We start from the raw sequence: 72089 nt of genomic DNA on the forward strand, positions 1-72089 counted from the left end.
TTTGTATTCCTCCTGATAAATAAATTAATTTTTTTTAATACCCCAAAGTACAAATCAGCCTATACTAATCCATACTGCGTATGTACTGTTGTGGTTTGGCTAGTATTCTAAACCTTCTAGAAAGATCAGTAGATTCCTGAGTTGTATGTATTACCAACTTGCAAAAACCCAGCCCAGGCTTTTCCTTCCTCTTGAACAGTTCTGTTTTTTCCTCTTTTATTAAAACAATTGATACTTTGTTTTCCTTCTCTTTCAGCATTTGTAAACACATTTTTCCATTATTCTACCATCAGATTTCCCAGTAAAAATGATAGTACAGCTGGAAAAGAATTCTTTGTTTTGAAGCTTTTTTCTAGGTTGCAGCTGTAGAGAGCTTAACAAAGCAGCTCTTCCATCGGACCATTTCCTTGGTCTGTGCAAGTGAAATTTTCAGGATTTTATGACCTGAAAATTCCCCTGGAAATTATTGCAAGCTCTCTTTGTATTTGATGGGTTGTGGGTTTTTGTTTTTTGGGGTTTTTTTTGTTTGGTTGGTTTTTTTTGGGTTTGGTTTTTTTTTTTTTTTTTGAAACAACACTGTTGCTAAAATTTCTGTTGTTGCATCCAAAGTCTTTCAGGAGATGTTAGAGGTTATTCCACCTTAGATATCCAGTATTAGACTATGCCTACCTTTGGATAATAGAGTTAGGATGATTAGGCAAATTATTGATGAGATTTGGACATTAGAATAAATTTACTGATAAGATCAGAAAGCAGCCTGGCTTTTATCTGTGTTACCTCACTGAGTTAAACAGTTTAATGCTGATATTATTGACTGCAGAAATTAGCAGGAAACTTTGGAAGTGAGGACAGGTGCTTTCTTCTCTTAATTTATTCCTCTAATCTTGTATTATGGGGCAGCTGAAGCAGAAAGAGAGTTTCAAAACATCAAGAATCAGGTTTTGGGAAGCTATCATACTTCAGCTAAAAACACATAACAGCTTTCAACTTTCTGGTCTTCAAAGTACTTTCATGGCCTTCAGATATTTTTGCACCAACCATGCAGAGGAATGTTTTAGAACTTCAAATACCATTCTCCACTAATGGTAAGGAAACCTTTGAGGAAAAGAACTGTTTTGTTTAATTGTAGTAATGATTTACAAAGCAAGAATACCCAAAGAACAATGACCAATAGCATTAGTTTCATGCTTGCTTAACTGAGAAGAAACTGTATTCCTGCAGAACATATTTTTAGCATTTTAAAACCTGTTATGTTCAACTGTGCTGTGAAGTGCTGTGGTTATTTAAATGACTGTGTGTTTATAAGCATCCATGAAAATATTAATATTGAAACTATTTTCCTGAATTCCAGGGAATATGGATTAGGGCAGCTAATCCAAATATTGTCTTTCGTTGTTTATTTGTAAGATCTTAGATACCAAATTTTTGACATCAGTAATGTCCTCAGATAATGGATGTAGAAATGCTGGCAACTATTTGCATATTTACAGACATGTTTTAAACTTGACAACTTGTTTAGCAGCTCATTTACTCATAGTAAATGGCTAGTGATGAAATTATGTCACGTGAAATGGGAGAACAAGCTATATATTGTCTCCTGAGCTTTAATTCTTTCTTCCTGACATTTTTCATGCTACACAAATTTAATATTTCTTTTTTTTTTGCTACAAAATGTGTCAGATGTGTCTTAAATGACGTATAAATCATGAAATTATGTAATTTCTGAGTTTGGTTTTGAGCAGTAAGAGGTAGGACAGAGATTATAACCAGGACTTTTAAAGTAATTTTCATATTTAACAAGAATTAACTTACCAAATAAGTACCTGGGGACAAATGTAGTTCTTGGGTCTTCATTTCCCTTGACTGTTTGTTTTTGTTTTTTGTTTTTTTTTTTAAGATGTGATTTTCACAAGTAATCCACAAAGCTAATCTGCCTTTGGAGACTTCTCCCTCTTTTCTTTCATCTTCTTGAATTTGAAATAAGAAGAGAGGACATACCTTTGTTGTCTGTTTAATGAGTAGATAAAAATGATAGCTGTTAGATGAGAATGTATTGAAAAGCTAATTTAAAGAAACAGACTATCCGTTGGCAAAGAGAGTGGATAAAAGTTGGGTATGATCACTTTTCTGTGATGGTAGAAAGTGGCCTAGATGGCCCTTAAAGGTGTTTTCTTTCTCTACAACTCAAATATGCTATACTCAGTATAGTTGTTTCAGACAACTCTGCTGTCCGTTCTGGGTTAAAGCAAGCAAACAGAGGGGAGGAAGTTCAGCATACTCCTTCTATACTTGCCTCATGACATCAAGTAGAACGTTTCAACTCAGTGTCGTCATCTGTAGTAGCTTGATAGGTTTTTTTATGTTTCTTCTAATTGCATGAAAAGAAGGAAGAAGTTAGCACACAATCTGCTCTTCACAGTTTGGAAAGTGCCAGGAGCCTCTTCACTGTTATAACTGCTATGACTGGGAAAGCAATAAAACAACCAGAAGACAACTGCAGCTGTGTAAGCCACGTTATGACCAATAGAACTGTTTTGAACAGTACAATGTTAAATCCTTTGCAAAAGAAGAAAATTAAAGAAAAAACCCTTCACATCTACAGTTTGATCAAATCAAGTTTGATCAAAAATGAAAACAAGTTTATAAGGCAATGGCAAGGTTGATACATCTAAAAATCCATACATGTTGAAATCTGAGCCTATTGCTCAGTTGTAAGCCCTAAAATGTCTTTAGGCCATTATCTTTAAAATTGATGTCTGCCTCACAGATCTCTCATGGTTACTGAAAAGTTTAGTGTTCTACTTCTGTAAATGGAGGACATATGTCATTAACTGCCCGAAAGCAAATAGTATGTTAACGAGACTAGGGGAAGCCTTTTGATCCATAAACCCTCTGGCATTTCCTTGCAAAATTATCAAGAATATCATTAAATCTCTCTCAGCCTCTACATTGTTATTTAAGAAGACCATGTCTTTTGAGGTCAGAATAGAATATTTTGTAAAGCCTCCTACTTGCCCCTGAGAACTTTCTACTTGATGGGGTAGTCATTCACTCACTTTTAGCTTCACTTCAGGGTTTTGGTGTTTCTACATTTCTAAAACCCTTTTAATCATAGAAGTTTAAAAAAAAAAAAAGGCAAACAAAACAAAACAAACCAACAACCCACACTTAAATAATGGAGATAGATTCTCGTTCAGATTCCTTTCTTATTAAGTTATGCAGGACCTTGTGCTCTTTAAAATCTTGTGCAGGCTATTCCACATTTATGTGGCAACAATGAATCTTAACTGAACTCTGCAACATGGATATTTTATGGAAGAAATCAGTAGAAAGCTTATACGGAGCTCTCTCAGACTCAAAGCAATACACAGAGAGAATACTAAGAAAAGAGAAAATTTGGTGAAATTTTGCTAAAGCTTTGGTATCAGACCTTTGGCTGAAGAGAAAATAATCTTCAGCTAAGCAAGCTCATCACTTCAGCTTGGATATATCACATGATGTTTGTCAAGGAAAACCAACCCTTAACAGTCTTCCATGTTCAGCTACAGAAGAGCAAAAAATGTTACTATCTTCAGAAGAAATCTACTGTTTTATTTAGTACTATCCTTTTTAAACATAAAAGAATAATGCCTATGTTTTGATGTGTTGAAAATAAAATTTATATGGACACCAAATAGGTCCCAGAAGATTACATTTTTTGCAGACTTCCAAGACAGCTGGATTTCTGAAAGATGCTGACAGGGAAGACTCTCTCTTTAAACATGTACCAAGGCAGAATAAATTTCACAAATGATGCAAGGACATAATTTCCATAGAAGCAGAGGGTACTGTTAGCACAGCTTTGTTATACTCAGCTTATGAATGAATCTTTTCACTCCTTGAAAGTTACTCAGTAGATTAGAGATACCTATTTTTGCTATAGTCATTCTTAGATTTTCTTTTAGATGTGTTATTTGATTTTTCTGGTTGTGAGATAAAAATTCAGTTTTGTTCTGAGATACACATTGATTGTTTGAGTAAAAGGAATGATGTTCTTATATAATTTTCAGTTTATTTGACTAATGGAATCTGCTTGAAGTATCCAAACCTTTAAAAATAAAATGTCCAAACACACACTGCAGGCTTTTGAAGTCAGTGTACTCATAAGCATAGATTTTGAGAACTATGAATTAGTTACTTTTTATTTCCTCATTAAAAAGTTGTTGCTGACAGCCAAAACTGTAAGTTAGAAATATTATTCTAATGGAAATTGTTAGGCCACTATTTTTCATTGCAGATACAATTTTTGGCTTTTGAAGATTTGTCAATGCTCTATCAGGAAATGACCATGCATAAGAACTTGTTTTCACTGACTGCTTTATTTAAAGCTGATAATTTAGATGTTAGTTCTGACATTCAGATTAAACAAAAATGTTTAACTTTCCTTATATTATTTGTAACTTACAGCTCATTGAAAAGATAAAATTCAACTGCATTGATTTTTTTACAATGATTTTGTGTTGTGTATATTTGTGTTATATTTTGTCTTAAAGAAATTAATCCTGAAAAGTTGTGGGGTTTTTTTTGTTTGTTTGTTTTTTGTTTGTTTGTTGTTTGGTTTTTTTTTTTTAATTAGGGTAATATAGTTGTAGATTGCCACTTAGGAATTTCACCTCTGTATTTATTTTTGATGTTGAATTCAACTTCTTCTTCTTCCTTTCTTGGTTTTTTTGTTCTGTTGCATCAGATCGTGAACTCCTTATTAAAAGGGAGAACAGTGAACTTATGTAGGGACATAACTAAAACAGAGTGTATATATAGGAATGACTAGTAAATTCTTCTGAGTTCTCTGGACATTTTTATTGTATTTTAAAATGTTATTTATGGCCAGCTAGAACTTTTGAATGGTTAACAGGCATCAGAACTGGTATTGATACTTCTCTGTGGTTGATTCTCCTGATACTTTCATGCCTGAAGACTGATTCTGAGAATTTCACAACTTAAAATACATGATTATTTAGTCAGCTTTTCTGAATGAAGATTTAAAAAATTCTGATCACCACTAATGTGCTACTTATATAAGGTAAATGTATCAGACTATGCAAGAAGCCTGTATGTCTCATTACCAAAACACAACAAAAAAAATAAGTAGACAAAAATTCTTTGCATACATATATATATTATTTTCTTTCCAATTCATTACAATATATGAGTTTTTAAGCAAGGTTTTGTACTAGGTATTTTCCATCCAAGTTGGTTTGTTATAAAGTATGTTGACCAATTTTTTCTCCCCATGGAGAATAATGAACTCATGACTCAGTTCTGGCTGAATCATTACGCAGTGTATCAGTGAAAATGAGCTATTTCTAGCTATTTAGAAGTAGTAGGGGAAAAAAGGGTCCTCAGATCTTTTGTTTGCCTTTTTTGTGTGTGTGTGTGTGTATGTGTTTAAATATATGGTTTATGAATGTTGGGGTTATTTTCTACTTTGGCTGTGTTCCACTTGATTCTTTCTCTTTTTAAGATGGATTATGGACAGCAGTTTTAACCTCTGCTTCACTGGGAACAAATGACTTGGCAACTGGCCACTGTAACAGATTTTCTGGGTGACATGCATATTCTATACTCATCTTGCCAAAGCCTGGCGTTTCAGACAGCTTCCTTTTCAAGAGCAGGTGTTCATTTATTCCACATCATTCTGCAGCCTTGGCAGATGAGATGAGATAAAATCCAGAACTAGTGAAAAAAGATCTTGTTGATCCAGCTCCATAGCAAAAAATCATAACGCTTGGAGCTTGAAACACAAAATCCACATAGCAGTTGCAGTATAGCTGGGTGGGATCAGGAATAATGTTGAGTTATATCTGAACATACTACCTCATTGACTTGGCTGGATCCCACACATTTCAAAGGAACATGATAATTCTTTGCCTACACAAGTATTTATTGCTTCGTTTTATACTCATTTGGTTTGTCTAGACAGGAATCTGAAATTATTAGCAAAATTCACTTTGCAGCCATTGTTCTATTCTTAGCAACACTGAATAAAGAATTGCCATTTGATTGCAGCAGTTTTATTCTTTATTAAAATAAATCTTACTGTCTCCTACTTTGAGTATCTTGACTTTATAAGCATTAATTACATGTAACATAAATCATAAAAATTTGTCATTACTGCAAAACATAGTTTACATGCACGAGATCTGATAGAAACTGTGCTTGAGAACTGAATATTTGTACTAAACCCCCCTATACCAATAGGGAAAATATTCTCAGCCTGTGCAGTTCTATGCATATTGCACACTTGAGGGAAGTAAATATTTGATGAGCTTCATATTGTAGTAAACTCTATTTTCCATTTAGTTTTATTGCTGCCATCTCTCTTCCATTGCTTACAAAATTGTAGGTGTATTTTATCTTGCAAGTATTCTTTCACCTTTGCAAAGCCCATCTTGAATTAAACCAACTGCAGCAAACACTTTTATCTTTATTTATTCCTTAGCCAGTGTACATGTTTTAAAACTGTTGACCAGCTTTACATCAGAAAAGCAAACAATTGTAGCTTCTTAAGTCTTCTGAGAGAGAAAATAATCTTACTGTAAAAGCTACAATGTATGTGTGTAGAATTAAATTCAATCTGAGCCACCCAATTAAGCCACCTGTTCTGTGAACTGAAGATTTTCTGTGATGATTCAGAATTTTCTTGCCACAGGATCTATTGTAAATTGATGGTACTTGTAAAGGGAGAAAGAGGTAAGTTAAAATATGACTGCAGCTTTTGGAGACATCTCTGATCTTGTTCCATGTTTTAAAAAAATAATCCTTAGCTATTTGCATTAGTGTACACTGGAGATAATGTAGACCAAGAACTAAGTGGGTTCCTCAGGTGGCTCACGGAGTTTGTTTTGCTATGTGATGACACAACTGCTTTGCTGATCATACCTGAAGTTACTGCAGTGTATGTCTGTATGATTTAAAATTCCAGGAATTACTGTGATAATTTCCAACTGTGAACTCAAGCAGCAAATGGTTTATTGGTCTTACTCTGTGGAACATGTTGAACTGTCACTTTTTTAGAAGATCTGAGCAGGGAACAGTCTTTCTATTCTCCAGGATTTAGGACTGCAGAATTTTTTATAATCAAACTAAAAGCCTCTTACTTTCATTATAGCTCTTTTTATTTTTTTCTCTAGTACATTGGTTCAGGATATACGTAATCTATGGAAAACACTTGTCTATCTAGGGAAGATAACTGGGAATATTGGAGAAGATAGGCACAGCAAATCTAGTTATGAGGGCTCTAGAGAGCAAAGAAGGGATCCTATCTGAAAAATGTCTAGGGTTAGGAGGAGACAAAGTGCAGACTAACTATGCTCTGACAGCTGGCTATGATCAATGAAAGACCAGAATTACATTTCTTGTTTTACTGTGTGTAAGAGAAGCATTGGGAAGTTAACCCTACTTTGGTGATAATTTCATTTTCATAGAATAAACCATGAAAGTATTTGCATTTTAATACACAAAATTGTGATATCCTGTCTAGTCTGTTTCTCTTTTAAGATAATTTCTAAGATAATATCTGCAAATATTTTCCTACTGTGGTAAAAAGTACCAGAGTTTCAGAATAAAACTGAGCATTGCTGGAGACTTTGAAATGAATATTCTAGATTATCCAGTTCATAGAGAGTTTCAGTACCATACATTTCTTTCTTACCTACAATTGTCACACAAATGCCTGCGGCTAAAACACAGCACAGTGAAAGACAAGAGCCTAGATTTGGAAATGCAAACTGCAGAATAGAAATAGGTTCTAACATTTAACTGATTTTGACAAGTGGTAAGTTCATATTTTGTGGCCAATGTCACTGTAAGTTTGTTTTTAATTTACTGAGACAACGATGTGTGGGTTTTGCTAGAAGATTCTTAAAATCCCTTCTTTTAAATTTTTTTCTTTTTTTTTTTAATTACAGAAAGAATCTCACAGCACATTAGCTTCTCCTACTTGATTTGCTTAATATTTGGAACCTCTTAAAGACAGACATGATCTTGAAACACTATTTTAAATAATAATAATAAAGGTTCTGCAGTTTGAACATTGTTGTACTGCAAACTGTGACTTTAGACAAGTTAGCTTTTTGTGTTTGCTCCAGTTGATCTCGTTGTTTTAGTGGCCTTATTTTAGCATAACTTCTGTATTCATAAGTGCAACAGCATTCCTTAATGCTGCACTACAAATAAATATTGTACTAAGCTCCTAGGCAATGAACTGGCTGTTTACTCTGACAAACATGTGAGCAGAACATGAACAAATGTTTTGGTGATACATAGGTATCCTAACTTTAGGTATGTGGAAATGGGCATCATCTAGAAAATGAGCTGTCTTTTTTTTTTTTTTTTTTTTTTTTAGTGTAATTATGAAGCCAATTAAACCAGCACATTTCTTCAGAAGCCTGTTGGTAGGAGTCTTTGAAGCTTAGGTATAGTTTAAAATATAATAAAAATAAAACAAACCAAACAAAACCCCACAAAAAGCCCCAACAAAAACCCTTCCATCAGCAGAGCTGCAAATTGGTCCATGCTGAAATACCATCTGCTCTCCAAAAGGGTGGATGTTTACTAGAATGCAGTATGTTTGACTGAAGATGCATCCTGCTGTGTGTTTTGCAGTTTTCCTTTGTTCTGTTTGCTCTACCACATTAGGTACTCTCTGAAGTCTTTAACCTATTTGTTGAATATTAATCAAGTGGATGTGAAATATACTTGCTGTCTGAAGGCATCCCTACATTTTAGAAAGATTCCTAGGTTCCTTATCATCATCGTCTAAAGTATTCTATTGACCTTTTCATGTCTTTTTCCTCGGAACATACTATTTGAGAAAACAGAAGTCTTTTAAGGTCATTCAGATGAGCTCATATGCATATTTTTTGCCCTTTGTGCTTTATGGAAGTGAGCTGTTTTCTGCCTTTTGAGAAAGTTTACTTGCAGATTCATTAGGATATTTTTTTTACCAAACCTACTGGAGCTTGTTGGCAAAATTCATTACTATCCTCCATGGTTTTTGCTTTCCTAGCCTGCAGAAAAGTTTTACTCAGTCTGAGGGTCTGACAAAAATCATCCTGATTTGGTCACATTTTGCTGACCCTCACCAAACTACATGAATGTAATTCTCTGACTTCAGGAATGGGGTTCTTTCTCCTTTCTTCCTTTGACTCTCTTTTTACAAACAGTAGTCAACAAAGTTAATTTTATATTTTGAATTCTCAGCCTTTAATGTATTTATAAAGTTAGTCTACTGTGTGGCAGTTCTCTCAAAAATTAATAGCAGATTATTCATTTAAAAATGTAAATTAAAAAAAAAGAAATTAGAAAAAAATAATTGATGTCCATTTCATCTGTATTGCCTGGTTTATTGGTTTGTTTGAGGACTCCTTCAGTTTGTGCTTTTGGCACTGAAATCCTAATCAAAAGTCAGTGTAAATATTGTGAAATTTTGACTTCATTCAGACTCTTCCAGACTGTGAAGCTGAGTCCAAGAGTAGTGACCTGAGTTTTCAGATTTCCAGTCTGATGAGTACACTTCGCTAATATTTCCCATCCAGAAAAACAAATTATTCCCCCCCCTCTCCCCACCCCAAATGTCTGTCTTTGGCTATGTAAACCTTATCTTGGTGTGTAGTGTTGAAGTAAGAATAAGCAAAGTCATGTGAGAAATTATGTAACTATAAAAGAAAGATGTTGTCTCTTGTTTCTATATGTGTCAGCCTGCTCAATACAGAAGCTAGTCAGTAATGCCTTGAATCTTTCTTTTGGGTGCTATATTTTAAAAATATCTTGGTGGTGGTACTCTAAATATTTACCCTTTGATAAACTCAGTAAGTGCACAGCTACCTCCTTTACCTTGCATCATGCAGCAACACTGATTTGCCCACCAGGAATTGTCTAGCTATTTTAAAAGCAACTCTACTTGCAGTGCAGAGAGTTTTGTGAACTGTACAAGTGAATAATTTACTGTAAATCGATTTTTAAAATTTTTCTCCCCTATCATCTCTTTCAATGAATTCTGAGAAATGGGGAAGCAGAATTCTGGCGGGAGATGAATTCTCATTGCCTTTGTTAGTGGTTGTAAGCTGGCCTGATTACAATTAATTTATGATTGAAAACCAATTGGCAAAAACCTATTTGAGATTTCGTATTACCATTCTTATGTGCTCCCTGAATTAAGATGGAATCGAATATCAGATTCTATTTTTTTTTTAAATGCAGTGGAGTGACTAACAGTGATCTGGACACAATTTTGGAAATTTCCAAGATTTATCAGCAGCATGTGGAATTAAACTCAGTTATAGTTTATTACAGTAGCAGATAGAGCAGTTTGCATAGTGCTCCCTGATGATGTTTTCCTGCAGTATGCACAGCTCTGAAATCTTAATGTAGTGAAAAGTTCAAAGGCTTTGGAGAGAACTTTCATGCATTCCTCTGCATGCAGGCACTGTTAGATTTGGCTATGTGTAATAAAGAAATAGTAAAGGATGTTTCTTGCAAACTAGGGAAACGGCATACAGCATTATAAACCCATACCAACAGTGTTATAATGTTATCAGCAAAGTAACTGTAATTCAAAGATTTTTACCATAGCATTTTATGCATGAGTTGTTTGCAGTTTGCACATTTCACATCTTACCTAAGAAAAAATTTTAAGTTTACATGTTGGATAATATCCTGTTCATCAAATGGAAATTCTCACATCAAAAATGTAAGTAGAAAGCTTACATCCTGGTTTCTGTTCTCTTCTATGACATCTGGTGGAACCTCTCATCAAAATGTGAATGCCATTAACTTCCATTTTTGTTTTTAGGCATAGTGTGCTTTGGCTTGTTAATATGCTTTCAGTGTTGTCGAAATCTGATCAGAATAGCTAGAGTTCACTTAAAATTAAGTGTTTAATCTGTTTCATTTCACATACATTGAGAATGTGGTCTTCAGAACAGCTGTCTTCTGAATCCTTGAGTACCTTCCTATACAATATTTAGGACTCTCCTTTGTTGCACATTCAGAGAAGAGGTAGTCCACACATTGACAAGTGAATCAGAATAAGCTTGTCTGTTATCCAGTTAATAATGTAGGTAATTAAAATGAAATGTTCAGTACTCTCCAGGCACCTTCAGGCAGAACAGGTGATGCAAGAGGCATGTTGGTAAGGTTATCTTAATCTTGATACTTTGTTTAGATGTTATCAGAGAAAAACAACAATGAATAATTACACAATGAATGAAAATCTGTTCCTGTCTTGTTTTCTCAGTGTCTTAAAATATGACAAGCATCATCTGGGCACTCATTACAACTTTTCTGTCCTGAAACTGATGAATTTTTGAAATTTCAGTCTCTTTTATAAATTGTTAATGGAGAGAAATTACTTGACTTTATAAAAAACTTTTTGTGTGTATTTTGTTTTAATTTTGGCCTTACTTAAATCTTCTTTAATATAAAGAATGGCTATAGAAGAAAAAAAGCTTGCATTCAGATGTACAATTAAAAATGCTAAAACATTAAAAAAAAGAAGAATATTAGGGAAAAAACTATGAAAATTGTAATTTCCTTTCCAAGAGAATGTTTTTAAGGAACAGTGTTTTCTGGGGTGGTTGAGATGAGGGCATGAAATCACTGTACAAAATGCCTCTAAAGGTAGTCAAAGTTCCTTCTTGCCAGCCTGTGTAGCTCCTCCACTACCTCAGAAAGAAGTCTAGTGGCAGGCAATATAAATGGATCCCTTACTTGCAGAGATGCAGGTAAAGAGTGTAGGGACGTTAGGTCACCAGAGTGATTCTTCCATTTTCAAAATTTTCTCTATTTCAGTTGTGAGAATCCTGTCTGTGGCTTCTTACCTCACTGCAGCAGCTGTTGACACAGCTGCAACATGGCTTTATTCTCTCATGTAAACAAGGAATTTCCCATGTAAACATGGTGAAGGTGTGTGCTTGGAGAAATCAGATGTTTTGGATTGGAAGGGATCTAGTTCTAACCACCCTGGCATGGCAAAGACATGTCCTACTAGACCAAGTAGCTGAAGGTCATGGTTGCAAAGGTGTACATGAGATGTCAGATAGGAGGACTCATTTTGTATACTGACACCTAGATATAATTGCCATAGACATAAAACCTGATACATGTGAAAAGACAAATTCTTCAGTTATTTTTAAACAACAACCCAGAATTGAATCTAAATGAAATTATATAAATAGATATCTGTAAGCATGGTGAAGGTACTAATAGATACATATCTTTTACATTAAGAGTTTGGGGTTTTTTGCAACTGTTGTTGTCTTTGTTTTGGTTTGTTTTTTTGTCTCAAACCTTTCTGTCTGTTGACCTTTTCCCTTTTACATTTTTTTATTTCATAGCAGTAAAATATATTGCTCTTAGCAGTGTGTTGCAATGAAGAGGCTGTACAGGAGCTCAGTAAGTCTTCTTGAGACTGTGACCTTTTTTAAATACTAAAAGGCTTACTTCTGGAGAGAACTGTGCTAGCCTAATTAAATTAAGTGTACAAAGGCTGCAATGGATTACTTTTGACAGCTTCAAGTTTAAAAAAAAAATAATATTGGTTTGCAACTATTGTGACTTCTAGTGTAAAAATTTACATGTTTTCTGTTAGCTCTTCCATTCCTATAACAGCAATGTTAGGTAAAAGTCATTGCTGTACAGAAAGAAAAGTGTCTTTTATTTGTATGGTAATCACAACTATGTGTTCCTAAAACAGTTGTTCACTTTCTGTAGTGACTTTCCTTTAAATCACCAATATATTTAATCAGATAATGTAGTACATTAAAAAGCTTTTAAACTCAAACCTTTTGGGAGTATGACAGAAACACTCTGTATCTTAAAGACCAAGTAGCACACTACCTGGAAATATTCTTTGTTGAATCATAATAAAATAACTACAAATTTTTTAGGTAAGGAATATCCTATATAAATCCTACATATTATAAATAGAATTTAGAAGACTTTGTTGTCACTGTGATAATACTTTAGTAAAATTGTCTTTTGAACTTTTAAAATTATATCTCTGGTTTCTTTCTAAATATGTTGTATTGGCCTCTTGCTTTTTGGTTTGTTTTTTTTTTTAATTTATTTTTCTGGAACGACTTCAGTGAAATAATTTACAGGAAGGTGGATATTTCTGGTTGTGAATTGTGAGATTAGACAGCATGCCATCACAGTGGCATAACTGTGAAGCACTACAGAGCTCTCCTACTGTAGAGCAGACCAGCAGCATGGACTTGATGGATGGATGGATCACTCAGTGGATAAGAAGCTGGCTTACACAGTGGCACTCAAAGAGTTGTTGTGAATGGCTCAATGTCCAGGTGGAGACCAGTGACAAGTGGAGTTCATCAGGGGTCTGTCCTGAGTCCAGTGATGTTTAACATTTTTGTCAGCAACATGGACAGTGGCACTGAGCACACCCTCAGGAAGTCTGCTGATGACACCAAGCTGTGTTATGTGGTGGATTCACTTGAGGGAAGGGATGCCATCCAGAAGGACCTTGACAGGCTTGAGAAGTGGATCAGTGCAAAGTGCATGAGGTTCAGCAAGTCCAAGTGCAAGGTCCTGCATCTGGGTCAGGCCAACCCCAGGCACAGATACAGGCTGTGTGCTGTGGGTTGACAGCAGCCCTGAAGAAAAAGGCTTGGGGGTGTTGACTGATGAGAGGCTCAACATGAGCTGACAGTCTGCTCATGCAGCCCAAAAGGCAGACTGTGTCCTAGCCTGCATCAAGACGAGTGGGGCCAGCAGGTCATAAGAGGGGATTCTTCCCTTTTGCTCTCTTGTGAGACCACACCAAATGTTGCATCCAGTTCTGGTGTCCCCATCATAAGAAGAATATCGAGATATTGGAGCAAGTCCAGATAAGGACATAAGGATGACTAGAGGGCTGGAGCACCTCTACTATGAGAATAGGCTGAGGGAGCTGGGGTTGTACAGCCTGGAGAAGAGAAGACTCTAGGGGGGGACCTTGTAGCTGCCTTTCAATACCTGAAGGAAGCCTACAGGAAAGCTGGAGAGGGACTTTGTATGAGGGTGTTAAGCAACAGGACTAGGTGAATTGGTTTTAAAATGAGGGAGAGTAGGTTTAGACTAGATCTTAGGAAGAGGTTCTTCAGTACTAGGGTGGTGAGGCACTGGAGGTGTTTAAGGCCAGATTGGATGAGGCCTTGGGCAACCAAGTCTAGTTGAGAAGCCTCCCTGCCCATGGCAGGGGTGTTGGAACAGATGATCTTTGAGGTCCCTTCCACCCTAAACCATTCTATGAGATATGTGATAAATGAAAGCTAGTTATCATGGATTGTGGCTTCTAGGTAATGCTTCCTTATTTTGAGACTGGCATGTGTTTTTCTTGGTATTTGGAATTTGGGGAAAAAAATGTAGTAACAATAAAAGATTCTAGAGCAAATATAAATCATAGTCAGTTACTGCAGGCATTTCACCCTTACAGCATTGGAAAATTCAACTGGTGGTTATCAGTATGCTGATGATTTTCATGCTGTCTTGTAATTTCATATTTAGAACAAATCACCTGTAGGTATGTTTCATTCTGTACCATTTGAAATCCATAAATTAATACTTCATTTCTTTCTAAAAAGCTATTCCAACTGTAAGTTGCAGTATTTATGCAATTGTGGTAAGGGTTAGATTGTGTAGGAAGTATATTGGCTTCTTGTACTTGGTCTTGTTTGGCGTCATAATGGATGATTAAAAAAAATGTGTAGCTGTTTGTCAGAATTAAGATAAAAAATGTTAAATGGCAGTTTTACTATTATTGTTTAGCATGTTTCACACTTTTTATTGCTCTTTCACAGAGGTTTTCTTGCCTTTTCACTACCTGTCTTAAATGTAGTTCCCTAACAGATTTCTGGGAGGAAATACATAGTCATTGTATTTCACATTCTGTGCTCTAAAAAACTGTTTGCAATGTTACCCTATTACTTTATCATCCTTCAGTTTATCCTAGCTAAGAAAATAAGTCTTGCTTCTAGTTCAAAGGCTTGAAGAAAGCACAAAATTAGTAGAACATTCTGCTAATGTAAAGCAGCAGTCTTCCGAAACATGACTAGGACGTAACAACTGATGAACTGGTTGAAGGGAAGAAGTCACAGAGTTGTGGTCAGTGGGACAGAGTCTAGTTGGAGGCCTGTATCTAGTGGAGTCCCTCAGGAGTCAGTGCTGGAACCAGTACTGTTCAATATATTCATCAACGACCTGGATGAGGGCACCGAGTGCACTGTCAGCAAGTTTGCTGATGACACCAAACAGGGTGGAGTGGCTGACACACCAGAGGGTTGTGCTGCCATTCAGTGGGACTTGGACAGGCTGGAGGGCTGGGCAGGGAGAAATTTAATGAAGTTCAGCAAGGGCAAGTGTAAAGTGGGGAAGAACAACTCCATGTGCCAGTATAGGTTGGGGACTGACCTGCTGGAGAGCAGTGAAGGAGAAAATGACCTGGGGGTTCTAATGGATGGAAGAGCACAAGCAATGTGCTCTTGTGGCCAAGAAGGCCAATGGTATCCTGGGTTGTATTAGAAGGGATGTGGTTGGTAGGTCAAGAGAGGTTCTTCTCCTTCTCTCCTCTGCCCTGGTGGGGTCACATCTGGAATATTGTGTCCAGGGCTGGGCCCCTCAGTTCAAAAAGGACAGGGAACTGCTTGAAAGAGTCCAGTGCAGAGACACAAAAATGATTAATGAGTGGAACATCTTCCTTAAGAGGAGAGACTAAGTGAACTAGGGCTCTTTAGCTTGGAGAAAACTTTAGGGGTGATCTCATTAATGTTTATAAATATGTAAAGGGTGAGTGCTCAGAGGATGGAGCCAGGCTTTTCTTGGCAATGCCCAATGACAGGACAAGGGGCAATGGGTGGAAGTTGAGGCATAGGAAGTTCCATGAAAACAGGAGGAAGAATTATTTCACTATGAGGATGACACTGGAACAGGCTGCCCAGAGGAGTTGTGGAATCTCCCTCTCTGGAGATATTCAAGACCTGCCTGGATGAGTTCTTGTGTGATCTGGTATAGGTGATCCTGCTCTGGCAGGGGGGTTGGACTGGATAATCTCTTGAGGTCTCTTCCAGCCCCTAACATTCTGTGATTCTGTGAAACATTAAGAAAAAAATAAATTGAAGAAAGACTTAGTGGCAAAAAAACACAAAACAAAACATGAAGGATTAGAAAAGATATTAAGAAGTAGAAAACATATAGAGATTTATAATTAACTTTCAGCATCCTATATAGATGGCGTTTTGTCTAAACTATAAACTTTAATGAAAATATTATATCTAAATATCTTATATGAACCTGTGTAAAACTAGAAAGAAAACATTCTATCATAACAAAGCAATAGTTGAACAAGAGTAATACAAAATATGATTTCAGAGTCTGTGTTCTTGAAATGTAATTTTCCTGTCTGCCTCTCATATATTAGTTGTAAATTTATTTTACTATTTTAGCATATGAGAATGAATACTTTTTCCATTTTATATAGACGGTGAAAATGAAAAGCATGCTTAATGCAGACTGGTCCTTCACTAGATTCTAATCTGTCTGGTTGGGAGTGGTTTTCCTTGATAGAGTTATTCGTTCCTGTACTACAAAAATTGTCTCTTCACTGAATGGTTGATGACTTTTCTGTTGCCACTGGAGTCAGTAATAAAAGCTGTTTCAATCTGGTGGGAGCTTTAAATGCCTATTCTTTCTGAAGCTGATAGAAGTTGGCTACTATAGTTCTTTTATTTTAAAAAACTTGAGATCTTGGTAGTTTTAAATCACTAACAATTGTAGGTTCACAGAGATTTTGCTTATCTTTAAAGTTATTAAAAATGAGAAAAGTGGATGTGTAAATTTACTCTAAGGAAAGGATACCTTTAAACTGTTTATTCTAATTTCACTAGCAGGCACTTTTGTTTCTGTTTTATTTGTGTCTACAAAACTGCCTATTGATAAATTAATGGGTTTGTTGTTTTGGTTTGGTTTGTTTTTTTCAGGTGGAAATATTCAGAATATTCAACATTTCAGACTGAAGATTTCTGTAATTGCTCCTTGCTTCTTTTTTGTTTTGTTTTGTTTTGTTTTGCTACCTTAGTTGTAGTTATTCTACCCTTTTGGGTAATAATGCATACAACAAACTGTTTGTCTGTTTCATGAAGGAATATATTTAGTGACTTGGAGAGGGGTGCTGGAATTGGGTAGTTAGAGATGGGGAGAGAGGAGGGAGGCAACACTGTTCTCACTGCTCAACCCTCAAAGCACACGAGCTCTCTCTCTCTCCGCTTTGAACAGAACAAGTGACACTATCTGCTTTGACTGTATCTCAGGAAAAGAGACGTTCAATGGAATAAGAGTAGCCATGGTAGACAGCCTGAGGATAAGGGAGCAGATGAAGTCAGAGAGGCCTTTGAGATAAAAGTGCAGGAGGACAGGAGGACATAGGATCAGAAGATGCATATGTGGTTGAATAAAGATATGTAATGTCCAGTAAAAGAAATTTTTGATTGTTACCATATCTAAGAGCCCAAGATTTTTGAGTTCTTGAATTCTACTGCTATCAGCTAACAGCTATACAACCTACACACCCTACTTCATTAATGGAAACATTTGTAATACAAAAGAGATCATTTAAGGCAGCTGAATATTTGGTAATTTATTCATATACTACTTGCCATTATGTCCTGCACACCTGCTGGAAAATTTCCTGAGATCAAAGTATTCACAACTTTCTTCCAGTTGTATTTTTATTATTTTTGAGTGTTAACTACACAAAACTGTAATTTATAATGAGAGTGCTAAATATTGCATAGAATTAGTTTTCTTACAAACTGTTACTGTTTCCAGCAGATTAAAACCATAAACATCTGTAAGAGTTTCAATCATCATCTATGCATTATTGATACAATGTTTTAATCTATTTGTTAACAACAATGAATTGTAAATTTATTTAATGTACAGATCTTAGATACATGATAAAGTACATGTGCCAGACAAACTGCTTGAATTCATTGTATTGCATTTGTGCAACTCCTGTGTTTCACTCTTGACCTTTTAGCTTTAGAGTGGTTTTTAGGCTAACAAATGTTGTCTGTGTTAAATCAGCCAGATTACAAAGATTGACTGTGTTATGCCTGACTGATTTGTATCTCAGGCAGTGACTGCTCTGTGTCAGTAACTTTAATACTTATTAACTGCAAGATTAAGTTTTGTCTCATTAAACAGCAATAAACCTAATGTACTGAAGAGTCTATAACAGCTAATCACAACACAATTTTCTGTACATTGCCACAATCATCAATGTCCCATAAATATAAGTGTCCATTTGTGTTTGTAGTTTATTTCAAAGGTGTGTATACATAAAATATTTTAATTAATACTTTGACTGGAAGAATTACATTCATTTACTTTTCAAGCTATAACCCTATAACAGTGCCTGTAGAAAGAGTGAATCTTCTCAAGCAAATACAAAAGCTCCTTCTAACGTTTTCTCTTAATCAGTTCCTCTCTCACCAGAAAGCATTACCCATTTGCACATGAATAAACGAAAACATCATGGGCATTTATAAATGCTGCATATGTAAAATTTCTTATACAAACATGAAATATGTCATGTGTACTGGTGTCTAAAATTTGGTAAGAAAAGACCAAGCCAGGTCATGTCCATTTTTATATTGTTCCTTTTATAGCACAGACAACTAGAGTCTGATTCTTAGTAGGTTTTGCAGGTACTTTTACAATACAGCAATAAAGAATGACAGAAAAGATGGTGGCTGTCAGGAACAAAAGTACAAGGAGATAGGGAGTGTTTTATATCACATTTCTATGGTGGATTCTTCAAGACCAGAGACCTTTACTTGTGCTCTGGTGGTTTAGGGATAGGCTGAACTCTATATCTAGCAAGTTATGGCTTGCTAGGGGCTCATTATCTGCCCAGAACTCCTAATGACAGGTGTGTTACAAATGGTATTCCAAATAATACCCATTTTCCTTTTTTTGGAAAAGAAAAAATTAGCTACACAGGTAAAAGAAATAATTTAATAGAATCCATTGATTTAGCTGTAGGAGAAAATCCTGATCTGAGTTATTAATGGATAGATTCCACTTTCAAAGTGTAATTCAACCTTTACAATTGTGACTTCTTAATGCAGTAATATATCTCTCTTCTTACCAGCTATGAGCTAACTTCTAACATGGTCACTGGGATGGAATATGACTGATGAGATGAGGTGGTTTGATTGTTTATATTTCAAAATGTAAACAAAATCATACTTGTTACTCAGGGTTAGGGAATATTAGAGCTGTGTTTTCTGCTAAACTAAATCCAGAATTAAAGGGCAGCTCTTGTTTTCTGTTTCCAACTCTAGCTCCCAAGAAATGTCTTTCTCAGGCAATTTTACATGTGTCACTTGGATGGCCAAACAGTTGTGCTGACTAGGTGAGAGGACAGCAGAGATGATTTACTCCCTCTTATGCTCAGTTCACAGCCTAACACCATACTCAGGTGGGTTCCTGGACCCACCTCCTCTCTCTGGGTCCAGGAACACTAAGTACTAATAAAAAAAAAAGTAAACCAGAAAGATACTGCTTCCTCTCAGTAAATTAGTGCAAGTTAAAAGTTTTTACAGAGGTTTACCCTAGAAAACAATTAATTCAGGTATTAGATGGGGTTAAACAACTTGGAAATAATTGTGGTATGATGTCATCTAGTTCTAGCTATTTGCCTCATATTCTTACTGAAGGTACAGTGTTAATTTGATTTTAAGTTGATGAGACAAGACACATTTGCAGTCAAGCACATGCTCAATACCTTACTAAATGGAGCCTTGTGTAGGTACCTAAATAGTAACTGATCCCATTTGTTTGACAAGTTGTGAGATGTGCAGTCAGGAGTTTTTGCTTAAATTATTTCTTTGTTAGAGTTACAATTGACAGGACTGTGAAAGGTGACACCAATACCTCAAAGGAAGCACACAGAATGCAGGATGATCATTTACTTGCCTGTTAAAGAGGAAATCTGGTTTCCTGACTGGCAAAGATGATGAAGCATTTTTTGTAAAAAAGTAGTTCCAGTCAATTCAAGGTACCTTCTCTGTGTTGGTGAGTTATGGAGTAGGAAAGAGTTGCAGAGCAGTAGCTCTTTGGGATGTTTTACAGCCTCTGCCAAAGTTTAAATGGACTTTCACACTGTGAAACCTAGACCTTTGATCATGATTCATGATGTGACTTTGCTACCAAGTCACTGATTTTCTGCCGTCGCAGTATCTTAGATCTGCATTCTGCCAAAAGCTGCTAATTAACGTATGATGTCTAGCAATCTTTGTCATTTATTACAGAGTTATCCAACTTCAGCAAATACTTTGGCAGGCTACTTAGGTGCAACAGAGAAAGTCAGAAATCTATTTAATCATTGATAAAATAATACAGTCCAGGGTGACAGAATATGATTTTTTTTATATATCCACAATTGAGTATTGCTGAAGCATGACTAATGACAGATAAGATGAAATTATTGTATGTGCTGGTTAATTCCGATGTGTGTGCAGCACTTCCTGAATAGGTTTTCCAGATCATAGCATAGAGATGACCTTTACTGACTGATTCCCAAATGTTGCTTACATTTATTTGCAGCTTTGTTAAACTACGTGGCAAATGCCTTATGTGTTCTGTACATGGGACAACATCAAAGAACCTGGGTTATTTCTGTTCCTCTGCTTTGATGTTTTGAAGAACAGTTTCAGATCAAGAAGTCACACCATATGAACAAATTGGGGGGGGGAGGGGTTGCTACTAGATCTAGATAACATAGAATTCAGTGATTCTATGTTGCTTTTTGTTCAGTATGATGTGTTATCATGGGTGTATTTATCAATTAAAATATTACATAAAAGTAGCTTGACATCTCAAAGGTAATGCTAGCTTAGTAAAATTCAAAACTAAATCATGATGGTCTGTGAAAATCTATTTGAGTTGATTGGCCATGAAAGCTGTGTGACAAGTGGTACAAGTTTAGATATGAAATAAATGCATGCCTAGCCAAGCATGGAAGGCAAATAAGATTTTCTTATTTTATTTTCCATTTCAAGTTTATGTAGTTCTTTTACATATTACTTGAGCTTTGGTGTCTACTGCTGGAAAAAAAAAAAATGTCAGAAAGGTAAGAAAAGATACCATTAAAATGTTATGTGATCTTCTGAGGTACTGATTTTTACTGGAGATATAGTTATCTGTGAGTAATCTTCCTACATGTTCGACTCTAAGATGCATTAGAAAAGAGGAAAAAAACAAAATTAGAAAATCCTCCTGTATTCTCTGTTTGATTTTGCATTTTTAAGTATTTGTTTTCTCCATGTTAATTTTTCCATAGAAATGTGAAGTGAATGGGCTTTCTCAAGAGTTTATGTAAAAAACATAAGCAAAAGAGCATTCTGAAACTGATTCTGATATCATTGGTTTGAATTTCGCTTTGACGGATTTATGCTACGTGAAGTCTCGAATCTTCTTTTATGAACTGGCTAGAAATAGTGTGTTTTATTTGTCAGTTATATGTCTTGATCTGCACTGAGGAGAAAGAATCTACATATCACTAGCACACAAAGAAATTATAATTGTAGTGTGATTTGTTTGAATAATTAGCAAGTCAGGCAATTGTAGACAATTTCTTGTTTTGCTCAAGATCTAAATAGACAAGATCTATTTATGTCTGGCTGGGGCATTTGGAGATATATTAGAAAATCTGTACCCAAAAGACCAGCAGAAGCTAGAAGGGGTATGCAGATTTGCTTGTATAAAGAATGCTTTGCAAGCCTTTCAAAGTGAAAGTTTATATATCTATACCAAGAGTATTTCTAATATAGACAGTAATAATTGTACTAAGAGAAATGGAGGTAGTTGTCTATGAGGTCTTTGCTGACTGGAAAGTGGAAATATATGTATAAGGCAATGTTAATGTGCACTATTTTGACAGCTGAGTATAGCCATGTAAAATATGCATATATCCATGTATTCAATCACTGTAAAATAGAATTCTTTGTGTTGTCATCTTATATGTGTTTCATTAGTATATTTTCTCTGTGGATTGATTTATAATAACATCTAAAAAATATAATAACATTTTAAAAACCCACAAATACGACAGTGCAGTTCTTCATGTTGAAAGCTACAAAGAACAGTGCTTTAGATTACTTCCTGTGGTTTATGTAAAACACATGGTCCCAGCAGGTCTAGATTTTTACATGAGGGAAAATCTTGGTAAACATAAGCAAAATAAAAGCAGTAAATGCTGAATTATATTGAATAAGATCTTTGTGGAGGCTTATTGTGCAGAGTGAACTGTTTGAAAAGTACTGAAGCCTGTATTTGCAGACAGAAACAAACTTCAAAGGAGCATGCAATTTTAAACATTTTTCCTAGTAATTATTTCTGTGCCTGTATATTTAAAATGCCTTGTGAAGACAGTGTTGAGTTGTGAATGACTGCCTGTCTCACACAGACATATACACTCACTGCACCTATGAGTCACATTCTGAACCGTTGGTTCAATATCATTGTGCAAATCAAAAGAGCATTTCTATTGTTCTGTTATTAAACACCTATTTTCACATTCTGAGCAGCTGATAGCAAAGTAGTGGAGCAAATGTTACCTACAGCACATTACCTTGTGTGGTGTATGACTGAGGTGTGCACCTGTTTTAAAACCTTAGTCCTGCTTCACTGGTTTTCAATTGATTTGACAACACTGGAACCTCTAGAGTTACTAATGAAGTAGCAGAGACAAAAGTTGTAGGCCTAGGGAAAAGCTGAATAAATTAACATGACCTTGATTATTTGAAAATTTCATGTGATTGGAGGAGTTTTTTTCCAATAAAGTTTCTATGAGTAAAAATGTCCTGAATTGGTAAAATATACTACTATCAAAAGCTTCTCTCAAAGGCTTATAAAGATGCACAGTTTTGATATGAGAGAGGAAGAGAAGCACTTTTCCTTCAAAAACTATAAATCTGTTATTTTTTCCAATTTTAAAAGATTAGGAAAAAAATATTTGTTTCTGATGAATTTTTTGTTTGGATTTCACCTTGTTATGTCTCTAATCACTTTATTGTATTATGCTTATTTTTTTTTACTCTGTTAGGCTGTTTTACTGTATTACACTGTTTAACTGTACTAAGACCATATTACTAGAAAAGTATTTTGTGATATCTGAGTGTGTCATCAGCTCTCACTGGGCTTTGTGGATGTGGTGCTGCTGCTTCAGGAGGTAGTACACAGCCAATTGTTTCCAGGTAACAACACTCACACTATTAAATATAGCAATTGTATGGGAGTGTGAACTTAGTAAAATTTATTCTAGTTCAGATTTTTAGCTGTTTTTTATTCTCTGTTGTCATTTACCTTTCTCTCTTCCACTTTGCCTGCCTCAGAAGGTGAAAAAGAAATCTATACATAGTCTCTCTTCCAGCTCTCTGCCCAAAGCTGTTACAATGCTATCACTATAGTCCCAGTATGTATTTAGGTCTACCTTATTTCTTCATCTTTAACTTTACCAGCCCTCCTACAGAATCACAGGAAGATGGAGTTGGAAGGGAACTCTGGAGGTCATCTAGTCCAACTGCTGCTGCTAGAGCAGGTTCCTCAAGAACAGACTGCATAGGATGGCATCCAGGCAGTTTTTGAATGACTCCAGAGGTGGAGACTCTACCATGTCTCTGAGTAGCCTGTTTCAGTGCTCTAACAACCTCAAACATCATTTCCATTATCACTCTACTATCTTTCCTCCTCTTTTCACTCTTTCATATAATGCTCACAGGTGTACAGCATTGCTTGTTTCCTGAGGCTTTTTATGATGCTATTCCATTATGAAAATAGTAAAGTGGCAATGGGCATTTTATGATAAACTCTGATATCAGGCAGCTATGTGCTTCACTGTAGTCCTTGATCAGTGTATACATTTTCCATACATATTTCTTATTTTTATGCCTTTTAGACAGTAGATTATCCAATGAAGAATCCTTTTCTAGTATTGTGTAGGCTTTTAAATACTGAGACATTAATTACAATATTATTAAGGGAAAGCAGAACTGAAGATTTTTTAAGAGATTTTCTGTGTTTATTTGCATGCAGAATTAGTTACTCCAAAAGCATGACACGTAAATTCTCATAGTCTAACAATCACTGGAGAAAAAGACAAAGTCATCACTGAACATTAAAAGCCCTGTGCTGCTGAATGGAAAAGCTGCCTACCATCAGTTCAGTGAGAAGGATATGAGTTGCAAGAAGGGTATATACAGCATTGTATGGGCTCAGAGAGGGGAAAAAAAGAAAAGGTTGTTGCCACAGTACTGGAAGGGTGGAAAGTGCTATACCTGTGCAGGTATGTGATGGCTGCTGGAAGTGGGTGACTTGCACAACAGGTTATTTAATAAGGCTTCAGCAACACTTTAAGTTTATGAATTTGAACATTTTACATTTGGTATTTTAAAGCTGGCTGTGACTGACTTGTTTGTTGTTAAAGAAAAGTAGTTTCAAGCTCTATTGTTATTTATTTTATATAACCAGCATACATACTGGAGAATTACCCTCATTTTTGAAGGTTTTCTTGTCTTGTACATATTTTGTATCTTCATTTGTATTTTTCTTAGAGGAATTATCTAGCAGTTTTGTAGTACCCGTATCTACAAAATACTGAGGTTTCTATTTAACTACAATAAATACCTGGATGCATTCCTGTGTGAACTGGTATAGGTGATCCTGTTCTGGCAGGGGGGTTGGACTAGATGATCTTTTAAGGGCCCTTCCAGCTCTTAACATTCTGTGATTCTGTGAAAATTTGTGTATATTTAAAAATTGCTTAAACTGTTATCTTCAGAGAATCTTGTGTATAAGGAACTGCTAAACTTAGATCTACATGACAGAGTAAAACCTCTGGTCTCTGAGTCAATGAACGTTGTCTTCCCTCAGCCTTCCAGAAGGCAATAGGAAGGGCTTTACAGGGTGTAAAAGTCCTGTGGGAGTGGTAAGATTTGGAAGAGTCAGAGATGCTGCATTCATGAAGCTACTTGATAAACAAGGCAAAGTAGTTGCAGAAACAGGAGCACCTTTGCTGGGGAAAAGGTCTGTTGTGGAAATGAGCTTTAGGTTAGACAATGTGATGACTAGACAGATGCTTGGCCTTATATGATTCAAAAACAACTGCCTTCACTTAAGAAACTTTGCACAGGGTAAAACATACTCAACTTCTATAATTGTTGCCAATTGTGTGCCTTTTTAGTTCTTGTGAGGAATTTCAGTGATGTGCAAAGAATTGAACAGGAGCAATTCTGTTGTCAGTACTTTACAGGTGAGAAAATGGAATAAACCTATGTTGATGTAAAGAATGGAACTGAATATCTTCTTTCTGTGGTTATTGAGAATCCTCCTCAATAATCTGGCATGTGAGCAATAGAAACTGTGAATACAGGATGACGTGTCTACAAATAATAGGCAGCAACAGAGAAAACTCAGGAGTTGAATTAACCTTCTGTGCCCTTTCACAGATTTTCTGATATTATGGGCTGTTGTATTTGACCTAATCTCAGGCCTGCAGTATTCCATTTTCAAAAGTGTTCCTTAAAAGCAAAAGCTTTCTTTTAGCTTCCTTAATACAACATGCTAACACACAACTTCTATTTTCTTGTAGGGTGCTTTGAGTGTTGCATCAAATGCCTGGGAGGTATTCCCTATGCATCTTTGATTGCCACCATCCTGCTGTATGCTGGAGTTGCGCTGTTCTGTGGTTGTGGACATGAAGCACTTTCAGGAACTGTCAACATTCTGCAAACCTACTTTGAGATGACAAGAGCTGCAGGAGATGTTATTGATGTCTTCACCATGTAAGTTGGATGTTTCTTTTAATTATGTCCTTTGAAAACTACTGAAAATTCCACAGGGAATATAAATTTGACTGAAGAAAATGTATTGTAATGAATATCATAGAAAGAATGATTTGGGTAAGATCATAGAATCATAGAATGGTCTGAGCTGGAAGGGACCTCCAAAAGTCATTTAGTCCAATTCCCTCTGCAGTAAGCAGGGGCATCCTCAACTAGACCAGACTGCCCAGAGCCCTGTTGAGCCTCACTTTGAAGATCTCCAGGGATGGAGCCCAAATCACCTTCCCGGGCAACCTATTCCAGTGTTCCATCACCCTCATAATAAAGAACCTGTTCTTAACATCCAGTCTAAATCTGCTCTCCTCCAGTTTGAAGCCATTGCCCCTTGTCTTATCACTACAGGCCTTTGTAAACAGTCTCTTTCCACCAGCCCCCCTTCAGGTACTGGAAGGCCAATATTAGGTCTCCTCAGAGCCTTCTCTTCTCCAGGCTGAATAACCCTAGCTCTCTCATCCTGTCCTTGTAACAGAGATGCTCCACTCCCCTGATCATTTCTATGGGCCTCCTCTGGTCCTGTTCAGGACCTGTCAGGTCCATGTCCTTCCTATGTTGAGGGCTCCAGACCTGTACACAGTACTCCAGATGAGGTCTCACCAGAGCAAAGTGGCAGAATCACCTCTCTGGATCTGCTGGCAATGAATCTTTGATGCAGCTGAGGATGTGATTGGCCTTCTGGGCTGCAAGCACTGTCTGCTCATGTCCAGTTTCTCATGCATCAGAACCCCCAAGTCCTTTTCCACAGGGCTGTTTTCTAACATCTCATCCTCCAGTCTGTATTGATAGCGAGGATTGTTTTGGCCCACGTGCAGAACCTTGCACTTGCTCTTGTTAAACCTCATGAGATCCGCAAATGAACTCTTGACAGAGCTGATTTTTTTCCATTTACATGCAATTTGTATTACTATTTGATAACCCATAGTTACAATTTAATAAATTAATAGACATTACTACATATAATATTGATGAATCATGCTTGTTTTTTTCCTTTTTTATCCTGTGTTATTTTCTGAAAAGTGCAAAAAATATGTGTCTCTAAACTCTAGATAAAGCAGGAGTGTGTAACAATTAACAGATTATATCTGTGAATAAACAAAATAAATAAGTTATTGAGGATTTGTGCAGAACCCTGAGACTTAAAATGTCAAAACTATTGCCTCTGATTTTTCTAAATTCATCAGTTTTGAAGGTTTCATACTTTTCTACTCCTGAAAAAACACCCCAACTATTTCTGGAAGACCTTTGAATTGATGAACATCTCCTTCCTTTTTTATGTAAATTAATTACATCTAACAATGTACTTTATTGTAACCTCAAATTAAACTATGTGTTTTCTAAAGACTTCAAAATTTCCTCTTTAAAACATGATTTTCTTAGATACTTGAAATCCAGATTCTTATCTGGCTGCTAATGGTCATAACTAAAGCTGAAGAACGCTATACTCAAATTTGTAAACCTTTTTGTCCATGCAAGCTGTTTCAGAGAAATGATTTGACCATCCATGAAAACATTGACCTCTAATGATGGATAGTTCCATGAGCTTGTGGTCTCCTGCCTAACCACGGAGATCCTAGTTGACTGACTACTAGCAAATGTGAGGTTCATCTACTAGAAGGGCTGGAAGGAGGGTCTAGGGAACTACAAGACAGTCAGTCTGACATTGTTGCCAGGGAAGGTTATGGGGCAGATCATCTTAAGTACCATCACATGGCACATACAGGACAATAAGGTGATCAAGCCCAGCCAACACGGGTTCATGAAGAGCACATTCTGCTTGACTAACCTGATCTCCTATGACAAAGTGACCTGCATATATATAGGTATTGGGTTGATGGGAAGTATGTGACTTCTGCTTTGCCTTTTTGGCTTGTCATTTAGAATAATGACTTGACTAGATGAATAATGACTAGAATAATGGCTTGACTCGGTGGCTAAGGTTCATTGTTGTCCTGAATGAACGATCAGTCATTTTATTAAGCTCTAACGTATTTTATTAGTCCCTAGGAAGCTATTAGTGCAGAACAGCCACAAATCGATGCTTTCTCTTCAGAGCGAGTTTTCCAGCTTTCCACTGTCAAATACTTAAGTATAAATATCAGGCAGGAGATATATTTTAAATGCATACAATTCACCTGAATTGTGATAAATAAAAATAAAGGTGATTTATTTTTTTGCCTTGGAATTTAATTGTTTGGGTTTGCCAGAAGCTTTTTTATTTGCTTGGGGTTTTATTTACTGAAAGATATACTAAAGAAAATTTTTCCCTCGGCAGATCTACTGAAATTGAAATGTCAGTTTACTTAGTTGTGAAAGATGTGTCTGAAGTTATGTCTTAATGGGAGGACAAACAAATATTTTGACTACAAGCAGATGAGCCATTGCATTTAACTGAATAAACTATATGAATCTCAAAGGAATTTGCACACAGTAATTTTCTACCTGTTTGAATATATATTACTCTGCTTTGTAAAATAATTTTGTAGGGAGAAGAAATGTTTGATATTTTGTCAGAACTATTGATTAACAGTTGGCAACACAAAATCCCTATGGCAATTTTACTGCCCTAAGAGGCCAAAAAATAGGAGGAGAAAATACGTAAGTAGAAACAGACAGTGCAGTGTCTACATTCGTAAAACTCTCTATTTTGAAATGGAAACAAAATCTAAATGTTTATTGTACTAATCAAAAATAATAAGTAGTGTTCCCTACTAGTGTGCCCTACTAAATTATACTTAAGGATAATTTATGAAATTTTGGCTCTTAATGCTTCTAGTGCTGTGAAGTGCCTCAGAATGATGCAGAGTCTGTCCTTCCGTTGTGAATGTGCTAGGCAGCTGCTGCAGTGGAGTGAAGAGTGTTAGATTCTGCTTAATCATGCTTATGGTTTCTGTCTATAATTTTATTAGCAGAGTGGATTTTAAATGCACCGTGGGTGTGGTCCCTGATTCCTGCTCCTTGGATTCTTATCAGAGCTCCAATAACATATATTAGCTACAGTTCTATCCACTTTGGAAATTATAATAAGTAGTAAATATTTATAGTTTTGCAGCTGGTCTTAAAATTCACTAAATGCCAAGTTAAAATGTGGAATGATCGTCTTCATTAATTATGAGGTATGGAATACATCCTGGGGAGATGCTGGGTAGGGTAGAAATAGTGGTTTCATAGCAAAAGTTTAGAGAAAATAATGCTCTCTTTTTTTATTGTTTTGAAGGGGGAAATACAGAACTAAATTTAGCCTGTAATAGGGTGCTAAAGCCAGTACTTTCTGAAAGGAATCACGGTATTTTTAAAGATTTTGTCTTAAAGTATTGGGTTATAGCCTAACTTGAATTTCTTCAGGGCAACCCAGGTGAAAGAGATACTCTAAGTTCTTGAAAACTCAACTAAATGAAATGTATTTAAATTCATGAGAACACCTACTGTACAGACAGGTAGAGGAGGGCATATCCTCAAAAATCTCCAAGCTGAATGAGGTAGACTCTTCACTTACACAGTCATTTCTCAAGCCATCAACCTTGAACACATTGGACGGTGTCAAGAGTTAGGGGCGGACTAGCCACTAAATGAATGATAGACACTCTCTGCCAGCCTCTCTCCTTTTCCAAAGGCAAGAGAGGGAGTAAGGGAGTGAGAATTACGGTTTGGAAAAGACAACTGAAATAGTTTTAATGACAGTAATAATTATAAAATAACATATACGCAAGTATATACAAAACCAATATCAACCCCCACACACTCCTCCACTGATGGCAATTACATCACTGTCACCACTGATGCACTGGGGAAGTCCAGACTGGATTCAGGAACTGAATTCTGTAATTGATTCAGGAACATATTGGTTAGGATCAAAATCAGAATGTACAGACTCCTCCTCAGATACCACCCATCTGAAGAAGAAACTTGACCTTCTTGATACCGAATATGGCACATAGGGAATGGAATAGCTAGTTGGAAATTTTGTGATCACCTGCCCTGTCCACTCTTCAGAGGTGCAGCCTTTTACTTTCTGACAACCCCCCAATCCCCTCACCACCCAGAGTGCACAAGATTTAGCAGCAACCTTGGGCTGTGTACCAATGCTTGGTGCTAACTACAACCACCAAGCGTTATCACTGATAGAAGACAACACTCTCTGCCAAACCTTGGTCTTTATTTCACAAAGCGTGCTAACTTAGAAGAGGCTGACCTGAAAATTAAAATCACTGAACAGAATTAGTTCTAACTCAAACCAGGACAGATGGTTAGAAAAAAAAAAAACAACAACCTTGGAATTATCAATGTGTGACCTTTCCATTGTGACTAACTGCTCATTATGTTGCTTTCTGAATCACTTTTATGAAACTTCATTCCCCATAGTCCTAGACTTCAACACTAGCAACATTAGCACTTTGCCAATGGTAGCTGCTTCCCCAAGTGTGACTTAATGTTTAGAAGTGGATGTGGATTCCTTCAGTGTGGATGTAGAGGAGTTATTTTAGTCCCTTGTGATTCAAAGAGATCCTAAGAAAATAAATATGGTGGTCTAAATCGTTCTGATATTTTAACTAGAATGGTTTATGTTGCATGCTTTGGTGGTTTAACAGCTCTGTAGGCTGCTCCACTGAAACTGAGTAATCTGCTTGAGGCAGTTGTGGTATTCAGTCTTTCTTCTAATATCTTAATAAAATGCAGTAAACACTATGTCTGTGATGTACTGGTGTAAGAGATTCACTTAATCATTGATATTGACAAGATTCTGAAATCAACAGAAATAGATGTATGGTTATCAAATGAGTACTTTGGGAGCCGGATGAGGAGATATATTTTAGGAAGCCAACAGCACAAGGTAGGTTTAGTATATTTCCCAACAGCATCTCTCCACAGTTCTTTCTCTTCAGTACGCAAGGCCAGTTAGTGCCATCTGTCACTTTTGTGATATATAGGCCATGAAACAAGGGAATTATGCTCTTAGAGTGAAAAAGGAGGTAATCTTCCTCATAGAAGGAAGATTCCTCATTAACATTTTCCTGCTGCAGTCAGAGCTAATTCAGGTTGTTGCAAATTCACTTCCTTTTAGAGGTGTGAAACCAAATAGTAAACTAAATGAAGTTGCAATCTGTAACTCTGTTGTCACTCTCTGTTGGAAGTGCCACAGACACTTTACTGGAACTACCTATGTTCTTGCAGCTAAAAGTTTCCTTCCTCTCAAAATGTGAACGCCTGTATTTCAGATTCCGTTATGTTCAAATTTGCTCCTCAGTGACAACCTTTCTGTTAATCAGAGTATTGCCATTATTTATTGAAAAGATATTATTTAGTAACATATATATATGCGTGGCTGTTTCGAGGAAAAACAAAAGGGTATGTATAGAAACTTTTATATCCTTTTGCTTAGTATTTGAAACTAGCTTTTAGAGGTAGGTAAATGGATATTCTGATTTTCTGCTGTTCTGGTTTTGTTGGCTTTGTAGCTATGACAAGTTAAATATTGCTAGCACTAAAAATGTTATTGCTGTAATTAATATTATTACACTAATATTTATGGAATACTGTGAAGGTATTACAGTGAGACTTGTAGTAAAGGTTAGCTGATATGAATTATGGTATTTGTAAATATTGGAATTATACCATATAATAAATCTGTTTTAGTAATCTAATTAGTATGCAGTGATATTAATCTACTTTTGCCTATACATGTCTGTTCTGTTACAAAAGCTATGGATTCTTTAAATTTGAACTGAAATTATGTTGTAAGCACTATTTGTGTAATGGGATGCAAAAGATGTAAGACTCTGCATTAGGGCAAGCAATTGCTAGCTTACTCAGGGTTGAGTCTTACTATGTCTGAAAACAGCAACCATCCTAAAGAGCCTTAGCAGAGGACCTTGCTGGTTCTGTAAGGAGAATCACTAGGGCACCAGTTCAAGTGTCTGAGTCTATGAATAGGAAGAGGAGACAGGAAAGAAGTGGAAATGTACACCGTTTGCATATATCAAACTAGTAGGATGACCTCCTGTGGCTGAAGTCCAGATTTGTGCAGTGATTTGTTTGAGATATATACTGCCTTTTTGGAGGTGTATACTGCCTTTTGGTAAGAATTGTTTTCACACTGATGATTATATGGTAGTATTGAAATAGTTATTTAAACAATAGATCACTTTTCCTTTGTATAGAAAATTAATATATTATTTAGGAGTATGATAGAAAGCTTTTAGCTCCATATCCATAAAAACACAAAACAAAACAGAAACTCCCACACCATTAAAAGGTTCTTATAAAATTATTGGGTTAATTATTGGGTTAATTATTGGGTTTATAACATAAGTATTTTTAAGGTATCCCTTCTGAGAAGTATGTTTATTTTTTTATAATAGATTTTATTTTTTAATTAGGTCAATTTGATGCCTCTATAATGTCTGAAAAATGAAAAAAAGTTATAAAGATCAGCAAAAATGGGTTATTGCAAAATGTTTTGCAAATGTAATATTTGCAACCTGTCCTTAAAATCCCTGTGTATTATTACATTGATACATGTAATGTATAGTTTCATCTGTGACAGCAAATAATTTTCAAGTAATCTTATTTCCCCCAAGTATTGCAGAAATCCTAACTTGATGTGTGTACGCTGCACAGGCTGACAATCATGCATTATGAAAAATGGATAGAAGTGGGTTGCATTATTCAAACCCTATTTTGAAATCTGCAGAGAATCTGCTCTTTTGGTATGTTTGAGATGGAAGCTCTGAAAATGTAGTCTAGAGTTAAGTGGAGGAGTCAGCACTATTAGTATTTTACTGCAGGTGACTCCAAGTTTACAACTCTAATACTTAAAAAGTTTGCATTTGTAACTACTGACAAATCTTGTCATGTGCTTATCCACATCATGTTTCACCTTACTGTTATGAAGTGTTGCCTGGGAATGCAGTATCCATAGCGTGCAACTCCGTCATGCAATTCTGCCAGAGGTCTTCATGTTACTGTGCAGTAATTTCAAATTTTTTGGGCCTTCTTCAGGGAAAGAGGACTCCAGATCTCTTTTTATCATTTTCTGATGAGCTTTAATTGAGCATTGTGTACTCTGATTTTGTTTTCTTTTTACCTGAAATTTTGAAATTTAGACTCTATATTAACCTAATCTCAGAGAAAAATCCCATATAGGCCTTTTTAAATTTTCCCTTATCCACACTGAGAATATTTCAGTTTCTTTCACTTCATTTTATTGTCACATGGAAGGGATTTTTTGCCTTAATTTGCAGATAGTATATGATTAATAATAAATCTTCCTTATTCTCTGCTGGCTGTATGTTTTCTTTCTGAAGTCTGCCTTTGCTTGTTTCCTCCTTTTGCTAACAATTCCTTCTTGCTTTGTGGTACCAACTGTACAAGTTAATAAGGTCATGAACTTACACTAAGAAACTGTTTCCAAGATTTTTTTCCCAGCTGATTTGCAAGAGAACTTGTGCACCTTGTTTAAAAACTTCCATGAGGCACATCTTCTGCATACCCTAAACAAACCCTCTTGCTTGCAGACATCTCCTTGTATCTTGTCTTCAAATAACACATTTGCAAAACGGTTTCTACAGCTTGAGATAGCTGGAGGGAGCAGGCTGCTATCTCTGTCTCTTAACAGCTTCTTAGGATCAGTATCTCAGGGGGCAAAGAGGTCAACATGAAAGCCAGAACTGCTGTTTCACAGAGTAACAGAAATTATTGGGCATTCCAAATGTGAATATCAACTATTTAAAGTAAAATAAATGTCTCCAATGCATTCCTATATTAAAGAAAAATATCCCTAACTAGTATGTAGTTTGTTTGCAAACATTATTAAGTAACTTTGGTAGGAAAATACATATTGGTGGGCATTATTTGAGTACCAAACCTCAGTATCAAGGGTAGAATGTGTATCATGATTAAACTGAATAGTGTAAATCTTTCAGGGTTCCTACAATTTACGATTCCTGTTAGGACACAGTAAAATGTAAAAGGCCAGTATTAACAGTAAAAGGTAGTAAATCCATTTATTATGTGCAGTACTGATCTACTCCACTGAAGCAAATTGTTCCTCAAGCCCAAAACATCATTACTTCTAGACATAGTTAATGGAAGCCAATTATGAATATTGAAATAGTTTGAAACAATTATTAACTCAGTTGATTGAAGGAGTCTCAATGACAACAGAGTAATTCGTTATGCACACTTTTAACAAGAGCCTGCTGCACCTAGTCAAGATCATTCAACAATTATTCTTATTGCTTGATGATTTATATTTTAATCCTTGAATTTGCGAAAGAACAATGGGAAGAACAGTAGGAAATTTGCAACATTGATCTGACTAACTGACAATGTTTTTCACTCATCTCCAGATTGTCTCTGCTAGGTTAATCTGCTCTGTATTCAGCTACAATGTGCTCTTTGAGATGTTGGCATTGATAGCTTCCAGCAATAAATGCTGTCAGTGGTAGAAAGTGTTTTCTCTACATGTATATTAATATTCATCTTGTTAGATAGAATACACATTCAGACTAATGAAGTAGGAATTCCTCTTAATATGGAGCAATGACCCCGAAAAAGAACTAAAAACTGGAGGATCAGCTTGATTTAAATCACAAATTTAAAACAGTGGTGTTTGTGTTTCTAACATTTCTAAACATACTGTTGTGAGGGAAAGCAGATAAGGAACCTATGGAGTGTCTACAAGATTAAGAAGGTATGTGAAATAAGGTTTAGATTCTTCTATAAAAATAAAAGTTTTTACTAATTTCAAGATGTTTTTCATAATTAACGTATGTAATCAATCATCTTACTCTACCCAGCAGCCTATGTTAATATGTGAAGATTGCATAATCAACATAAATTTGTTAACATTCTTTACTTTTAATAGAAGTGTTTCATGACTTCAATTATATTATTGTAATATATTCATAGAACTCCTACATTTAGAAAGATATTCAAGATTTCTTTTTGTTCTTTTCCTTTCATGTGGCTATAGCTTTCCCCTAATGTGTATCTTTGCAAGCCTACCAGCAGTACAGAATTTATCCTATATATGTATAGTTTATTTTCCCTTTACTGCTTGCCCACCTCATTCCTTCTATTCCATCCTACACAAGTGTAATCCCTGCTAGTCTTTTTTCTTTATCTTACCCATCTCTCCCATTGGCTCATGTTCATTATCCCTTCTGCCATTCCCCTCTACCTCCCTATTTGCCCTCGTATTCTGTCTGCAGCATTTGAGAGTTCACTGAAACACAGATGCCAATTAATATCCTTGAGTTCACCCACAAAGAATCAAATTTTATATTAAAGAAAGGCAATCTCCATTTTACAGGGCCTATATTTTATTATATGCTAGAATTTAACTGGAAAAATCAAAGTTTATGTGAAATTTATTAGATGCTGAAGAATAATTTAATGTCAACACTGTCTTCAAAACTATATATATAAAATGTTACTCTGGCAATAAGTTTTCTTTAAATATAACACACACTAAGTTTAGTTATATTGCAATATAGAATTATAATATAATTATAACATTATATAATAATATTATAATATATATAATTATAATATATTATATAAATATATATAAATTATAATATATTATATAAATATATATAAATATTATATAAATATATATAAAATTATAATATATTATATAAATATATATAAATATTATATAAATATAATAATATATAATATAATTCTATATTGCAATACAATTCTATCTTGCTTTAAAAGAGGTGGTTGTATGATTGTTTCATGATTTTTGTTCATAGTTTGCATTATACAATTTCCTTTGTTTCTTTGAGTAAGTCTGTTTCATCTCATGTAGTCTGATCGGTAGAGATTTTACTACTTCTCTGTGTGGAGAGTGTATGAGGAAGAAATTTCTTTCTATATTTGGCTATAGTTATATATATTTTATTTCTTTGTGAAAGGAAGACTTAAGTGAAAGATATTCCTTTAGTTAAACATAAGGCTGAAGAAAAAGCAGAGATCTTTTAGTATGCTTTTTTAGTGCAAGCAACTCAGTGGGAGACCCAGCAGAAATGATTCAAAGGGGTGTTGTAAGGGCTGAAATAGTCTCTGGACTTCCCAAAGGTCTTAACCTCTTTAGGGCAAATATAGCTTGTAATTTGTACAGCACTGAACATACAAAGGTCTGTGCAGAACCCCCACACTTAAGCTGCTGATCACAAGTTTATAAGGTATGGAGATTGGAAGATGGCTTAAGGAATAGTCAGGAAGTTGCTGTCTGTTTCTTGTAATGTATTGTTGTCAGTAAAGACAAGATAGACTCAAAATATAATTTGCTTGTTAAAACACTGTTGCCCTGGCTGAATTACTACAAAATTAGGGAAATAGGATTTTTACAATGTAATCCATAGTTATATGTATTAAATACTACAGCAAATTGCAAAAACATTAATTTATAATACTTCTCCTATCCCCAGCTAAGTCATACATTCAACTGTGCTTTTATGAGACTAATGCAAGCTTAATATACGTTCGCTGAAGTTGCAAACACAATCATACATCTGAAATATCAATTGTAACCTTAAATTTGACTTTGAATTTCTTAAAACCATCCAAATGCAAAGACACTTTAATGAGGTTTTTGAGCTTCAGTGTTGTATTATACACATTAAACGTGTTGAGAGTTATCTTTGGGTGATACTGAGAAGTGTGATCCTTATAATTAATTGTTTCTTTCTGTAACAATAGAATTATCAACCTTTATGTCTTGAGAAATGTCCATTTTGGGTAGTTGTTTGGTGCCTGTCAGAATTCAACTTGCAGATCCTGTTGAGTCTGGCTTGGTTTTTTTGGTCCTACTTTTGTATGAGCTGTTGCACATAACCATTTTCTGGAGCTGCAAAATTCCTGCCATGTCACATTGATAAAGTGGAAGCTTACTGTGTCTAGGTTTTTAGAGAAGCCCAAGCAGGAAGCATTGAAACTTGCTGGCAATGACAACTGGAAGTTTTAGACAAAACACTTAGAATAGAGAATTAAGAACACTTAGAATGCTTTCAAACATCTTCACAAGCCCTGATCATGAAGAACATTTAGAAGGCAGAGCCTCCTTGAAGTACTGTTGAGCTTCCAAACCTTGCTAGGCAGGACAACCAGATGACAACCTAGATTATCTTCCTTGTAATAAATTGAGCTGTCTGTGGCTCTACATGTTGCACTGCAAACTGTCCATTTCTTGAGCTTAGGGTCTGTGAAATGATGTTTTTAAAGCCCCATTGTAGAAGAATGCCAGATGATCTGACCTTATTACTTTCAGAATAATGTTTCTGGTTTTAAGTTACAGATTTCTGTTGATGACTTCATTATGTCAGATTCTTTGTCCTTTAGAGAGCAAGTAGAAGAATAATGAGAAGGTAGCACAGATTGGCATTGCATTTTGAGAGCTACTTGTAAATATAGAAAGGTTTATTGAAGATTGTGACAAAATTATCTTTTCTGTAACCTAAGTGCTGTATGCAATGTGTTACCAGGAGATGTTTCCTTTTCTTTTTTCTTTTCTACTGTTAATGAATTGTACTTAACTAATAAATGATATGGCAAACAGGTATTAATAAAAACATTAACAACCTTCTATTGATATGAAATCCATTTTATTTGGAAAAGAAAGAAAAATAAAATTATCTTTTAAAATATTCTGACAAATTGTGCTCTTACCTACACAGATCCATTTTTCACATCTTATTAAATTAAAAGGTCCAGTGTTTCTTCCATCAATGCACTTTTATTCCAAAGTTCATTCCTGCCCTCAGCTTCAGCTGTCATTATCTCACATCAGCACTTAAAGTGACTGCAGTGTGGAGCTTTGAGGCTTAGTGAGTCTAATTATCTCACCCTGAAATTTCAATCAGCTTTAGATATTTATGCAGATAAATAATTTTTACTCTTTCTATACAGGATTGACATCTTCAAATATGTGATATATGGTGTAGCAGCTGCATTCTTTGTATATGGCATTTTGCTGATGGTGGAGGGATTCTTTACAACTGGTGCCATCAAGGATCTTTATGGGGACTTCAAAATCACCACTTGCGGCAGATGTGTCAGTGCCTGGGTAAGTAGTAAAGAAAGCTTTTGTACTTACACCAATTTCAACATGTTTTTCATATTTGTAGTGCCTTGTGAAGTTTATTTTTTTTCGTTGGTTTCATTGATATTTTCTGATACTTCATTTTAGTGGTTAAAAATCATAGCAAAGGAGAACAGATTATTAGAAATGTTCTCGATGTTGGTTAGTCACTAAGTAACTCTTGTTACTTAGGAACAATCACTTTTAACAGTTTAAAGAAAAACACTTTCTCAGCAGCATAAGCTGTTTGAGACAGGACTGAAAGTGTGTAATGCCTTCAGGTATACTCAGCAAGAAATATTTTTCTCATTAATATTTTCGGTGTTATTTTAGAAAATGTGACTGTTCCTCTTTGGGATAAGATGAGATCTGTCGTTGAGTTTTGGTTTGTTTTTACATGGCAAACACCACATGATTTCCTCCTTTGTTATCTCTGGTTTGGAGACACCATTCACATATGACCCCAGAAAACGTAGATTCAAAAAATTCTGATTTGTACTGGGACTTAAATGAAGGTTACTCACATTAAAATTTGTGACTATTTGAATTGAGATTACTTTAAGATCCTTGTTCAGTATCAAGTACGTAACTCATGGTTTTGGTAATTGACTCTTCTGCAACTAACATAAGAGGCTTGGACGCTTGGTAGCTGTTGGATTGGGATATTTCTGCAAATAGCATCAGTATCAACAAATCATATTTTCTAATGCAAAATAAATCATTAAATACAGCCAGGTAGATCTGTGTGTTAAGGTACACTTAATACTATGTTTACAATAACTGATATATAAAATAATATCTGGAGGAGGGGTTTCCATTGTACCCTCCTACAAATATCAACATGTATTGAACTGGAATATAGACTAGAAATAAATATAAGCAATAGAAGATACCTTCCAATCACATTAAAGACCATCAAAACTAGTATTTTTTAATATTCTGACATTTAAGTTTAAACTGAACACAGAAAAGCTATACATGGAAAAATATGGAATACAGCATGTGTGCCATCCCTGTATAGATGGAATATGGACTATAGTAATGCTGCTTTTTCATCTTTTTTTTTTTCCTTTTGTTTCTGTCAAATGCCACTATGATTTGTGAGAAGCAGAAGACCTTCTCTCCAGGACAGCAAATGTACTTATGGGTCCAGAATTCCTTAATAAAATCTTAAATAAGGAAAGTATCTAACAAAACTCCTGTCCTCCTACATATTAAGTAGTGAAATCTCCAAGTAATTTCAGATGCTGACATGGGAAAGGGGGAAGGTGAGATGCATACGGTGCTCTGACTTTTCAGACTTCATAGTTGAAAAACCGAATCATGAATGATCCCAGCAGCTGATAGAGAATTCAGTTTCAGAGGGAATGTATTGTGGCACAGATGTCTTCTACCTAACTAGGAATGTTGCCAGGAGAAGGGCCTGTGCTGCTTCTGTAATTAAAGGTGAGAGAGGGTTAGAGACTTTCTCAGATGATATGACATTTTCTGCAAGTGACCTTCAAGTCTTTTCAGTCTGATCTTTTATATTAAGCACTTCAGTCAACTATCTAATTTTAGAAGGGTGTATCCTGCTTGGCCCCTTTAATCTGAGTTTAAGTGAGTAGCATTTCCTATCAGAACACTGCTAGAGTTAGTAAATAAAATAAAACATATTAACAAGTTTGTGAATTTCTGGAAGTGCTCTTAATCTCTGGATACTAGACCAGCATTGGGATTTTTTTTTTTAGAGAACTGAGTCTGTTAATATTCGGGAAAGACAAAGCCCCCTAGCAGTATTTCAGAACTCAGTGTAGTGGTTAGGACTCTCTGATCTTTATGCCATTACTCTCCCAACTACACTGGTTTCTTAAAAAGAAAGAATGAAGTTACAACTTTTTTTTTTTTTCTCTCTTTCTTATTCTTCAGAAATTTTATGCAGTGAGCTTAGAAATTATTTTGATACATATTTGTAGATGTTGACAGTACTTTTTAGCCTGTAATTTCTGTGATCCAGCAGGTTGTTTTGGTTTTCCTTATTTGACACTTACCATTTTCTCACTCAGGGATATCACACTTAAGAAATCATCTGATCATTCCTCTTCTCACATAACTTACCATGTGCTTTATACAAAGCCCTTTTATTGACTGCAATGTTCATTGCTTTCTTTAATGGAAGAGTGTGCCAGACTTTGTAATATGCTTTGCCAGCAGCTTCTCAGCTTCTCTTGGCCTTGTTGCTCACTGACAGAATTTTTATTGCTGGTGATAAACTGGACAAAATGTCTTTGCTTCAGATTGTGCTGTGTGTCTTTCACACGAGGACAGAATTTTTTCTTGGCATGTAAGCTCAGTCAGTAAGTAGGTTTGTTTTTTTTTAATGTGGTGGTTTTCTTTTTTCCAAAGTGTGCTTGGCTGTGGGAGATGTTGCATTTTCTCCAGGGGCTTTACCTTTCTATTAAGAACCATCATATTTTTTTTTTCAGATTTTAGCTTTATTTCACTTTGCTTCAGATAATTCTTCTCAGTTGTAACTTAAATATTTTTTCAGATGATCAATTTTCCATGAGTCTTGTTCTCACCTCACTGCTTTCATCTTTTTCACTGCATCTATACATCTTACTCTCTTTATAGTTATTTTAACTTGTGAATATCAGTGGCATCATATTTTGTGGTCAAAGATGTGTTCTGTATCCACTCACACTGGTTTCTAGCCTGCTTGTTTTTCAGTTTTTCCACTCAAAGTTACTATCAGCAAAATACACAGAAAATATATACAGCCTTTTGTTCTTCCTATCAACTGCATCTTCTTATTGATGTCTTCAAAATTCGTAGTTACCATATTACATACTTTCTTTTATCACTTGCCCAGGAAGAAGGAGGGCATCTTGTAAATTTATCCCCTCACTGCTTGTGTAGTTGTATTTGTGTATGATGATTAGCATTCAAGTTAAGCTGGTTAGACTTAACAAACTGGAGTACTTTTACCAGTAGTTCTTACAGCTGAAGAGCTTTAACATTTAAAGTCACGTGTTTAGGATGCTCTGGCAGATTAAAATCCATGCTATTCAGTTTCACTGCTTGGAAAGACAACAAATGAGAAAGGGAGAGGGAGGCCTATACTATTTGATTCTCTTTTCAAGCTGCATTAAGGAGAAATCAAGAAAGAATTTATGATCTTGTTTTTGACAGCTACATGTTTACTCTGAGACAACTGCTTAGAAAAGTTATGAGTATTATTTCTGCTTTCTAGCTTAAGCTTCACTATCTAGTTTCTAAATACAGACCACGCAAACTTCCTGAGCAAAAATCACAGTCTTGGCAACTTGAAAAATGTGAAGAATCTATATAGTGCAGTCTTCTCTCAGCTGGGTGTTATGTTTTGTTCTGTATAGAAAACTTGCCATCGCTTGAAACCATTAGAGTGTGGACCAGGATTTTACAAATCAGCTATCAGGAATTTGGAAGCAAAATAAATGGAAAATTTACTACTAGGACCTGCTTGCAGTAACAAGGAGTGGGTCATGACGGAATTGATGTTTTTTCATACTTTTGGTTTTTGAATTGGATAGTTATGTAGCATGAATATAATCTGAAGAACCCTTGAAGAAGAAGTATTTAATGAAGATCTACTCCACTGTTTAAAAAAGCAACTTAAAAAACAGGTTATTTGTCTGTAGTCACATTTAAATAAAACCCCAACAATGTAGCTATACTCACAGGGAGTAACTTGAAGCATTAGAAACAACAACAAAACGTAAAGAAAAAGAAGGTGGAAAACTAAGAAAGTAAAACCATAAACATATATATTTTGAGGAAAAGTAATTCCTATCTGAAAGATTGTAAAAAATAAATAGGAAATTCTTCTGCTGTTAAATACAGATAAGATCCAATTCTCTGTAGGACTTCAGAAGCCTGTTGAACTACAAGAATTATAGTCTTGCCTGAAGGACATGTAGAATAACTATTGCTAAGCACTTCAAGCAGCACATGCTACAAACCCATCATCATTTGAAAGATTTAGAAATAAAAAAAGAATAGGATAAGTGGTTTATAAGGAAGTATCAAAAAGAGAAATTATGACATTTTCTGGGAAAACCTAGCCTTCCATCAATGCAAAGCTATCTTCTTTGGACTTAGTATGTTCTGACAGTTAGTGGGTTTGTTTACAAAGCAAAGTTTCAGTTTGTTAGAGAACATTCTTTTTGTATTTCTGATGCAGCTATGAAATCTCCTTCCTCAATTCTTCCAGTAAATCAATTCAGAGTAAATCAGAAAGTAAACAATCTTTTTATAGGTATCTAAATGGTTACAAAACAATAGACATTGTGTGTAGTATTACAAACTTGAAATATGCATTTAAAGGAAATTATAGAAAAAAAGTGTGTACAAATGAAAAGCAGAAAGTAGCAGTAAGAAAAACTTTTAGTTCTGTCAAAATAATTTTTTCTACCAATTAAAATACCTGTAGTAGAAAAATGTTTAAACAAACCTGAACAAAACAGTTACTTAAAATGGATACTTCAAATTTTACAATTTCATAAATGTATTAATTTTCTGGTACTAGGTTTTAACAGTCTAAGGAATGCCACATTAACTAATATATGGAAGAACTGCAATTAGGCAAACCTGAGAAGTCTGTCATCTGTCCCTCTGTAAAGAAATATTTCTATTTTTTTCTTTTTTAATCTTGAAGCATTTGAACACAAGCCAAGGAGAATCAGCCTCATGACAGTAGTAGCATAACATGAAATACATCCATGTTTCAACAAGCCTCTTGGAGCTGTGCCTAAGAATGTAATATGTCACAGAGAGAGAGATAGGATGATAATGTTTTGTAGAGACAATAATGAATATCCAACAAGTGATTGTCAGCAATGAGAGTGATACTTTGAGCAGAAAAGACTTTGTAAGTGTGTGTTTTACATGATTTCTAATGCATTCATTGATAATCTCAGGACCTCAGTCTCTTTCGTCCAGCAGCATTATATGTAAAATTAAATATGTTGAAGTACACTTGCTTCATTTTTTGCTGCTGTTCGGGAATGAGGCATGAGTGTAGGAAATGCTGGTTAGCACAGAAACAACACTAGAGGAGGCCTTTTGACTGTAAGCTATTTAACAGTCCTCCTTAAATGTATTTAGATTTCATACTGTATGTAAGAAGGAGTGTGAATATCAAGAGAGGTTGGCTAAGGTCGCAGAGGATGATCTATAAAATATCAAGCATTTATATCAATTAGTTTAATTTAATTATACATCTGTATAATTTTTTTAATTTGTGATTTATTTAGATTTAAATAAGAATAATATTTTTTGTTCTAGACAACCTAACAATTTTAATTAAGCAACAAAAGCTATTTTACCTTCTGCAATGTTAAAATCCTTTCTAGAGCAACCCAGTACATTTTCCACTTGCCATTTCTCATATTTGCATGTAGGAAACTATACATTTAAGATGCTGTTGCAAAAAAACATAGGGAAGAGGTTGAAGTATTTATGTAGATTCTTCTTTAAAAGTGCAAAATTGCAAAATTGTTTGGGGATGAATTCTGAACCTCCCAAAAGAGCAAACATCTGCATTTTAAGAATACAGTTTATGAACAGGAACAACATATCTAAATTTACACTAATGTACATTAAAAGCTTATTGATCAAAGGAAATTACTGAGTCTGGATTGTAGATCTGAGGTAACAGGCAGAACCCTGCCTTCCAGAAAATTGAATGCTAATAAGCAGTTAGGTCTGAGGTAGGAACACGTAATACTTTAAAGTCTCACTTCTTACAAAATGCAAGAATTATCATCACAACTTCATCAAGACAAAGTTCAGCATTTGAGAAAATATGTGGCAGCTTCAATGAATAGTTTAAAGACTAGGTAAGTGTTTATGCAGAATATGTACAGGATAAAGAAACAGTAGTTTCAGAGGAATTTCTTCCAGGAAAAGTGAAGAAGATTGAAGCAGGAAGCCTGAAAGTCAAAGGTCATTTATGAATTTGAAGCTGTGCAAAGTGCTAAAGCTAAATATGTTTTTATTAGTATTGAAATAAAATTTATAGATTGTTAGTGAACATTATGTTAGCAAGACAGGGCAAATCAGGACAAAATTGAAAAGATCTTCCTGTTCATGCTTCTGAGTTGACATCAAATGGCAAGCAGGGACTTTTTCTGATGTGAAGCTGTGAAAATACACCCAGAACCAGGACTACACATCACACTGCATAGGTCAGGTGCCCAGTTAGTAACAGCCAGGCTAACCCTAGGCTTATCTTCAAGTGATGACCTGCACTGACAGGGTTTCATAGTAAAGCATAGTAGACCTTTGGCAGGGTGGAGGTATATGATCTCTGTAGATGCAGTTATGACCTCTGGTGAAAACTGTCAAAGAGAATTTCTGAGCCTGTCAAGAGTTTCAAAGGAACCTCTTGAACCATCAAGCTGAAAGTAAACTGTTTGAATGTGTGTGTGTTGTAGGATAATAAATGTAAATGAGATGAAAACACAGTAAGGTATAACTCTTCTTACAAAACTCTGGTTTGAGAGCTCATGTAGGGAGTTCATATAAAATGAGTATATGAATAAGCTGAGAGGAATTGTTAATGCGAGTGGTAAAATGACATGGCAACATGAAATTTCTCCTGTTAGGTTTTATTGAGGCACTTCTGAATTTGCTGCTGTGTGTCAATATTTTGTTTTGTAGTAAGCAGCAGTGTTCCATGTTTACTTTATTTCCATTTCAATCCATCTCTCTCTAGCAACAGTAACTTTTAGGTAGGATTTCATGATCTTTGTCCCTAGGGTCACTGAAGCAATCATAACAAGAACAGTGCTTGAAATTCAGTGATTGTGCTTTTTGTGGGGCAAGTGTCCACACATTTTTATCTGAAATTTTGTTCCTACTAAAATGGATAGGATTTGGGCAGTGTTTATGGTAGAAACAGGATTTCAAGCAGCTATAACCACCATAGCTGTTGTGATGTATACATATGATTTCAGAACATGCTCTGAAATCACTACTTCCTGATATTGTTTTGTGCAACAGATTTTAGGAAAAAAAAACTTTTCAGAAGGGTTGATGATCCACTTACTTTGATAATTTATGTTTCAGGAAAGCTATTACTGACAATCAAAAGCTTATAAAATCTGGTAAGAGCGTTTTACCAGCCCTTCTGTTGGTACAATAAATTAGCCACTACAAAGGTTAAAGGTTTGGTTTTTTGAAATAACTACTTCAGCTATTCTTTCCTGATGTGAACTGATTATTGATCAGTCAAATCTTATCTTTTTGATTTGGTAGATGAATTTCACTATCCCTTCTAGTTTGATTTGGCTTTTAACAGTGAAAATTGAACTGATCAGAGAAAGTAATTTTCAGTACCAACACAGTACAGAGTGTACTAAAGAACAAATTGTGATGACTCTTTAAGATGCTGTACTACTATTCCACAAATCTTCGGCTTGTCACATAGCAGAATGCTACATCAAAGGAAAAAGATCCCTTTGAATCTCAGGAGACTGAGTTTTGAATTTAATTCTTGGAGTGAACAGGCTCCTTAAGCATTTCTTGTAAGGTCTCTGGAGGAAAGAAGGAAGATTCTAATAGCAGAGAAAATTATCTAAAAACAACTTCAGTCTTCCAATGGTGGTTTAAAAAAATAAATTCATGAATTCATTCAATTATAACAAGAATTTATAGGCTAATACCTCCTATTGCTAGAAATTAATGACTTGTACAAGATTAACCTTTTGCCTCTTACTGCCCCTACAGCAGAAAGTGTATTATTGCTCATATCACAGTTTTGTGGTTTGTTTCACTGATATCAGTGATAGCAGCTTCCAGGAATAACTCACAGCTACTAAGTGATTTAATGTGAAGTTTTGATTTTAGCTATTCTTACGTTAAACAAATGCAATTTCTCAATCTCTTCCCAGCATCTTCTTGGTATCATGACAGGAATTTGGGCATGTCATTGATCACTGGCTCTTCAGTCAGAAGTGACTGAAAGAAAAATAAAGATCTTCCTTTTCTAAAATATTTTTTTTATTATTAAATCATCATTTGATTTGCTCCCCAATAGATTCCTGTTTTTAAAAGAGAATCTCTTCCATAAACAAGCAGGCAATTCTCTCTAAGCAGATGGGTCTTGAGACTCACAGCAACTAGCATCTGACAGATTTCTTCTCTTATTCTATGCCCAAGGCAGATTTTTTTAGAGCCTAGTAAGATCTGGGGGTTTTGCCTGCTTGCTATAACAATGCTTTGTATTTTCACAGTACAGATTTTTAAGCAAGCTTCTTAAGCAAACAAGACTGCAGAGTGTTTCATTTCTACTACAGATCAGAAAATAAAAAGATATTAAATAGGAATTGTAATTCTCATAGTAAGGCTGATATTTTTCCTCCCTTTGGTCATAACCATAGAACAGGAAGATTTCTGAATCTGTGTGGAGCCTAATCTTAAAAACAGCTAGCTTAGTTCAATAGTATAACAAGTATAAAAGATTTACTTATCCATTAAATTATCATGCATGTACAACACTGAGAGAGATACTAAATTTTTTATAAAGTTCAGAAATTCTAGAAGGCAGCTGAAAAATGAGGCCTTTTTTTGCAAACTCACAGAATATAAGCTAGGAGGTTGTTCTTACTTTTCAAATACTTCTAGAATATAGTAAACTACGAAGAGCTGTTCTGGGAATAGAGAAAACCCAGCTTCTTCCTGCTTTAGAAAAATTGAGTACAACTCTTTAGCTTGATAATAAATTAAGTTCAAACATAGCAATTTAGTTGAGAATTCGTAGCCCTGAAGTGAAACTACATTTCCAAGTAATTTTCCAAGTAATTATTTGTAAATGAGTGCCTCGGGTTGAACCAGATGTTGTCTCATTTGCTTTAAAACTGTAATATGGAGAGGGGGAAAAAGAGGAGAAAAGAAAATAATGAATAAATGAGCAATAATGAAAAAATAAATTGGAATGTGTAAAGAACAGTATTTGGTTATATTGACTATTTTCTCCACTACAGATGGAATAGAATTTCCATTATATAAAACAAATAACACACAGAAAACTCTACTGTAACAGTTGAGGGTGGATATTTGTTATAGAGCGTGCTACCCTTTTCTCTGTGTTGGGGTTTTTTTCTGAGAGGAACACAACTGTTACCTGCATGAATGCATTTTCAAAAGTCTTTAAACATAATCAGATACATCCATTTTCCTTTTGAACTAGTTTGGTGTTAAGGAAAAAGTTACAATGACAGTTGCAAGTAAAACTGAAGTGTTGAGTACTAACTGAAGAAACTAATAGCAGATGCCTAAAGTATTAAACAGAATACTTCTTTATACCACTTTATCTTCACTTTCCTGCATCCTTCTGATAATTCTTTTTGGTGCTATAGATTTGCCAGCTTTTAAAGCTACTGCTGATAGATTCGTCTGCCTAGGGACAGTTAGGAAAATTAATCTGAATTGAATTTTAAAGTGAATTAATTAAAGTACACTAAATCTCTAGTAAATACACTTCCTCAGAAGTAAAATGGCTTTTATTTAATATTCCTTGAAAGTGAGCTAAAGTAAATAAAATTAAGGTCTCTTTAATATTGCTTGAGAATGTCTTTCCCATAACTTCAAAACAAGAAAATCACCTCATCTAAAATTCAAAGCCTTTTTTTTGTTTCTTTTGCATCACTTTTCCTGGTCAGGTCCACATGGGCAAGCCACTCTTCTAACAATTTTTACTACCATTCACAACCCTTCTGAATCTGAACTTTCCGTAACTAAATACTGTATTTATATTAGGATTTTTCCTTCATCACCTGATGTAAGAGACTTCACATTTAAAAATAAACATAAAATGTCTTCTGTTTTGCCTTTATTCTCTGTCTAAGGCTTAATTTTAAGCAGATTGTGGACCAATTTATTCAGCTTTCCAAAACAGCTCTTATTTCTTATTCTCAGAGTGAATATTTTTCTGTGATAAGCAGCTAAGAAAATCTTAGTGTGCTGAAAGTTTATTTTGTTCAGTAATGTCTTTAGATTCAGCAGCATTTCTGAAGCCATAAAATCTTGGGGCTTTAGATTCAACCTTTAGAGGCTGACTTATCTTCCACATTTCATCTTGTAGCATCTTCACATCCTTCCCGCAGCATAAAATTAAAAGGTAATTTTTTATTGATGAGTGTATTCTCATGCTATTCATCTCAAAGAGCAGGCTAATAATGTAGAATTCATACAAACTGACACAAGCTGAGTGTGCCAGCATAGCTACCATCTCTGAAGTAGAGTTCAGTGTCTCCTACAAGCAGATTGCTATACTCTGGAGGCTCATGGCTAAAAAAATAAAATGTGTAGGCTTTGGGGAACACGTTGTAAAGTATGTGAATTAATGTGTTTCTTATTAACAGAGGTAAGCACTCCTGTTTGTTCTGTGTGACAAATTCCCTTGTATGTAGACTCCAAATATGTCTAAATACAGTGATAAAATGACAAATATATTGTCTCATTGGTTTGGTGCAAGAATGGATTTGCCAGCGAGGTTTTGCGGCAGCCATGGGTAACGACTCGATTTTATTGAGACAGATTTTAAAAGCAAAAGCAGGCAAAGCCTGTATCATTTCATTCTAATTTTCCTTGCATCATGGTTCACAGTGGAAAAAAAACTATGTGGCTTCTTGCTTTAACTATGGAGTAGCAGTGATGGGAGAGGGGGAGAGATGCTTCACAATGCATGCAGCTGTCTGTGCTTCAGATGTGGTGCTTTGCATCAAGCATAGGCCCAAGAGTGACAGTAACGTGGAGTAAGCTTGCTCTTCAGAAATTTCATGTTAGCGTTCCAACACTCACTTTGATGATTCGATCATGAATTTATCATCAGTATGTAATTTAAACCAGTCTGAAATGTATCTGTTTCTTCTCTGTGGTTTCTTTTTTGCAATGGACTATCAGTCAAGTTCTGACTTACCACTGGCTTTATTTTTCCCTCTTTTACTGCAGTTTATTATGCTGACATACATCTTTATGTTGGCCTGGCTTGGTGTTACAGCTTTCACTTCTCTGCCTGTTTACATGTACTTCAATCTGTGGACCATTTGCCGAAATGCCACCATAGTGGATGGAGCTAATCTCTGCTTGGATCTTCGCCAGTATGGTACGTGAAGGAAGAGCATTAAATAGAGCAAGACTTCATGAAAGGAAGCTTCACATTGCTTTGCTTCTCTGTATCTGAAATTGACTGTTTCTGTGTTCCTGAAGTAACTAAGCATCTCTTTCTATCCTTTTACCCACTAGTCAGGGCAGTATGTTAGAGATGCACTGCATTTCCAGGCCTGACAAATTTGAATCAACATTGTCCATCTTCTCAGAATTGTCACCCTAAAGATCCTGAACTCCACCATTTTGTGGTCAGTGCAGCCAAGGTTGTCCTTAAGTTTCTCATTCTCCACCAGACTCTCACTGTTGGTGAGAAAAAAGTCCAGCATAATACCTTCCCTCATTGGCTTCTCAACCACTTGGAGAAAGAAATTGTCAGCAACACATTCTAGGAACTTAGAGGATTCCTTGTGCTCTGCTGTGTTGTCCCTCTAACAGGTATCAGAATGGTCAAAGTTCCCCATGAGAACCAGGGCATGTGAATACAATGCTGCTCCTATCTGTCTGTAAAGGACCTCAGGAGAAGCTCTATTAAAATATCACCTGTCCCTGCCCTGCCTTTAATTCTGACCCACAAGCTTTCACTCATCTCATCCATCCCCAGGCTGAGCTCCATGGATTCCATCTGGTCACAGATTTAGAGGGCAACATTTGCTCACCTCCCCTGCCTATCTTTTCTAAAGAGCTTGTGACCCTCCATCTCAACACTGTAGTCATAGGAGCCATCCCACCATGTCTCAGTGATGCCAATAATATTACAGTATCACAGTAAGGGACCTCAAGAAATCATCAGGTCCAACCCCCCTGCCAAAGCAGGATCACTTAGGGTAAGTCCACATAGGAATGCATTCGTGTGGGATTTGAAAGTCTCCAGAGAAGGAGACTCCACAACCCCCCTGAGCAGCATAATATGGCACCCTTGCAGACATGCACATCTCTAGCTCCTCTTGTTTGTTCATCATGCTACCTGCATTAGCACAGAGGAAGTTAAGCTGTGCCCCTGTAGAAACTGACTTAATGGCTGGGATTCCTTTGTCCTGCTTTTCAAGTGCTCTCCTGCAATCCTTCTTCAGACTCTAGGCTGGCACTAAACTCATGAGGTGCTGGCATGAGGTGCTGGCACTAAACTCAAAGTGCTAGTGGTGGAATGAACAGAGGAATGCCTCCCTCAGAAGCTTTAGTTTAAAGTCCTTTTCACTAATTTGGCAAGGCTTTTGCCAAATATGCTCTTGGCCTTCTCAGAGAGTTAAAACCCATCAGCCCCCAGGATTTCAGGCTTCTCAAAGCAGTTCCCATAATTTGAATATATATTTCACAGTGTATTCTTTAACTGCTGAGATATAACAAATGCTGTATTGCTTAGGAATGAAACAGTTTGGTTCATATTCAACATTTCACTTAAGGTGAAATAAAATATTTCACATTATTGTTTTCATGAGGGGAAAAAGAAATTAAAATGTTTTGATAGGTTTTGTTCTCCACAGCATAACATGTGAGTTGAGAAAGCATTTTTCTGTACAGATCTCGTTAAGAGTATTAATTCTTTCTATGACCTTTTATTTTTCTAATAGTAATGCCTATTTGTATTAATAATTCTATTTAAAGTCTGCCTTGAGCAGTAACATATAAAATGTATATTCTATGAAGATATATGCTTCCTGTGAATTCAGTGTAAAACCCACTGATCACTAATAGGAAGGAGCAGTACCATTTTTCATGGTTGAGAAACTATTATTACAATAAAATATATGTTTGCATAATGCTTTTTTTATAACTTGTGAAAGCAGCTTTGTACCAGATCAACATGAGGGTAGGGAATGTTTGTGAACAGCATGGTAAGCATGTATATTGACTGCAAATAATTTTCTGGTGTTTTGATTATGGTGCTGATCAAAATCTGGAACGAAGATATTTACAAAAATGGCAAAAAAATTATTACCTATATATTTCCTACTGGGGCTTTTACTAAATAGATGATGTGCTAATTTTGTGATGGCTGAAACTGTCATAGAATGCTTTGAGTTGGAAGGGACCTTAAACATTGATCTAGTTCCAAGCTCCCAACCATGGACAGCTTCACCTAGTTAGGTTGCTCAAAGCCCCATCCAACCCAGCCTTGAACACCTCCAGGAAAGGAACATCCACAACTTCTCTGGGCAACCTGTTCCAGTGACTCACTACCCTCACAGTGAGGAACTTCTTCCTAATGTCTAGTCTAAATCTACTCTCTTTCAGTATGAGACCATTACCACTCATCCTCTCCATACATGCCCCTGTAAAAAGTCCATTTCCCTATTTCCTGTAACCACTGGAAAGCTGCCGTAAGGTCTCCCGAGAGCATTCTCTTCTCCAGGCTGGACAACCCCAGCTCTCAGCCTGCCCTCATAGGAAAGGTACTCCAATCTCCTGATCATCAATTACTAAAAAAAATTTTTAAAAAAATGTTGTTGAAAAAAGTTCTGCAAATCAGACAAGATTTTCTAATTCTTAGCTTTCTGGCTCACATGAAGCAATCTGCCATGTACTAGCAATACTAAATACTGTGATATTTATCCCACTCCAGGTATTGTAACTATTGGAGAGGAAAAGAAGGTTTGCACTTCATCAGAAAGTTTCATCAAGATGTGTGACTCTAATGAGGTGAATAAAAGTGATAATATTTTTGGCAAGTCTATAATATATGATACAGTGGGAAGTAACTGATGTGGTGTTTGCTTCTTACTCTTAATGTTCTACTTCTAACTATAGTGATGAAATAAAATCCCAGTGGAATATACAGCCAGCAAGTACTTTTCCTAGTATTTTACCATGTACAAAATTAAGTCTGTGCAGTTTTTCCAGACATTTGTTTTCTAAATACATTCATTGTGGGTTTTTTTTAAGAATTCCATTGTGATGTATTTTTTTTACTGAGATCTTTCTGAAAGCTAATGAATAGGTTTATATAATGAATCACTGTTTAAAGGTCTTATGATTGCTGTTGTGACAGGCTAGTAAAGATTTCAAATGGATTTGATGAAGTCTTGTAGTCTGTTAGGATAGTAACTCCTACTACATTTTTCTTTGTAGTTTTTCCCTTAGGCAAAGGGCACGTATTTCAGTGCAGGCGAGGTTTCAGGGGTTCAAGTAATCAGGATTAAAGACAAGACAAATAAAATTACACCTATCTAAAACAGAAAATGGGGTTAAAATCTTGTTCCTTCTCAAGGTTACTTTGCTAAATGTTTCTCTGGGTCTTACTGTGTCTGAATAAATCTTCTTAGAGGTAAAGTACACAGTCTGTTTCTATACTAAAACCGTTTAAGAAAATGTAGCCCTTGATGTGCAGTCAGCACTCAGTGGATGCTGTGTAAACCAGAGCACTAAAATTAAAATCCAAGGTAATGATATTGTTTAGAGCATTTAGGGTGAGGCAGGTGGTCACCTTGGATTATTTCAGTAATCTTGTTTCTATTATATCACTATGAACATATTTTATTGTCAAATTTAGGAGGGAATCAATATATGAGGATGGAAAGTTAGTGAAGGGAAATGGGGTTTTCTTAGGCTGTCTGTGCCACTAGAGAAACGGCCACAAACATTTGTAGAGCCGGTAAGGTAGTATTACTACTTAAAAAAAAAAAATAGTGGGAAAAAAAAGTGGTGGACTGTTTATTTTTAAATAATTATTTTTCATAACATTTATGATTTAAATGCATTATTTTAAAATATGCTTTATCTCTTATATGAGTATTGTAAAAAACCCAACCACAAGCACGATGTCATGTAGTGATGTCAATCTTTTGGAAAAAGTAGCAGGGTGGCACTAGGAAGGTAATTACTTGCTCTGTCATCCTGACTTTTTGTTCAGTTTCTGTTTAGTGTACCACCATGAAAGCCCTTTTCTTTGTCCTACTTTGCAGCTTAACATGACATTCCACTTATTCATTGTGGCACTTGCTGGAGCTGGAGCAGCAGTCATCGCTATGGTAAGCTACCCAACACTCTGTGGTTCTGTCTTTGTCTCAATTGCTAATACATTCTGGTTGTTACTTAGTATCAGTTATTCAATTTTCATACTGTCACTCAATGCTATTACTAAAATATAATTATGTAATTCAAAACTCTATCTTACCCTTTTAATTTTTTATGTTGATGGATTCCCTTTGAAGTAGAATTTCATGGGTTTTTTTTAAATAAAAATCCACATTCTAAGAATCTTTAACGTTCTCTTGCTGTGTTCCGTGCTGTCTGAGCTTACATGCCCCATGACCATAGTAATATACTTTTATGATCTATGCCTTCTGTAAACTCACAGGCCTGCTATTTTAGGAACAGACTCTTTCTCTCAGTTCTATGCATATATGTGAACAATTCTCCATCAGGACTAATTTTTCCATCTGTTTTGTAAAAAATATTACCTTTTACCAGTGAGAATGTTCCACTGCGAGGAAAATTGCGTGAGCTACTGCCCGGCTCTTCTATCTTGTCTGCTATGTCCACTTAAACATAAAGATATTTTTAGAATGGAGATTCTGTATAAGTGCAATGAAAAGTGAGAAGTGACTGTTACTCAGTGCGGATGCATTTTATAAGAAAAATGTTAGGGATGGTGATTACTATTGCTACTGTTACTAGTAATTTTTCACTGAATCCTGGGGCCATAAATTTTAAATTCTCCTGAGAATTGCATTTATTAAAAAGAACAGTCAGAGAATATTCATTGAAGCTAGTACTCCTGCTGTATTAGTGATTTATTTTTTCATTCTCTGCCATTTTCTCAGTATTACTTGACACCCTGCCAACACAATGGAGACAGCTAAATGAAAAATACGTACTTTCTACACACTAGACCACAAATAATAAGTATATTAATAAAATATAATTAATATTAATAATTAATTTGATTTTCCAAATGGAGACTTTTCTACTACTAGCTGCAAAATCAATAATGATGGTGATGATAACAACAGCAAAAGCAACAAGAACAACAATATTTGTGTTAGGAAAGTATATCCAAGAGACCATTATTTATCCAATACATTATTGTTTTGATATATATTTACAGAATCACAGAATGCACTGTGTGGGAGAAGACCTCTACAGGTCATCTAGTCCAACCCCCCTGCAGTAAACAGACATATCCCAAACTAGATTAGATTGCTCAGAGCTCCATAAAGCCTAACCTTGAATGTACCCAGAGATGTGGCCTCCACCACCTCCCTGGGCATTCTGCAGTAGTAATTATTGAATGGTAATTTGTTCAGATAACAAGTCTGAATTTCAAAGAGCTTTGATTCAGAACAGCCACCAAATGTTTTTCAATGCAAACACATCTGCATCAGAAGCAAATTTAGTAGTTACATTGATCAATATAATTTGAATATGTAAAACTTTCAACTAAGCTTAAACCCCCTAACTCTTCAAAGCTCACAATACCATATCAAAGATGCCATAGATGTTTTATACCAATCAGTAATCCACAAGAAATTTATTTTGATGGCTCACATTCATTAACATATTTTTTACTATATTATGCTTTATTGTGTTCCATGGCTGCACAAAGCAGGCACAATAACACTCACTGTTTCTATGGAAATACATGTTAAGAGACTTAGTTCTAGTAAATTACACTTCAGCCCAAGATGAAAAATCCTGATAGAATTATTTATGTGGTATATGGGTTTTGTTAGTCTTGAGCATGTAATATTGAATAATTTTTACTGATTCTGAATATTACTCTTCTTTATTATGTTTGAATGGATAATAAATGGATGCAGAAATTATCATTAAAGTAATGCATAATAGCTTAATAGTTTTACTGTTGTCAATGTTGTGAGAGATAGAAGATATGAAGTTGTTTAAATTTAAATTACACCATCCCAAAGGGTTGATTGTAAAGCTATGAAACACTCTGCCTGTGGTATTTCCCCCAAACCACTACATCAAAACTGAATTATGAGATACAGTTTCCCTTCTCAAAAGGTACCATGTGAACAGTACTCTCTGTCTGAACTTCTACAGAAGTTATGACCTATAGGACTGAGATGCAATCAATGCTCCTTGGACTAAGAACAAGGGAAATATATGTTGTCAAGTCCCTCTTCCCCATTGCTCTCTTCTGCAGAATATTAGATGCATGTAAGGAGAGAACAGTTATTTGGACTCCTGCCCTGCTAAGCTGATGACATGTGGCAAAATGAAAGGAAAAACAAACCAAAAAAAGGAGCCCTTTCCTAGCTTAGATGCAAGTCTGCAGTTTTAAAAGGTTGAAGTATGCTTTTATCCTACTAAGAATATTAAACAGGAATGTTTCACAGGTATAGAAAGACCCTGTGTGATCTTGCAAATATCTGTAGGTGAAACATCCTGAGGCAGACTGTGGAAGCTGCTCTGCTTCAATTTGAATAAGCCTTAACAGGACCCCACTGGCTTCAGGGAGTTCAGGTCTTGGAACTGCGAAATGCAATTAGACAGCCACTTAAAGATGACCTCCTTAATGTGCAATGTTATCTAGGAAGCTGGTATTTAATAAAAAAAAAATAAAGATGATGGGACTGCTAAATACATAAAAGAAAAAAAATATACTAAATGGGTTCTGTTCACTTAACTATGAATCTAAAATACTCATATACCTAAACCAGTCAGATAATAACACAATATTAATCTGCACAATCTCAGAGTGTTTTTATGACTACTCTATTCCATTTAGTTTTTCATTTTTAGGGAGGAGTGGATTTTATTTTATTTCAAGATATTTTTTTGTGGCCACAAATTAAGAAATTTAAGAGATGCTTTCATCAGAAAGTATCTGAAAACCTGCTAAGAGAAGAATAAATATCCAGAGAGTCTTAGAATAAACCAGTTGAATGTTATCACTGAACATTATTACTTTCTGGCTGAATACAGAGCTAAGAGAGCATGTCCTTAGGAGAGAGGGAGACAAGTTTGAGAAGATCAGAGGCTTTTTGTAGGCAGATCCAGCAGACTGAAGGTGGGAAATCTGAGGTCCACCTTCAAAAGAGAAGTTTTCAAAGTCTACAGGTATTCTGAAAGGCCTAGACCTGGGAGGTTGGAGTGGACAGGATAGCAGCTTGTTGCTCTAACAGGCAGCCAAAGTACATGGCCACAAGTGTGAAGATTAAACTCGGGTGCTTTAAATAAAGGAGCTTTGACTGCAGTTCTCTGGAGACCTCAGCTTCATTCCTTATATTGGCATTGTGTTAAAATTTTTCACTTTGTTTGACCATTCATTGCCACCTTTCAGCAGACTGAACTGGTTGTTAAGCTCAGTCACTGGCAGCTATATCATGTGATTTTTATAAACCACTAAGCTCCATATCAAAGGGTGCTTTACATCCTCTATATTGGAAAACATTTGCAGACCCTAATTTTTCTATGAGTAAGATACCTTTCACTAACTTTCAGATTAAATTTATTCAAAGCCTTATGAAAAACATTTGTTCATGTGACAATATTGCCAATATCCTTTAACTGGTGGCTAATCCTCAGATGCATTCATAGACATTCTGTCCTCATTTACTAACACAAACAAACCAAGCTTTTGGGAATATGTCATCATAATTCATCTGGTAACTTGCACTGGCTGCAAGTGATTCCTTCTATTTAGATTTTTTTTTTTAAATTTTGTTTTTGGAAAGCTCCCAATTTTGTTTTCTTAAAACAAATAAAGATCTTTTTACATGTTAAAAAATTTACATAGAACATGAATATCATTTCTGCATCATTCAAGAGGGACAGAAGTCTTTTAAAATCATACAGATCACTTTTCTATAAAGAGTTACATAAATTGTGGTATAACTAATACAGCAGTGAAATAAAATTGCTAAAGTAAATTGTGAGAAATGTGTGCCCTTTTAAGACCTCACATTTATTTTTAACTATATTTTGTTACATTTTGCCTAGCTGAAAATATTCTTTGGTTTTGACAATTTTTTCCTACATTAGCTGGGTTTGACAAGAGAGCTAGAAGTTACATTTGAAAGAAAGAAGTCATGGCTAAAAGGAATGCTAATGCTAACTTGAACAAGAAAGAAAAAATTAGCTCTTCTCTGTTGTAATCATAAGACAATAGATATGTCTACAGCATGTTTCTGTCTTAAGGAACTACTTTGATGAATAGTGTTTCAATGTGGAGAAGATTGCAAGAAATAACCAGAAGACATTTTTCCACATAGATTTTCAGACTAGTAAAGCTGAAATAGTAAAGCAGGGACGATTTGCTTAATTTTTAGATTAAATTTTTTTTATAACTATTGCTACCAACTCCTAGTCACAGTAACAGCTGTCAGCTGAGTAATCTCAAGATGAATGAAATTCACGTTGTGTAGCTTCTTAGTTTAGCAATGTTTAGTTATGTTTAGATGAAAACCCAATCTCAATCCTAGAGCTTTCATGGCTGAACTTGCTCTATTCTGATTAGGTCTGTTATTTCTTACCTCTGTGTTACCTCTCTTACAGGTCCATTATCTCATGGTCTTGTCTGCCAACTGGGCCTATGTGAAAGATGCATGCAGAATGCAGAAATATGAAGATATTAAATCAAAGGAGGAACAAGAGCTTCATGATATTCATTCTACTCGTTCTAAAGAGCGGCTCAATGCTTACACATAAAAGAAACCCTGTCTTACTTTATAACATGTGAATGCTTTGTTGTTTAACTAAAAGCTATCCAACCATTTTAAAAACAATTGGAAGTGCTTCTCACAAAAGGTAGTTTGGGTGACTTACATATCACCCGTGTACAATTCTGGGTTGTCTAGCACTTGGTTTCTTAATTAGTTCATACTCTGTGTGACCATTCCTTACCACAAAGCTCCTGAATAGCCTTTCCTGAATTCTTTTAATCTAATTAGTTCTGCTAGATCAAAGATACTAAACTATTGTCAAATACAAATATGTGTTTGATTTTTTTAATCACTTTGTATGTGTTACGCATAACACTTTTTGCATTGTTTCTTATATGTTTTGGGAAAAAAGTAGCTTTTTATACTTTTTAGTTTTGAGTTCAATAACTACTTTAACTACAGGTATACTTCAAAGGGACCATTGTACATGATGTACAATACATAGAGAAAACAGTCAGATGACTTTCCTTTATATTTGGAAAACTTGCCAGATAGACCCTGATTATTGTGAGTGAAGGTCCTAAGAAAGTTTTAAACAATCAAAGGTGCAATTTCTAAATTTGTAACAGTGGGTAAAAAAAAAAAAAAAAAGAAAAAAAAAGAAAAAAAGAATAAAATAGAAAAAAAATAAAAAGTGCTTCTTATCTTTGTTAACATTGTATTATTATTGATGTTTTTAAAGAATATTCTCTTGTTCCAAGTTCAATGGGTGATAATTCCTGTTTGTATTGTGAGCATGCAGACCGTGGTGCTAACAATGCATGGCCACTTGCCTTTTGAAAGAATTTAATACCACGGCTACCTGTTAAAGAGTTAAGGTATATAGACAATTGTTAATTAAGTGATATAGTTATCCATAGTTTTTTACAGAATGATCTCTCTTTAATTCAATGATGATTATGCTAAATTGGAGCTGTTCATGTGATAATGTAAGAAATTACTGCTTAGCTACATTTATGAAAGTTATATATCAAAAACACAGTGACTGTAGGACCAGATGTCTTTTTACCTGCTTAAAAAATTTAAATGGATTGCACCTGTCTGAACTGTACGAGATACATTAAAGGAGACTTCCATAAATGTTATAGCTTGGCTTCTAGCTTTCCTACACATACTGGTTTACCTGTATTACGTTAAAGTAAGGTGAAAAACCACTACAGAGTTTATTATTTGAAAGTGTAGTAATATATTTGAACATTTATTTTGATAGGAAAATGTTATCAGAAAGATAGATCATCTTGATTTGAAATAATTACCTGTGTCAAAAACAAAACAAAAAACCCTATTTAAGAAAAGTCAGTAGTATTGGACCAAATTTGGTGGAGGTTTTTGGTTGGTTGGTTGGTTGGTTTTGGTTTGCCTTCTTTTTTTGATTTTTTGTTTTTTTTGCTTTTTTTGGCCTATTTCTAATGCTACAAGAATGCTGTAAAGTGTCTTTTAAAGTGATGTAGCCTGACAAGACATTTTTGTCAGTGTTAAAAATCTTAGGTAGTTTTGTGCACTTATTGGACCATTGTGAATTCTCTCAGTGTAAGTGCATTTCTAATAAAACTTCTTGAGTAAAACTCTTCTTTGTACTATTACTAGTCATGCATCATCAGTAATTTTTAACAATTCTTGTAGTAAGTAGAGGGTAATAACTATAGTTACTCGTGGCATGATAATGCATTAAGTAGTATTAGTTGATTGACTTTTCTTTCTTTTTCTTTTCTTTTGCCTGTTTTGGGGTTTTTTGGTTGTGTTTTTGATTTGAGGTTTTGGACTGTTTTTCTTTTTTTTACACTTAGGCTGTCCTATAGGGTCAACAGTTTTCTGATAATGTGCAGTACCGGTATTACAGTTCTGCAAAAAGTATTAGCAACCTCTTTTGGATTCTATATTGTAGTGTTTCAGTTTTGTGTCTCAAAACGTTTGTGCTGATTTTTAAAACTATGTCTTTTAAACTCATGTAATGATGTTAATGCTTTTGGCTCTTCTCTGGTATTAGAGTTTGTATTTTCACAAAGAATGCTTTGTAGCAGGCATTACAATTAATCTGTTTTGTACATAAATGTGCCAACAGCTTGATGGTGGCGTTTTTGAAATGTAGAACAAAGTGCTTGCAAAAATGTAATAAACACACTTGTGTACTTTGTGTACTTATTAATAAGTGTTTGTGCAGTGTTGTTTTTTTTCTTTTGCCTACGCTAGACAAATCATTGTAAACACAAATGGAAGAAGTTTGTTTCTTCTACTGTTGTTGCTTTCAGAGGACTGTTCTCAATATTATGTATTTTGTGTACAACCTACTTTTAGATGTTCAAGAAGATATCTCCTCTAACAGAAACTATGAGGAAAAAAAGAGTAAAAATAGAAAAAGAAATGTTATGGAGATGTTACATCAATTAGAAGATATGTCTTTGTCAAATCTATGACCAAAAAATGAGAATCTTATTGTGATGAATCATTAAAAAAAAAAAATCCATACTCATCTCTCATGACATAGCTCCTTCTGACCTGTGCCTTTAGAACTCAGAGGTAAAACTATAGTGTAGCCTTTCCATAGTTAGAAATTGTGCCTCAGTGTTGTATAATTTATTCCACTGCATTAAAACTTGTTCATTGCCCATGCACAGATTTCCTCAAATATATCTCTTAGACAGCATTTAGTATGTTTTTGCTGCCTAAAAGTCTAGTTAAATGGAAATCCTTGGTTAAGATTTTTCCAGCCCCAGATCCTCGGTTTTGCATTTTCTTCCCAGTTTACTATGCCCTATCAATAGTGTTAATAGCATATTACAAAAAAGACCCTACCCTCATCACCCTTTTTTTTTTCCACAAGGTTATTTTATCCCTCAGCAGTATCATATCAGCATTCCTGTTTTCAGCACAACCACACAGCCATTCAATCAGCATGATTTAGGCACCAGTCCAGTGCACCACAGAGGTGGGGATGAGTGTCAATAGCAGGAGTCACGTAGTTAAAAGCACAAGGCACTGAAATTACTTCTTCATTTTCTGTTTCTAGGTAGTTAATGATACTGCTTTATTTTTCACAGATGCTAAAATAAAACAAGGATTTCTATTATAACTGGCAATACACCTCTAAATTAATTGTGTGAATAATATATGTAATTACTAATCTTAAATTAATGCAGTTACTTAAGTTGTAATGTGTATACATTGATCAGAATTATTTATTGAACAACATCGTTGTAATTCCCCTTCAGTTGCCATAGTAGATTTTAGGATTGAATATTTTTCTACAGTTCTTACTACAATAATCAATGGCAACATTTTTTAGAGTTCTTTCCATCATTAAGATCCAATGAATTTTCCAGTTATTCAGCTCTGGTTTAACACAAGTATTAATCTTTCTAAAGAACACAACTCAATTCAGCTAAGCTATAAAAGAGCAGACTATAATGTATTTCATCCCAGGAGAGGAAAGGTGGCATTTATACAAGCTCTCTTTATAAAAAGTAACTGTTTATTTCTATTGGGTTGCACAGAAACCCTGCAAACAGATACTGTTAGTCAGCAAACCAATTTGTGTCTCCAGATGATATCACATTTCAGCACTGCCTTCATTTTGGATAGATGGAAATTGAAGAGAAGAGTTCAAAGCACTTTATATATCTAGCAGCAATTTCTGTCTCACATGAATTGTCTGACTTGTATTTTCTGCAAGAAAGGAAACCTAGCACTTTCTCAATTTTGAGAATTTCAACTACAATTTCTTGTTCTTTCAGATATCTGTGGAGGATTCCAACACTTCTTTGGGAACCGTTTCTCTTCTTAACAGTTATTATCAATGATAGTGACAGGTAAGTGATTCTGCTGATACAGTGACAGGTCTGGTTTCTAGTAGAGAAGTGGATCTTTGGCTTACAGTAGTCTAAGCATCAGTCATTATTCTGCAGGGAGAAATTTGTCCTGAGAAAGTTGTTCTGCCCATGTTGTACAAGCTGCTGTGGACTCTTTCCTAGGCCAGGTGGAGCACACCCTGCTAAATGCTAGCCATGGGAGAGATCATTCCAGTTGGTCCTTGAACTGGCATTGCTGAACTTCCCTTACCTGAATGGGATGATTTAGGGACAGGTATATCTTCTCTAGAAGTAAGGTAATGTCAAACAGAAGGTCTTTTCACAGCAGCTGCAACATCTACAGCATTAATACAGCAACAGCTTAAATTTTAACACTAGATCCCAATCCTACTAAAAAAATAGAATTGAAAGCAGTAACAAGAGGCTTGCATGAATATCCACGTTGAGTTACTCCAGCCAGAAATGTTGTGTAGGCCAGAACAGTGATAACAGCTAGATTTTCCAGAGTGTATTTATTCTTTTCAGCTGTCCAGGAAAAATTATACTTATCTATGAGTCAATTAATAGAGAATATTTTTGTCCCTGCCTTGTCAGAAGAGGATTAATCACCTGTATTTCTTTGTAAGGGTAAATATTAATTTAAGAATGAATCTCATTGGGGAACAAATTTATGCTCAACAAGTTCATGTCCCAGTTAAAACATGCAAATCAGTTCCTGGAATTTTATAACTCAGCCAGATTGGTTTGCATGTGCAATCACATCCTTCCAAGTTCATTCTTTTAGAATAATAACCTAAATCAAGTTAGACACAGAGGCATATTGTCAGGTTCTAGCTGGCTGGTTTGAGCTGATCAAGCACACTGAAATCTTTCTCAAGAAGTCAATGTTCAACCCCCCATTATTGATGCCATTTTTTGAAACATGAAATAAGGTTAGGCAGGAATGCCTCACAAAGTATTTAATTCATTTCTGTGTTCTCCTTTCATAATTTACCCTTTATTCTTGACATGCTGTTCCTTGTGCCATAATGTATTGTGTAATTTGCTGCTACTGAGAAGGGGAGGTCTCACCAACAGGACAGAGGTGTACCACGTGGCTGGAGACAGGAATGAGGATACTGAAAAAAAGCAAGAAGGACAAGGAAATGTAAGATTTTCCCTTCCTAGTAAGCCCTACCTGCCAGCTAATGAAGTGGGATCAGGACCTGTACCTCAACTGAAGAATTACATACAGGTATGCCTCATAGGACTCACAGGCTCAAGTAGCAAGAATTTCTGACAAGGTCCAAAAGGCAAATACTGTCTGGAACGTACTGCTTTGGGGCAGTCTGAAGCCATATTTCTCCTCAAAGGAGCAGATGGTTGAGAGAATCCTGTAGCTGCAAGTTACCTTTAATCGTCACAGCAGGACCAAGTCTCTGGTGGTCTGGCCATGTGTTCTCAGTTTCCTTTCCCAGCATGAGTAACATGATGGCAGAGCAGATGTATCACATATGTGGCTGCATGGAACAATCAGGTAGAGTTTGCGTCATTTCAAGCAGCTCAGGGGATGATGCTGAAGAGGACCATGGCTGCAGACACAACACTGGAGCATTGAAGAAAGAATGTTTTTCAGTAATAGAAAGGAATAAAGTCAGGATTTAGGACTGGGCACTCTGCAAAATCTGGGTTTGTATTATTTGCTTCAAATCTAGTGAGACATGTTAGGATTTTTTTGCAATGTAATAAAGTTAAGTCATTGAATTTTTCATATCTTTTCAATATACACACACATGCAGGCAATATATAATCTGATAAAACAGAAAAAAAAATTAAATATACAGTTAATCAGTGCTCTATTGTCTGAAGTTACACTATTCCAGCTATAGAAGAGTCAGCTGGGATCCTGCAGACTTTTGTAGTATTCTGATGTCCTGTAGTCCTGTAAGCCCATTATCTTTATTCAACAAGGGTTTTGTTTAGAACCTACAGTGAAAAATACAATTGGTGGGTATCTGAGTAAATCAAACACACTTGAGAAGACACAGCATGTCTTTTATGAATGGAAGTCTATTAACAAACCTACTGGAGTCTTTTAAGGGTGTCAGCAGCCATGTGTTTATCAGCAGTCACTTTCATTTCCAATCTATTTAGACATCCAAAAGTCTTTCAGCATAGTTTCTTGCCAAAGTATTTTAAGATTAATAAGCCATAGGCAAGTCCTTGTGTGGGTAAATAATTGGTTACCAGATAAAAAGTAAGGCAGTTCTTACACTGGAGAAAGGTAATTTTTGAGTTCTGGTGTTGAGACTAGCTTATCTTTAAGGATGGTTGGTCCTAATTCTGTACAGGCACTTCCACCACTCAGGCAGATTATCTGGTCATTTCTGTGTTTTGTAAGGATGGTTGTTTTGAACTTCTCTGTCTCCTAAGACACCTTGTTCCTAGTTTGAGTTAATCTCATTTCAGTTATTCCTGACCCAGAGGAAATTGTTTCTGCTGCAGGTGGTAAGCAGCAGTTTCCTCACAAGAGCTGCCCCAATACTTAGAATCATAGAATCATAGAATCAAGAAGGTTGGAAGAGACCTCAAAGATCATCGAGTCCAACCTGTCACCCTACACCTCATGACTATCTAAACCATGGCACCAAGTGCCTCTAGCTAGTTGGAATCCTTTGTATGGAACACCCCTCCAATGTATCCTCTCCTCCTTAGAGGATTCTAACAGCTGTATAGTCAGAGCATAAACCCCCACTCAACACTAATATTAATGCCACCCTTAAAGGAAAATAGGAAATTCAATTATTGGATTTTTTTTTTTCTGACAAGAAATGGCATTTATTTCATTATACCATATTAAACAGATACCTGTGCAAATAATAAGATAATCTATGAAAATAATAGAAGCTTTGACTCCTCTTTATGAGCCTATTCAGCTTACTTTAATTTCTGCTAACAGAATTGAACAATTAGAAATTAAGAAAACTGAAAAAAAGAAACAGAAGGCCTCTGGATTCATGGTGCTATTTTGATTTTCTCTTTGTGTCTTCCAAGCATCCTGACAGAAGTGTTAAGCACTTGGGATTTCTGTCAGAATTTACCACGTGCAAGTCCATGTGTGAGCAGATTTTTTTTCACCTTTTTTTTTTTTAACAAGCTAAATACTGGTTTTCTGTCACTGTGCAATCTCTGAAATGTAACCTCAGGTGCTATAATTTCATGCTTGCTTTCCTCTAACACTTTTCCTCACACCCCCTTCACCAACATGTGAAGGTTCTCCCTTCACTACCCCTGAGTAAGCCAGTGGTGGGCCCAGCATCTGCCCTCATCTTTGCAAATCAGATCTGCTCTAGCTGCCAAGTGGCTGAGAATGGCAGTGGAATTAATTTTACCTGACTGAGCAAATGTGAAGCTGTCCCCAGTTAAATCCCTGCCACAGTTACTCACCATCCTTCTCCTAGAATGTTCTCAGCCTGATTATCCAAATTTGAGGAATAAGTGGTAATGAGGGGACCCTGTGAAGACTCTGGGGAAGATGTTAACGAAGGACAAAAATCTGAGGTCCTTAAAAACATTTCCATCCTCCTTCAATATTCCTAATGTAAAAATAAGGGAAAGCCAGGAATTAGGGGAATCTTTATACATATAATATGATGTTACTGTAAACACTACACAACTTTGTGCTATGCAATACTTCTCCACTGATAGTCAAGATTTATTATTGCTCTTCATTAAAATAAAACAAAATAATCAATAATGATATTAGTCAAAAGAATATTTTTATAAATCTGGGATGTTCATCTGGGATAAAGCAGAGGATGATAAAAAATCCAAATCCAGTAAGTTCTTGAAAAAAACACTCAAAGTAGTCATGTGAGTTCATACCATCACTTATATGATATACTTAAGATAGGAGGTGGTAATCATTTTTCTTTAGGGATTTTTTTTTTAAAGGAGACAAAAACATCTCATTATTTAAAATACAAGACTGGCTAACAGTATTCAGGAATGACATTCATTTTAATGTTTTGGTAATTTGTGTATGATATGCTATTTTTGTATTTTAACAATAAGTATACAGATTCATATATTTATTTGCATTTAATTGCATTATAATATAATAGAGAGCCACATGGATTGAAGTAGCCATCAAACTGTGAAAGTCATCTTTTAGCAAAGGTTTCCCTGTGTGTGATGGGAAGCAGTAAGAGTTTATCTGCATTAATCTCTTTAACTGGATTAAGTTCTTTAGAAAAAAATCCACTCAATTCCTGGGCCAGTATTTGGGCCAGATCTGTGGAACATGTATTTATGAATAGACATGCAGACAGTTTGACTGTGTTCCAGAAGATTACAGTTAAACTCCATGTCACAGGTTTTTCCAGGAGGCTAACTGGGAAGACTACATAATTTGAGATTCCTCTTAAAGTGATAATCCTTTTAATAGTGTCATTGGCCTCTTTTCATGGAATCATAGAATCATTTTGGTTGAAAAAGACCTTTAAGGTCATTAAGTCCAACCATTATCTAACCACCCAGTCTGGTACTAAACCATGTCCCTTAGCACCACATCTATGCATCTTTGTCTGACTGAAAGAAAAAATAAATAAAACATAGCAAGTCTTCTGAATGAAAACAAATCTGTGTTTAACCCAGCATTGTTTTGCTTATTGCACGTTTTCAGTTTGACTCTAGACAGGGACAACCAATACACAAATCTAGTGTTACACTTCAATTTGATAAGCTTTGTGGAGATGATTTTCTTCTCCGTTATGAAGAATAGTCAACCAGTACACCAGACTGTATTGGGTTGAAAATCTGGTGTCAACATTCTCATTTGTCTACAGAAAGGGTCTTAATTGTTTTATACTTTTAGTTTGGCAGCTACAATTCTGAATTTGTATACTTCCCTCATTTAATTTCTTATGTTTTAAGTAGAGAAACTTTGCCAATAACATTATATTTGTTTGATTTTGAAGGTTTTAGTAATTTAAAAACATTTTTGATAATTTAAAATACATTGGGGTTAGTATTACTATTTGAAAATGCAATAAACTCAGCTCTATTTTTTCCTCAGGAATTTGTTCAGACTGAGAAATCTAACTAAACCAACTAAATGTACATATCCTTTTTTCTTTTTTCTCTTTTCTTTTTTCTTTTTCTTTTTCTTTTTTCTTTTTTTCTTTTTTCTTTTTTCTTCTTTTTCCTTTGTCTTTTTTCTTTTTTCTTCTTTTTCCTTTGTCTTTTTTCTTTTTTTTCTTTTTTCTTTTTTCTTTCTTCTTTCTTCTTTTTTTTCTTTTTTCTTTTTTATTTTTTTTTTTAAGCATTATAAAGTTCAAAATGTCTCTGAAGTTCAAAGTTTGGAAAAGAGGAGGCTGAGGGGAGACCTCATTGCTCTCTACAACTACCTGAAAGGACATAGTAGAGAGGCTGGTGCTGGTCTCTTCTCATAGCTGATTAGTGATAGAACAAGAGGGAATGGTCTCAAGCTGCCACTGGGTAGGTTTAGGCTGGACATTAGGAAAAAAATTTCCCAGCAAGAGTGGTCAGGCGTTGGAATGTGCTGCCCAGGGAGGTGGTCGAATTGCCAGCCCTGGGTGTGTTTAAGGGTCGTTTGGATGTGGTGCTTGGGCGTATGGTTTAGGGGTGAGCACAGGGTTATTGGTTGGACTTGGTGATCCCGAGGGTCTTTTCCAACCTGAAGGTTTCTGTGACACTGTGATTCTGTAAATTGAAAGGATATTGATTTTCATGCTTATTTCTCACTACATTTAGGTATTTTTAAATATCAACCCCCCCTCCAAACCACAGAACAGGAGGTTATCCACGTAAGGAATTATTTTGTGGCATTTAATGACCATGAGGAAAATGGTTGAAGGGGAAAACCGTGGTCAATCTCATACTAAAATTTGTAGAATACTGACATCTGGAGGTAGAACTACTTAAAAGAGATGAATCTACTCAGCTGCTTTGAGAGCTATAATTTTAAATAATCACTTTCAGTAGATTATTCCAATTGGTTTCTTTTCTAGTTCTTTATATTTAGAAATTATTCTATAACATAGCTTGAGGACATCCAAACACTCTGTCTTTATATAAATATATGGGTAGAGTCATAATTAATAACATGACAAGAAGTGACTAATTAAAGGATTGCAAAGGTGAATCTCATTTCATGGAATTACTTATTATTCTAAAAGGATTTTGTATTGGCTTTCTTTAGTTGCCTTTGCCACCTACTTTAGAGATGCTATTTTTATATAATTATTGTTGCAAGATAATCAATTCCCCAAAATACTACTTATTTGCACATTTGTTTTGTTGTGGTGTTTTGTTTGTTGTTTTTTTTTTTAATATTACAGATGCCATTTATAAAAATGCTATTTATAATGCTTACTTACTTCACCTAGTGGGAAAAAAGGGCTGCTAACATTTTACTAATACTTTATTGCTTTCTGTAATAAATATATGTTTAATTAAACTAATGAGTGATAATAGCAATAGATATAGTTCCAGCTATATGTAAACCTTATTTGGCATTAAATCAACAAGAGTAGTTCTAAATTCACGTGCATCAGGTCTGTGCTTGGTCCAAAAGCCATGGGATCATGAGACAACCGTGAGACAACTTGGTAAGGATTGCAGTAAGTGGTATTACCTATGCAGATATGGAAGTTGCCTGTTAGGCTGCCTTGATATTAAGCTAGCCAAGCAGCTGTTCACAAACACAAAGTTGTGTTATCACTAGAGCCTAAAACTTAAAGAGGGATACACTGGATGACACTTATGATCATTTTAGATGCCTTAGGTTCTCCTGGTCTTCACCTTGGAGTCTGGGAGGGATGTCAAACACAACATGTCTTGCATCTGTTATCCTTTTGAAGGGCATCAAACATGCTAAAACATGCAAACACTAAGGCACCAGACTTAGGTAACACCCCTTGATATCTCACATCTCTAGCCAGTGTTGTGTCTGAGGCTTTTCAGCACAGGGAATTCACCAGAGACAACCCTGCTGCTGCTGTTTCTGTCTCAGCCCTCCAGTCTGAGCTCCTTGGCAAGAAGATAACACAGGCAAATCCATCTGTGGCTTTTCCGGCTCTCCCAAGATCCTAGCTGGAGGAACAACATGTACATGCATCACACGTAGTCTGCTCCTCATCTAGCATTTCCCTTTACCAGATAATTAAAATAGAGATATGATTTAATAAGAAAAATAGGAAGGATTGCAACTTAGGGCAGATGAGAACCTTAATCTTTCATGTTCTGGTGCCTTCATAAAGCAGACTTAGTTGGTGACTGAAATGGAAAACAATTTTATTTACAGTTAAAAAAGATTTTTTTAAAAAAAATTCATTAATTCTACTCAGATGCAATTTTTTCAAATTAAAGGAACCTTATCAGGAATTAAGTCATTATCAAAACAAGATTTTAGCAAAAGGAGAAAAACTTTTTAGGGAAAAAAAAAATCTAAATGCCTTGCCAAATGTAATCTTAATTTTTCCTTTGTTTAGTTTAACAATGAATAGTCCTTTCCCAGGAAGAAACTTCCAGGCTAGCACAAAAACAATGTTCTAAATAAGACTGTCAAAAAGTATTGTGATATTTTTAAACATGGCAAATGTGCTTTTGCCACTGCTAAATTTTAGGAGACCCTTTAGTTTATGTGTATATAGATCTTGTCTAGATGACAACAGCTGGCATATTAACGTGTTGGTTTCTTGTTTGATTGAACCAATTGTTAAGACAAATTGGAGACATTCTTCAGAAAAACTTGTTTTCTCCCAAAAATGACAAATACAAAGAACTTCCTTGATGGTTATAAAAATATATTTATCATTTCTGGAGCCCACTGCATTAAAACTTTATGGATATCCAGACTAATTTTATTTTAATTTAGAATATTGTACTTTTGTCTTTAAGAAGGTGTCCTATAATACTCTTCAGCTTGCTTCTCTATGAGTTTTTGAATTTAAAAACATAATAGCTGCCAAAGTCTGACTTCACTGTCACTCCCCCATGTCATCTCCTAAATGTGTGAAATATCTTCCTGCATTCCTTTTGTCCTTACTTCTGCAGTCTCTGCACCCTGCTCAGAGTCCTGGAACTTGGCTTCTGGCACTAAACACCGTCAGGACATACTTGTAAAATATGCTTATCTGCTTATTTTATTATTATTATTTTTATTGGATGAATGACATTTTCCACACATTAGTACTAACACTTGTCATAAGAGCATCTTTCTTTATCCACCTCATAACCACCTGTGATGCACATACCCTGTTGAAAATCTTGCTAATTTGTGTGTGCTTATCTCAGAGCTGGTAATGAGAGAGGAGAGCAAATTATCCTGAGGAACTGGAAAGAGCAGTGAAATGAATGGACATGTAAAGTAATTGATGGGAAAATGGTCAAATAGGTCTTACTTTTAAGGTGAAGAGGATGTGATAAGAAAAAGAAGAGACAAGACAAAATGAGAGACAAGTGAGTAACGACAGCTAAGAGTCTTAAGGAGATGGAAGTGAATCAGCATTTGATGTGATGTAGCAGGGAACCTTGAGACTTGGAACAGAATAGGGAACAGTCATGACCAGAACAAGGGACAGTGTGGGAAATCCACTGAATGGGGCAGATAATCATCAATATGACACAAGACTAGGGGGCAGATTTGGATGAGCAGAAAAGAATTGGGGGAGGAGGGGGAGAAGTGGTGTTAGGATAAAAGAGTAAAACTCCTTAGCAGTATTTTTTAGGGACGCTGGACATAAGCCCAAAGAGAAAGTAATTGTGGACAATTTACAAACTCAGTGGGGCCTTGAAATAATAATAGTAATTAAAAAGAGCTGTCAAGAGACACTCATATAGTAAGATGCTCTTGACAGTAAGACATCTGGGACCACCTGTGATAAAGCTGAAATACAAAGGAAAAAGATGGAAAATCTTCCTCCGTAATTTTGTCATTGACACCAAGGGAAGACCACATAAGAGCAAAGAGCAGAATGAAATAGGAGTACTTCCTTTTGAATTTATTTGTACCATCAGAATTATAGCAATCAGCAAAATAATTTTAAACATCTGACAGGATTTCACTTCCATGTTCTAGAAAATTTGAGTAGTGTACTAGGAATCTATTTAGCATATAATTACAGGAAACAAACAACCATTCCAGATGGTATTTTTTTGTGATAAAAATGTAGATATATTGTATTCTGCTGTTTAGCCTGTCTTCTGTAGTTTGCTTTTCTATTTGCTACTCCATGGCTCTGGAAATGGAAAAGTCTTACTATACTGAGACTGAGTTTTCACATTTCCAAAACCTGTTAATGTACCACTGAAAGCCACAAAGCGTTTTCTAGCCTATGTGTTTAGGCTGGTACTACTTGCAAGTAACTTGTGGGTTTTTTTAAAGATTATGAACATAACAATAGTAATGAAACAGATAAACCTAACAAAACAAAGACAACTAAATATAGTGCAAAAAGTTTGCTTATAGTTTCGGAAGGTGTTACCACTTACATTTTTGTGGCATGACATAGCCCTTAAGGAAAATTGTCTACACTGCTGCCCAGGCAGTAGGAAAGTAATGGTCTCCCAGGAGGCACATAGCTTCTCCAGCTTTCATCTGGAACTGATGTAGATGCTCACACTGAAGCCTCCTAGATCCATCTTAGCAGTCTCTCTGATGTGACACAAAGGACAAAGCAACAATAGGCTGCTTCTAATATGTGTTCATTTTGTTATGCCATCATCCCAGCTGTCCTTATCAGCCTCTCTGGTTTGCCTTCTGTTTTGAGTAATTAGAATGGTCTGCTGTGTTACTTGTTTGTGGAGTGTTTCTTTCAAAGGAGGGGTGTTCTCTGGCTCCTGATAGATGGTAATGTGCAAAGAGCCTTTCATGTTTGCTAGGTTAGCTCTTACTTTTCTTATTTTTATTTTTATACAGTTTTCCAGCTCTCAGCAATATTTTTTCGTCCTATGTTTATCTAGCAATAATCACAAAAAGAGAAAACTCTAAAAATACATAGACCTCTGTACTGTGTGAACGTGTCCTTCTGTACCTTTATTGCATTCTATTTCAGAATTTCTGAAATGGAAATATTTGATTTGGCCATTAATTTATTTTGCTTTTCCTCATATGAATTGTAATCCAAGCTTCCAGGACCTCCTTGAAGGATTGGCATGGTGCAATGCAGATTTAGCTGTTGAAGATGGTTAGGCCCATAATGTGGATATTCACACAGCTTTCAGAGCTCAGCAGACTATGAAGCCACATTTCACCTCTTCCCCAAAGTGCTACCCTAAGGGAACAGCTTCATGTCATAGGATTTATAAAATCAGCATGAAATGATACATGTCAGGTAGGTAGAACTACACCAAACCAAGCTATTTTTGTCAATTTCAATCAAGGTTTTGGGAATGTTTTCCTGAATAACAGTTTGGATTGGAGGAAGCTATTTTAATGAGTGAAGTCACTCCAGCAGAAGTAAAAAATAACTGGCCATCTACTGCATTAATGCTTGTAACT

The 72089-nt window shown here is 35.5% G+C and overlaps 1 protein-coding gene across 1 annotated transcript; it reads left to right on the top strand.

Moving 5' to 3' along the window:
• The first annotated feature begins 15944 nt into the window (after nucleotides 1–15944).
• GPM6A (glycoprotein M6A) lies at nucleotides 15945–57765 on the top strand. Its single transcript, XM_054382806.1, has 9 exons — nucleotides 15945–15978; nucleotides 25496–25520; nucleotides 25686–25860; nucleotides 30342–30355; nucleotides 37851–38007; nucleotides 48997–49150; nucleotides 51716–51792; nucleotides 53055–53120; nucleotides 57613–57765. The coding sequence occupies exons 1-9, from the start codon at nucleotides 15945–15947 to the stop codon at nucleotides 57763–57765; spliced, it is 855 nt and encodes a 284-aa protein (XP_054238781.1).
• The last annotated feature ends 14324 nt before the right edge of the window (nucleotides 57766–72089 follow it).

The sequence above is a fragment of the Indicator indicator genome, chromosome 8 (genome assembly GCF_027791375.1).
Source record: "Indicator indicator isolate 239-I01 chromosome 8, UM_Iind_1.1, whole genome shotgun sequence".
NCBI classification, from domain to species: domain Eukaryota; kingdom Metazoa; phylum Chordata; class Aves; order Piciformes; family Indicatoridae; genus Indicator; species Indicator indicator.

What these genes read in the sequence shown, in the direction of transcription:
- GPM6A (XM_054382806.1), top strand. Translation starts at nt 15,945, where the DNA reads ATGAGGATGACACTGGAACAGGCTGCCCAGAGGA. An exon ending in GGAACAGGCTGCCCAGAGGA is followed by an intron (nt 15,979 to 25,495) that starts GTTGTGGAATCT and finishes AATAATAGGCAG; the next exon opens with CAACAGAGAAAACTCAGGAG. An exon ending in GAGCAGCAGTCATCGCTATG is followed by an intron (nt 53,121 to 57,612) that starts GTAAGCTACCCA and finishes CCTCTCTTACAG; the next exon opens with GTCCATTATCTCATGGTCTT.